The 71,831-nt window shown below is 45.4% G+C and overlaps 2 protein-coding genes and 1 long non-coding RNA gene across 8 annotated transcripts; 1 reads left to right on the forward strand and 2 right to left on the reverse strand.

Annotated features, from left to right (window-relative positions):
- The first annotated feature begins 16,136 nt into the window (after positions 1-16,136).
- On the forward strand, positions 16,137-49,087 carry LOC120655604. 6 transcript variants are annotated; one of them, XM_039933501.1, is made up of 21 exons: positions 16,137-16,399; positions 16,666-16,842; positions 17,241-17,397; positions 17,486-17,756; positions 17,851-18,076; positions 18,157-18,280; positions 22,205-22,414; positions 23,373-23,846; positions 25,869-26,363; positions 28,921-29,439; positions 31,645-31,700; positions 31,769-31,823; positions 37,692-38,201; positions 44,675-44,730; positions 44,800-44,854; positions 45,804-45,837; positions 45,945-46,264; positions 46,362-46,493; positions 46,784-46,929; positions 48,433-48,501; positions 48,722-49,087. In XM_039933501.1, the coding sequence occupies exons 2-21, from the start codon at positions 16,793-16,795 to the stop codon at positions 48,789-48,791; spliced, it is 4,029 nt and encodes a 1,342-aa protein (XP_039789435.1). In that variant the 5' UTR covers positions 16,137-16,399; positions 16,666-16,792; the 3' UTR covers positions 48,792-49,087. The 6 variants fall into 6 exon arrangements, with proteins under 6 accessions (XP_039789435.1, XP_039789436.1, XP_039789438.1 ...); XM_039933502.1 differs by having other exon boundaries at positions 16,152-16,399; positions 16,699-16,842; positions 48,722-49,057; XM_039933504.1 differs by lacking the exon at positions 37,692-38,201 and having other exon boundaries at positions 16,152-16,399; positions 48,722-49,057.
- A 242-nt stretch (positions 49,088-49,329) lies between these two features.
- Positions 49,330-51,175, reverse strand: LOC120655605. Its single transcript, XR_005667615.1, has 3 exons — positions 50,835-51,175; positions 50,674-50,761; positions 49,330-50,605 (listed from the first exon to the last, which is right to left on the reverse strand). It is a non-coding gene; the product is annotated as an uncharacterized LOC120655605 (long non-coding RNA).
- A 12,710-nt stretch (positions 51,176-63,885) lies between these two features.
- Positions 63,886-68,398, reverse strand: LOC120655606 (dnaJ homolog subfamily B member 4-like). Its single transcript, XM_039933507.1, has 3 exons — positions 67,995-68,398; positions 66,975-67,411; positions 63,886-64,524 (listed from the first exon to the last, which is right to left on the reverse strand). Exons 1-3 carry the CDS (start codon positions 68,157-68,159, stop codon positions 64,086-64,088), a joined length of 1,041 nt encoding a protein of 346 aa, XP_039789441.1. The 5' UTR covers positions 68,160-68,398; the 3' UTR covers positions 63,886-64,085.
- Between the last annotated feature and the right edge of the window lie 3,433 nt (positions 68,399-71,831).

Below are 71,831 nucleotides of genomic sequence, written 5' to 3' on the forward strand. Positions count from 1 at the left end.
CTGCGGGGGAGCTGGTGAGACAAACCCCCGGCTTGTTCAGATGGGACCGTCTATCTCCAGGATACCTCAGAGCCCTTCACCGAAACCTGCTCACACTTGGACTCCGAAACTAGTCGAGTCCAAGTTCGATCAGGACTTCGACCGTTTCATGAACGATCTCGAGAACTTCGAACCATTCGACGATCTCGAAGACTGGTCAGACAATATCGAGCAGTTCATGGATGCTATGGCCAAACCAACCGAGCAAGTTGACGCTCTTTGGAAACTAGCCAAGCTTAAAAAGGGAAAAGCCGAAGCTCCAGAAGAATCCAGTGATTCAATCTATGACAAACCCTGGATCAAGGAGCCTGAGGGGCTAACTCCTACTCAATCATGGCTACACTGGATGAACAAGAACGCCCTCCGTGTAGAGATGGGCGTCCCGCTTCTCGCTCACCCAAACACACATACTCTAAAATCGGTGGGCTAACCGACTCCGAATCTGAGTACTCTTCCGATCCGGAGGACCAGCTAGATGACCTAATCCAGTACAGTAAACAAGTCGAGTCCAACTCGGCTAAGAATCTCAAGTCAAATCAGGACTCCCTTCCTAACTTGGTTATATATGCAACGCCGCAAGGACGGACAGTGCATCTTAGGAAGGCACAAGATCCCAACGCTTCCAACTCACAGCCAGCAGATTTGCCCTACCGACAGAGCACTCCTTTAGACCCGTCCTCAAGCAAACAAGACCAAGAAGTTCAAGACATCTGCCGTGAAATCCTCATGGTTCGTATCTCCGAAGAACCTGAGGGCGGTCCCACGGAGCATCTCAACCTCGACGACTACAATTCTGAGGACTTCAACGAGTACCTTTCTGACAACATGGAAACTACTCTTCCCACAATCATTGGAGCCCAAGCTACTACCAAGGAAGATCTACCCACTCCACCCCCAGCAGTGACCGTCACTGACCAACTGGAAGAGCAGCATCCAGCAGAAGACCTCTACGAACATCGTCGCCAGCTCAACCAGAAGAGGGCGTTCAGGCGTCAGCGCCTCGCTAACACGCTACAAGAACAACAAGGCGACAACTACGACTATTCCAACTTTGACCTCCGTAGCGTGATCAACGTTGGGTGTGATGCACGCAACATCATCATCTCAAGGAGAAAGGAACGGGAGGAAGTCGAGGCGTACAGCCCTTCTTCCAACTACCGCATCCCGCCAAAGGCTTCTGCATCCTTCAAGAAGCACAAGCCGGCAACCACCATTACCCGTCCTCAGGGTAAACCACGCACCCTGCACCAGGGTGAATCATCTCAGGGTGGTAATAGGATCAACAAAGTACTGCTACGCAAGTGCTTTATCCACCCAAAGAGCTCTCACACGATCTTCCAGTGTGACTCACTCCGCAAGGCCCTTGGGGCACCTCCCCTGAAGGATACCCTCCCACAAATCTAGTCGACCCCTATACTGACTAGTACCATCTTCGAATAAGTTTAATTCAGTCATGTAAACCATTGCTCACATCCAACGAGCAAGGGGTAGGTCTTAAGAGTCAGAGTCTGTTACTTTACAGTTATTGTAACTTCGACAAATCCAAATAAAGTTGATTTTCCAACATCGACTACTTGGCTCTCGCTCACGTGACCCATACCCCATCTTGAAAGTCTTGCTCAGCATTAGAGCAGCTATCGAGTAGTTCTCATGGTTCTTACTCGAGTACTTTTTGCGACATTTATGTCTGGGCAACCCGATGGGGTTCGTACCTAACAGTTCTATCCTAAAAGACACTCTAGTCCTCCGGTAGGACACCCTACTCGCTGGCTCGAGTAGGTCTTGGATACTCTTTTGGCACCTTCATCTTGGACAACCCGACGGGGTTAGTACCTAACAGACTTGCCCAAGAGTTACTCCAGTCCTTGGTCAAAAGGACACCTTACTCGCCTCGTTCGAGTAAGTTTTGGATATCTTTCTGACATTTACATCTTGGGCAACCCGACGGGGTTCGTACCTAATAGTTCTGTCCTAAAGATTACTCCAGTCCCTGGTTAAAGGGATACCTTACTCGCCTTGCTCGAGTAAGTTTTGGATATCCCTTCGACATTTACGTCTTGAGCAACCCGACGGGGTTCGTACCTAATAGTTCTGTCTTAAGGATTACTCCAGTCCTTAGTTAAAGGACACCCTACCCGCTGGCTCGAGTAGGTCTTGGATACTCTTTCGGCACCTTCATCTTAGACAACTCGACAGGGTTAGTACCTAACAGACTTGCCTTAGAGTTACTCCAGTCCTCAGGAAGGACACCTTACTCGCTCTGCTCTAGTAAGTTTGGGATATTTTTAGAATATTCACGTCTTGGTTAACTCGACAGAGTTCAATCCTAACAGTCCTATTCTAGAAATCAATCCAGTCCATTAATAGGACATACTACTCGATACGATCGAGTAGTTTGGGCCATTTTTCGTAAATAGCTGCATACTATCTGGGTAACCAAACAAGGTCTATCCTAAATGGTCAACTACAAAAACCCCTCAAGGAGTACAGGTAAGTTCTTGATACTATAAAATAGGTTGACACAAGTTTCCCGCTTGCTCAGTCTACTATGAGAGTCTTCGTTACAGAACCTTTTTGTCTCAAGTACTTGACAGGTATTACTCGCTTACTTGAGATACAAAAAGAGCTCCTGTTTTCCCGTAGCATTCTGAGTAGTTGTCGAGAGCTGTTTTTCCTCCTATCTATCAGGGAACACCTTAAACTCGTAAATACTCTAAAAGAATTCTCCCCCCGATTTGGACAATGAAATCCATATTAGCACCATGCTAATAGAAAAATTTCCTCCAAAAAGGGAAATCTATAATAAGCTACGGCTTTTTCGCTCTTATGGTGCTGTTCTCACTTGGTTAATCCCGAGGGATTCAATCCTAACCAGGCAGCACCACGGTTTCAGTCCAGAACCATACAAACTCGATCCTATTCGAGAATACTATGCTTCCCAAGGCACCTACGGATACAATGCATCATATCTACTACTATAACTGAGTGGGCGCGATGCTGCCTACACTCAGGACCCTCGAGTACAATTTGACACATTATGGGATTTCACAAATCCTAACAAGTACTTGACTTTACACAAATATTCAACATTTGTTCAAGCAGTACTTTTGGCTTATACGCCAACTCAATTACAAGAAAAGTTCAAGGAGACTCTGCCCTGCTCAAGGTTTCTACAATCTGATCAGCCACCCCGGAAGTTTCCGCCAAATACTAACGGAACTGATCATCCGTACAGCTAGCCTTGGCTCCTTGTCCAAGAGCGTCCAGACGAGTGGTTGGCCAATAAGATTTCACCAGCCCGAGTACGTGACCTACGTACTGGCGGGTGATATGGGAGACAAACCTCTCGAAGGCTCCAGGCACCCACTGAAGCCTCACAGCCAGCGTTAGCGGCTCACCTCCATCCTTCTGTGGGATATTCATGGCCTCCGTCACCTCCAGGGCGGCATCTCTGACTTCTTTCAGCTCCACGAGCTCCTGCTGCATCAAGTCTCCAGACTCTGACAAAGTCTTGAGCTGTTGCAGCATCGACGCTGCGTCTTGGTCAGAGACCTCCTTGATCTTCTTGAGCTTCTCTATTTCATCTGTGTTTCGGTACATAAGAATCTTTAAATCTAGTACCAAGCTTTCCTGAATCTCTAAAGATTTGGCACAAGCTGTGTACTCGATAGAAAGAAATTCTTATAAACACTAAGCAGATCTACTAGTCGAGTGCATATTAAATGCTAAAGACTAACCTTTCTTAGATTGGGAAAGCTTCTTCAGCTTCCCCTCAAGAGCAGTCTTCTCAGACGAGAGCGTCTCAACCCTCTCCTTGAGAGCATTCAGCTATGTCTCATCTAGAGACTGGACACCCTTTCGTCCCAATGCCTCCTGCAAAACAAAAGATCAGTATACTACTCGATCTACTCTAAAAAGTACTCGAAGCATTTGACTACTTACCTCTAGTAGCTTGACAGCTAGCTCCACCTTCTCTCTTGGCAAATTACTTCCCGATGTGACTTGGGAAGTACTCGCTACCACCTCAGTAATAGCCTTCTTGGGCACTTCCTCAACCCTCCCTACAGTATTCCCCGTGTTTTGGGAATCTAAAGGAAGAACATGCTACTTATTCACACTAAGAGCAAATAAAAGGATGCTTTTTCCTACAAGGTGTTACAAGCTTACCTGCAGGGGTCTCCGCAGGCTGTTTATCATTGCCTCCCTCAGGAAGCTTTTCGCCATCATCTCCTTCTGGAAGCTTGCCGCTCCCACCATCCTCCGGGATCTCCTCATTGGCCCTCTCAGAATTGGGCAAAGGAGAATCCCGAAGCATGGAGCTAACCATTGCCTCCGTATCTTGAGCACTCATATCTGGAGTACTCGGGGGCTTCTCCACTTCTGATTGGGAAGCCAAGTTGCCCTCAGCCCCCACGTCTCCATCAATGACTACATCTCTGCAAAAATAAAGTAGTTAAAAACTACTAGACATAAAAGCACACCTTATTCATACAAGTTCTAAGGAACTTACGAAGGAGCTCTTATCAGAGTGAGCCCTTTGATACCAAATTTGCGGGCAGGCTTTGTGATCACGGCCAGCTTACCCGCATCGATGGTTTTATTTACATCGGAACTACTTGCTGAATGAGTAGCCCCGATCCCACATGACGGGTCCACTGTGGCGGAGGGGACAGTCTGTTCCACCGTAGCATCATCCCCAGATACTGAGGTCCGTGGCATCTTAGCCGCCGGACTTGGAAAAGTAAAAACACAAATCAAAACTTGCAAATCGATAAATAGAAAGTACTCGATTGCAAAACAACTAGCTACTTACCTGTTGCTAGTAGTGTGGGAGGAGCTGCTACGCTTCCTCGCCACTGACCGAGTACTCCTTAGGCGCTCGGTCTGGGTATCAGCACTCGGAGTGGGGCTGTGCTCCCCATCACTCCTTTCCCCAGATGCTGCCTCATCTGCACAACCAAGTCTAGACATTAGTACTGTTTATATGAATACCTCATATGAGCATACTAAGATTTGATTAACAGATCGAGGAAATTGGAAGAACAAAAGGGTGAATAAATGCCTGGTGGCGAAGGACTACTCTTAAAGTGCTCCACGTCCTCTTATAGAAAGCAAATCCTATCAGGTCCACACTAAGGTAAAGTACTCGATTTCTACGCATCGACTACCCTTATCAAGTACCTGATTTGGAGGATTCCCAGCAGAAAATGTACCAGGAACAACTGGGATTTTCTTTACATTCTTTAGAAGTCATTGTACTCGACAAAAAACTACATCATTCGAGATCTCTTCCTGCGAGAATCTTGACGGATCAGTTGTTCCTTGGTACTGAAACCCAAGCGATTCCCGAGCCTGCAATGGCTGGATTCTTCGCTTCATCCAGTCAAACATGACTGCTTCCCCAGTCAACATATTTTGCCTCAGAACAGCAATTCATTCAAGAAGTTGGGGGATCTGACTCTCTTCGACTAGTTTTTATTCCATTCAGGCCATTGGATTGGAGGGCCAGGAGTAATAGGTGGAAAGCATCCTGACTGGTTCTCGACATAGAACCACTTGGGTTTCCATTCGATCACCTTATTACTAAGACTATATGAGATATACTCTCTATGTTTCCCTTGCCTAAGTTGGAGACCCGCACCTCCTACTACATCTAAGACGTAGGAGTCGGGTTGAGGCTTCAATTGGAAAAAGAATCGGAAAAGTTCAAAATGGGGCTCGATGCCCACGAAAGCTTCGCACAAATGCACGAAGATAGAAATATGAACAAAGGAATTGGCGGTCAGATGATGCAGCTGGATCCTGTAGTAGCGCAGGAGTCCAGAAAAGAAAGAAGAACAAGGAAACCCTAATCCCCGTTCCAAGTATGAGGTAAAAGCAATGACTTCTCCCGTATTTTCATACGGATGATCTTTTCCCAAGGCAGGACGCCATTGGATAATAGATCTGGGAACTAAAAGACCCTGCGACACCAGAGAATCTAAGTCAGATTGAGAACACTTACTTGTGTTCCAACCCTCATCATGGGTTGGCTCTGTAGCCACACCCTTCCCCTTGGTCGCTTTCTTGGGGGGCCATCCGGAAATCCACGGATCGCTTCACGCGCATACAATGGCGGAAACCCTAGGATGAGGACGGGGAGCGCAAGGGAAGCAAGAACAATAGATCTGGGGGCTCGAGAGCAAAAACAGATCTAAGGCAGTGAAAATAAATGGAGGCCGGTGGGGTAAAACCTAAGTTACCGTTTCATTTTATAATAGTGGTAGCAACATGGTTACAACACCCAACAGGCCAACAGTTTGTTGCAAATCGCAGAAAAAATGGGATTTTAAAGAGACATTCCTTTTTCTGAAGATTACATTCTGGAAAAAGAAAACACTCATATCCCTACTCAACTACTCGACTTTCCTTTTCTTACCTGGGATTATATTCCAGAACAAGGACAAGTACTCAACTCAATACAACTACTCGATATTACAACTCGAGTACTTCTTTTTGCTTTTACAAAACGACTTGGGCTCGCATGCATAATGTCTGGATCTCTTGGAGCTTCAGGTCGACGTTTGCTGCAGCTAGATCGGCCCGAGGCCGTGACAAAGTACAAACTTGTTATTCCCATCAAGGGAATAATGATACTCGTATTCTGGGAGAAAAGTTTCAAGAGTATGGAGGTAGATTACAGTAATCACCTCGCAAGTCCTCTTGTAGCATCTTCTGGAGAAACTTCTCCTTCTCCCAAAATACGTTGTGGCAAGATTAAGCTTCCCCGCCAGAGATGTCAGTTCTTGGGCACCCAGAAACAGGCAACCCCAAGGATGTGACACAACAAGACTCAACCCAGTGACCCCAAATCTGCCTCATTGGAAGATGCAAGGACATGATGTCCAGCATGGATCCGATGAGAGCATTGGGGATGCAGGAGGAGGCAGCAGAGACTTCTCTTGTCACTCGCAAGTTCTCTTCTAGCATCTTTTGTTGGAAAGAATTACACAAATCTCAGGAGGGCGAGAGCAAGAACACCAAAGAAAAGCCAAGGTCACTACACTTTGGTGCTTCTGGCAAAGGCCTCTCCCCTGCCTTTTATAGCCATAAGGAGGCTTGCTGAAGCAGAACCCGTGACTCAATAGTGCATGTTTTACGGACGCATTCATGGCAGTATTCACGGACGCAGTCAAAGATGCAATAATACAGATTCTCCAAATAGTAACGTCCCTTGTGAGCACGGAATAAAGAGCTGTACATCCCGGGTTTTATTCCTGAAGTTAATTCGGGTGCAATCAGTGTGGTGGATCCAATTGTATCATTTTTCTGGGATTTTACCCGAAAAAGAGGTCTTTTCGGATTCTGGATCTGATGAATCCTGCAAATAATTTGACGGATAAAATCTGATGCCACGTCTTAAATCCTTAATTCCAAATCTACGCTCGGGGGCTACTCGCAGCAAAAGAGATTTTGATTTAAGGCTCGGGAGCTGCGGGATATAGGCATCAGAGATTTATTTTTCAATTTTTTTGGAAAATAAAGAAGGAAAAAGACTGAAGTGACCCTCAGCCTGATTCTGCGATTCAACCTAAGGCTCGGGGGCTACTCCATATGGAGCGCGAGTACTTCGCACACCATATATGATCAAGATTTTGGGGCTTGAGCACCTCACAGCCTCGGAGCAACCACAATTACTTGGAGGACTACTCGACGCATCTGAAGGAAGGCCCAGAAACAACCAGAAGGATGCTCTGACTACTTGAAGTACTCGAAGACGCCGTCCAAGTACTCGACGCCTGCAGGACTCGGCTATGAAGAGCTTGGGGGCTTGTCAGACCCGGGGCAACGGGACTGCTTATAGGCATAGAATGTTCTAGAGTAAGGGATAGCTCATGGATGTACCTTACCTCTCTTGTAAAACTACCCGAATAGGCGTAGAACTAGCTGCATTACAAAGGAAACTACCCGATTGTGTTGTAGTAAGACTCCAACTGTACTCGGCTAGGTCTTTCCATGTAACCCTGTCCCCCCGAGTATATAAGGGCGGGCAGGGACCCCCTCCAAAGATCAACACCTAAAGCAATACAAACCACCACACAGGACGTAGGGTACTACGCAACTCGCGGGCCAAACCTGTCTAAATCTTTGTGTTCCTTGCACCATCAAGTTCCACAGCCGCCGATCCCTACCTACAAACCTTACTGCTAAGGGTATCCCTGAGCAGGCTTGACGGTAAACACCGACAGTCGCAGCCTACGATCAACACGCAGTTCCAAAAGAAAGGAATGCAGAGGACCAAAAATGTTCACGAGCTAGCAGAAAAGCAAACAGCAGAACCTTTTTCAGGAAAAACGTAGAACAGTACTTCGATCACCAAGCGTTGTATGTTTTTTCCTCGTCAACAATCCTTCAGAAGACAAAAACTAATACATCGTTTATTTTTGCAATGGTGGATCCACACTCGAGGAAGGAACGACAGACCCGTCGATCGACGATGGATCTGCCATGGCCCCAGTGCTCCCGTCACTGACTTCCAGCTCCTGCTCCGCACGACAAACGTTCCTCACTGCCGCGAAGGTCAGGCCTCGCGCCACTTTCTCGGCGATGGGTTCCAGCCTCCTGGCCACCACAAGAGCATCCTCGAATGGCTTCCTACCGGAGAGATATTCCTCAAGGCCCGCCAGATCCAGCTCCGGATGCCGTAGCACCACGGCGCTCAACGCAGTCGAAGCCCCGTGGTAAGCTGCTATGGCCGTCAACGTGGCCAGCTCCTTAGGAACCCACCGGAGTTCATCTTGCAAAGGAATTGGGGGCGGGGAGCAATAGACGCAGGAGCAAACCTCCTGGGTCGATGACTGCAGTCGGTCAAATTCATGGCGCAGGTCTTGGAGCCGATCAAATTCACGGCGCAGATCTTGGTGCCGGGTAGTCATTTCTGAAAGAAAGCATCACCACACCATGAGGATGTACTACGAGCATCATCAAAAGGAAGGAAGGCGATGGAAATTACCATCCAATGCCTCTCCATCGCCTGGCAACTCGCCTCCTGCTTCACCAGGTTGGCCTCCGCACGGACACGACGGGCCCGTTCTCCCACAAGTTGGGCCTCCACGGCCGCAAGGTTGCGACGATACTCCTCAGTATCCGAAGCACGCGCAGCCTCCATGGAGCGCAACCGCTCCGCAAGGTCCCGGCGTGCTGCCTCGCTCGCCATCTCGCGACCGTACTCATCCCGCAGAAAAGATGACTTCCTCTTTGAGATGTTCTCCAACACCTGGAAAACGGAAGGGGGTCACAACAAGACACCTACGGGTACGAAAGAACAGACCCGACGCAAAAGAACTCACCCCAACGGCGGGATGCAGGCCGGAGGTAACAAGCTTCTCAGCTCGCTCCACCTCCTTCAACACCAGGGCGAGGCGACATTTAGCGGAGACGAGCGCTTCCTGGGCCTCGAGGCCCTGCTGACCCACATGCCACCAGACCTTGTCTTCCTGGGAGTCGTTCAACACGAACCGTGCATCACTGCCTTCATCGCAGGATGACCACTCCAGTGGCCCCTTCGACAAACGATATGGGATTAGAGCGCCCTCCACCGACGGCGGCCTCTCCTACGCAATAGTCTCCCCCACGGGAGGCGATAGGGGAGAACTCCCGGCGGGAGCGCCCGCGTGACCCGCCGGATGCGGCATGAACGCCAACGCCGTGCCGACCGATGAAAGGATGGGCCCCGGCATCACCACCGTCACCACCTGCGACGAGGACGTGCCCAAAGGCACGCGACCTCCCCGACACCTAGGAAGCAGTGTCGCCAAGGCAGGGTGCTCGGTCCACTCCATCGGATCAGCTGCCGGCTGGAAACCGGTCGAGACCCTGTATTGCAAGAACAGGAGAACACGTCACCAAAAGGCCACCCCTCCAAAAACACAAGAATGGAAACGGCGAGGGCACTTACGTTCTTGTCGTCCTCTTCGGAAGGATGACCTCGGCCGAAAAACGAAGGAGGCAGGTGCGTCGCGCCGGACGCCGCAATGGGCGGCGGCGGCCCATCGGCTTCTCTACGGCTCGGGGTGGGGATATCATTGGCATACCGAGGAACATCGCTAACAACCCCCGGCGCACCCAGACCTTCACCTCGGAACCGTTTCGCCGTCTCCGGCTCCGCCTCATCACGGGTGCGCTTAGGGGCCCCGGACTCGCTCGTCCCACGAGGGGAAACATCCGGACCAAAGTCCACATCCCCAGGCGACTCCAGTTCTTCCTCTTGCTCTTCCTCATCGGATCCAGATTCCGGATCCTCCGGGATCTCGGCGTCGACCCAGTCCTGAGCCTCCGCGGGGTCCATCCCCTCACGGATAAGCTTGGCGACCTCCTTCTCGTGGCTCTCATGCACACGGGCATGGAGCGCCCTCTTCTTTTTCCTCTCCGCGGCCTTCCTCTGCTGCTCGGCTTGGCGAGCGGCTCCTTCCGGCCCCTTGTTGCGATGAGGAAGAGATTTGGGCTTGCCGAGTCCCTGCTAGTACAAATGGTAAATGAGACGGATGGGGACCAAGGCATTACAACAAGGAGCGAGAGATAAAAAACAAGACTAGTGGATACCAGATTAGGGGGTGACCCCGTCCAAAAAGGGGACGGACCGCCAATCGGACAGCGACCTTCGCCCGCGATCATGCTGTCAAGCCACCTCCATAGCCCAGAGCTGGCTGGGTCCTGCAACTCCTCCTGCGGCTCGTCGCGCTCGTAATCCCACATCTTCCCTCACCACACTGATAGAACGCGCACCCTGCGAAGGAAGATGGTGGCAAAAACACGAGCGCCGTCTAAACCGCGGGACACCAAACCCTGTAACACCTCCTCGATCGCTCCCACACTGTTCTTCTTCCTCCAGGAAGCCCCCCAGATCCAACTATTCTGCTTGTCCGGGGCACTCCTGGTGAACACCGGGAATGCCTCCTCCCTTCTGGAGGGGTTCCGGATGTAGAACCACTCATCATGTCACCCCCGGTTGTTGTCTATAGGAGTGTACCGGGGGTACGAGGTCTTCCCAGGCCTCCGCTGCAAGCCGAAGCTGCCCACGGGCGCAATGGTCGTTTCCGAAATGCGAAGCCCCTGCCTCGTGCCTCAGCGTGGCTGGGCGGCCGACGAACATCTCCCAGAATAAATCCACATGGGGATCTATCCCGAGGAACGCCTCACACACCGTCACGAAACCTGCGATATGCAACATCCCAGTAGGATTGAGGTGATGCAGCCCGATCCTCCACCCCTCCAGCAATCCCAGCAGAAAGGGGTGGGCGGGTGGCCAAGCCCTCACGCATAGAAGATGCGGAAAGTGACCACTTCGTCGGAGCGAGGATGAGGGCTTACCTCCCCAAGAGGCAGCGCCCTCCAGTTAGCAACATCCCTGAGAGGAATCGATCCCTCCGCGGCCAGCCTCTCGAGCTGGGTCTCGGTCACGGAGGATGGCCTCCACAGTGACATGGTCGTGCCTAAACCACGACCAAAGCAACAGAAAGGAGGGCGGAAGCAGGAGCGGCGGCGAGCAGAAGCAGAGAAGGAGGCGAATGCTGAGAGGCGGCAGAGGAAGGGAGTCGGGGCCGGGTAGATAAAGAGACAGAACCCTTCACTCCGCATATTAAAAGGCCAGGGAGTTTAGGCCAGTGGGCCCCGCCAGACGACAGGGCTCCCCGAACGACGCGTCGTCAAAACGCGCCCAGAGCGCGCCCCCTCAGGGCCGGAGGCGAGTCTGGCCCCACGGGCCATCCACTCATTACGCATTCACCAAAGCCCGACCGCCCCCGACCTCTCCTTGGGCACCAATAGGCCTCACGGGTCCACGAAACCCAAGGACGATGGACGGGGCGAAAGCAAGGACAATGGCTCTCTTTTGAGCTCGTCACTCGCAAAAAGACAACCCCCGCCCAAGGCGGTGCGCGTCAGTGGATCATCCAGTGGGTACGACGGAGCCAAGTCCGATCATGTAGAGCAAATTCACTTCCACAACGGATTTATTAAAACAATTGGCCAGAACCATTACAACGAGCCGGGATAGTCCGATCCCAACTCAGGAAAAACACAAATACAATGGATCAAATCCATAGATTTCCCACAAAGTGGGAAACCAAAAGAAAAAAGGCGGGAAGAAGCTCCAAGGACGCCTTCTCCGGCTATGGCCTTGTCCCCCAAGCTACAAAGGATAGGGGCAACAACCACCCCGGGCAGGAAGCAGTGGACACGCTCAAGAGAACCCACAGGGTCTTCTCCGGGGCGTTTGCCGCCTCCTTCCCCCGGAGCCCGCCTCGCCAGAAGGCCTGCAGCAGTGGGAGGCACAGGGGGTCACGACGCAGGGAGACTCCAAAGCAGACGCAAGGTTAGGCGCTCCGAAAGCACCACCTTCCACTTGCAGCACCATGCTCCCGCCCGCGCCGGCACCAAGGAATACCAAGGGAGCCACAAGGGAGATATGGTCACTTACCACGACCCTTGGAAAGGGAACCGGTGGTCAGGCTTGCCTAATCTCCCTCCGCGACACCCCGGTTCCTCAACGCCGGCACGAGACTAGCGGAAAGAGCACGATAGCAGGTGCATGTCTGAGGAAGATCCCCCGCCGTTCGCAAGCATTCTTCTAGCACCAGAAAAATGGGCCATGCCCACTCTCATCTGGAGGACGGGTGTGGGGTGTGAGGAAGAGAACTAGCAAATGGAACTCCATGATCTGTTTACTTGTGCGGTACCATGTATCCGCAACCCCCCTATTTATAGCTGAACATGGGCACAAACAGCCCTAGTAGTCAGTGGGCCAGCCAGAGCGGGGCACACCAAAATCCCTCACCAAAACCAAACCCCACTTAAATGCCGACGGAACGGCGCCAGCACGCCCGGCAAATGCCACACCATTCGGGGCACAATCGCTGCACGACCCACCAATGGGAGACGGCCCCGAGCGGGGGAAAACGAGTCGTCCGCAGTACAACGATAAGACGCGATGACCGGCCTCGAGATTCCACGACCCGTCAGTCGGCCATCAAGATGGGCCTGACCCCGTCACACCTCGCCTGGCGCACGCCGAAAGCTGAGGGCGCGGGCAGTTGGATGGGACGCCCCGGTTAGGGGCCATCAAAATCATGGAACCGCTCGGGGGCCTCTGACGGGGGATTGAACCAAGGGTCCCTAACAGGCCCGACTCATATGGAGCAAGGCCCAGCAGGCTTATTGGGCCAAGGACGGGACGGCTCGCTAAGCCATGCGTGGGGCTGCCTTCGCTGCTAAGCGACCGGGCCCAGAAGCCCGACCTCTCAAGACACGTGGCGGCCCCCCGACCTAGCGCCCCGGGCCAAAACCAAGCCGGTGGCCTGAGACGTGCACTCCAAGGGCGTCGCGCCCCCTGACAGGCGTGCCGGGCAAGATAGCCTCCGTGCAGGCCCCAAGGCACAAGCCGTCCTTATCTTGCAGCAAGGGCCAAGCCAGCAGGCCTCCCTGACAAGGGGACAGCACCGCTCACACGGGCCCCTTGACACAATGGGAGGGGGCGTCCGCAGACGCTGCCTCCCCTCGCCGTAATGATGGTCGCCTCTGCGCACCACTCCATTACGCCAGCGATCCTGACCGGATGCCCCCGGCCAGGCCTCGGTAAGACGTCCCTCACCAGGCGTGCCGTTTGGTGACAGAGCTACGTAAGATACCCCCGCAGGTAAGGAACCCAGGCTCAGGCGGACAGGACTGGGGGGACCCCCGAGTGACCAGCCGAGTGGTCGCGCTGCCCCGACTGAGCCAGGATGGGATAGCGCCAGGAGGACACACCGCTCAAGGAGATTGCCAGGATCATTCCTTGCACCAGAAGATTGCCAGGATCAAGCTCGCCCACTCCCGACCGACTGAGTGGGCCCCGACGACTAACAAGGGCGATTTGTGCCCCGACAGTGCAAAGGCACAATGCTAGATAACTATAAATGGGGGCCCACCTTGGGCTATAAAAGGGAAGGCCCCCCACGTAGGAAAGAGTTGGTTGGACTCCCACGGGTTCGACACTACTAGACCAGCTTGTAAGCTCCCCTCTGAACTTTGAGCACCTGGGCTCGAGAGCAACAGAGCAAGAACACCAACCCCATACTGGACGTAGGGCATTTCAAGCCCGAACCAGTCTAAATCCTCGAGTCTTTGCGTGCTAGACCATATCCGATCAAGCGCACAACAATTAAGCAATCGGGTAGTTTTGTAGTCGCCCATTTCCCACAGCGACAGTATTTGAACCAGATCAGCAGGACCCAAGGGATGCTTTCCTTATTATAAAATTTATGAAGTTGCTTTAAAAGCAGACCATCATTTTGTTTTCTGAGATTAAGCACACCTAAGCCACCTTTTGTCTTTGGTAATGTTACCATGAGCCAGGCTGCCAAGTGGCCACCCCTCTTGCTTCTATCATTACCTCTCCAAACACATTGTTTTCTGACTCTGTCGATGTTATCAATGACTCCAGCAGGTAATTTAAGTGAACACATGGTATAGGTTGCTATTGGTGTGATGACTGAATTTACCATTTCCAATCTTCCAGAATAGGACAGCATAGAAGAGCAAGCACTCAGCCTTTTTTCCATTCTAGTCATGAGTGGGGTTAGATCCTCCATCCTTGGTTTAGTAGTTCCCATTGGCAAGCCTAAGTATGTGAAAGGCATTGATCCTACAGCACAGCCAAAAGCAGAAGCCAGAACAGCAAGTCTATCTGGGTGGACATTTATAGGTATCATACTGGATTTGGCATAATTAACAACCAGGCCTGTTGAATTAGCAAAATTCTGTAGGATCCCCTTAAGGTGCAATAATTAATTGACAACAGCTTCCAGGAGCAAAATAGTATCATCAGCATACTGGATAATGGGGAAATCATTGGTTGGCTGTGGGATGGGTAGTGTGAAAAGGCCATGATGAAAAGCATCATTTACCACATACTGTAACAATTCAGCAGCTAGGACAAAAAGCAAAGGTGAAAGAGGATCACCCTGGCTTACCCCACGTTTACATTTCAACTGTCTACCTAGAACTCCATTGAGGATAATGGAATCAAGTTCATCTTCACTGCTATCACTATTGATGGGCCTGTCATTGAAATCATCACTATGGAATCCGTCTGCTCCATCATCAGCGCCGACACCATCATCATCTCCGCCACCATCATAATAAGCATCAAACATTCTGTCGAATTCCTCACCATGATTTCATCTAGTGGATTATTTATCAAAGGGGGAGCATCCGTCTCGCCATGTTTCTTTCAGATCGTGTAGTCCTTAACAAAACCACTCACCATCACATGCGATTTGATTGTAGTTGGATCGCTAAATATTCTCAAATTCCTGCAGGCTCAGCATGAGCAATGTATCAACTGTGTCTTCTCATGTATTGTGTGGTTCTCCGCAGCTTTAATGAATTTATCAAGCTCTCCACCGAAATATGCGTCCATCCTATTTGCATTGTAAATCCATACCCTATCTATCTGTGAACTGCAACAAATAATATAAATAGAATTAAAACATTCATAAATTTTAGTCTCCAAGGAAAACCATAAATGGCAATAAAAATATACTTCTTTATATGCATAGATATTGAAAAATATAATTTAAATAGTACTGTGAGAAAAATAAAACCAAACCTATTATTGTACCACTACATCTTAAAAAGGTATCATGCAGGTGTGTAAAAATAGGGGGGAAAAACAAGTCTTCTTCTCACTCCTCCATAGATCTAGTAAATAATTTAGTTAGTAATGAGAGTAAAACATATACATATAGTTCAAATGATTAGATAATCTTGTTCTCCTACAAATGGTTTGCGGTACTGTAGCAATCTGACCGCCTCTAGAAATACCATTTGTAGGGGGGATGAGCCGCCCCTACAAATGGTATTTCTAGGGGCGGCTGGAGGGTGAGCTATCGCTACAAATGGTATTTCTAGGGGCAGCCATATTGCTACTGTATCGCAGACCATTTGTAGGAACGGGTGAAATTTTTATCCACCCCTAAAAAATGAGGTGTTGCTAGAAATCGTTTTTGTAGTAGTGTATGTTGCTTAGCATGAAAGCTTAAGCTAACTTATTGAATGCACAAGTAGCATTAAGAAATCAAACTGATCTAGATCAGTCGCACGCAAAGAAAAAGATTAAAATTAAAGACCCAGCAGGCACGTCAATCAGCTCGCACATGCGTGGCAGTAAGGACATCTTACTAGTCGCCCTATATGAATTAAACTAGAATTGGGATCAGATCAGGCTACATGATTAAAGGTATCCTGTGCAAGCCTTCGGAAGCTAAGGAAACATATAAGTGATGGGACCTCAGAAGTGCGTGTAGCCTTCCCACACCAATCTAGCGTGCTTCAGTGCAAACAGGTGTGTGCAATTGTTTCTTTGCATTGCTCTTTTCGGAACTTTATCGTTGCTGTTGTCAAGATCTGTCGTTGAAATATCTCTGTTGGACTTGTGCATAGAGCTAGCATTCTTTTCCTTTTTTTTCTGCTTGCCAGTTCGTTCTCTACTTGTTTGCCTCAGCATTTCTGTTTGAATTTAGCTTCCATGTCAACTATATTCGGCTGGCATTTAGATCAGAGATATAGTCAACTCACCGTTTAAGCGTGTCTTTATTGCTGGATATGCAGGACCGGATCTAGATCTCACCTTTTCTGGAACAGGGCTGTCTTTATTGCTGGATATGCAGGACCGGATCTAGATCTCACCTTTTCTGGAACAGGGCAATCCTGATACCAGATCCATCTCAACTCTTTCATGGCCTCCGACACGGAGCTTGGCTTCACTGCACAGTACGGCTTCTTAAGGTATTTAGAGACCTGCTTATTAATGATCGAGTTTAGCCTTTGAAGCATTCGCAAAAATTCTGGTCTTATTATCCCAGTTTCCCTGTTTGCCATCAATTTTCTATGAATTGTTATTGTTTTCTAAACCTTAGAACAGATTGAGAATAACACAATTTATCTTTGATTTATCGAAGAGATAATAGTATGGGTATGGCTGCTCAGTTTGAGCATCAGTGCATATCTTTTTTCCGTAAAAAACTTACAGCTAGTATTGCGCACTTTACCAGAAGATTAGAAAATTCAGATACGTCGCACACAATGGCACCGCATTGCACCAATTTCACCAACCCTGGGTTGCAATATAGGTGAAAGATGTCAAATTTTGATTCCTATAATTCATAAGTGCACTACTTACACAGAATGGAAGACATATATTTGAACTATGACATCCTGGAGAGTATACTCAATGGAGGCAGCGACCCGACGAATCTGCCGCTGCAGTTTTTAAGTTACATCACAAAGAATTTCTCCAAGGAGAGAAAAATCGGAAGTGGTGGCTTCGGTGAGGTTTACATGGTAATATTAACCTTTCGCTATACTGGCCCTTCAAATTGCCTGACAGTAAGCTATAAGTTCCACAACTAACAAGAGTCAACTCAAACAGGGAATGCTCAAAAACAGGATTGTGGCTGTGAAAAGGCTTTTCAGCGACAAAACAATCAGAGAGGAGTCATTTCATCGCGAGGTTGATAACCTGATGACGGTTAAGCACCAAAATATAGTACAGTTTCTAGGCTTCTGTGCAAATACAGAGAATATACCTATAAAAGATCCCGAATCAGAAGATTATGTGAAATATATTTACGTCGAGAAGAGAGAAAGATTACTCTGCTTCGAGTATATGAGCAATGGAAGTCTTCGCAGACACCTCACTGGTGCGCGGGTCGACTTTTTGTTATGTGAACATGTTTTCTCCACTTCATTGATGTGTCTTCTCTTTTTCACAATTATTATTATGTACCTATGCAGATGAATTGAGAGGACTTGGGTGGCAAACACGTTATAAAATAATTAAGAATATCTGTGACGGTCTGCGATATCTTCACGAGGAAAAACATATGATTCATAGGGATCTAAAGCCTGAGAATATACTGCTAGATGATTCCATGGCACCAAAACTTGCGGATCTTGGTATATCTAAACTTCTTAACGATGGCGCATCAAAAGCTATCACTACAAACACTCAGATGTCACAGTAAGCTTTGTTCAAGAGCTTTGCTCTCTAACTCCTTTGTGATGTTTTCTTATGCCATGTGTCATTTTTTTTTCATGCAGAGGATATTGTGCTCCAGAATTCATGAAGCATTACGAGGTCTCATTCAAGACAGACATATATAGTTTGGGTATTATTATAATTGAGCTCGTGACTGGACGAAAAGAACACCCTGATATAAAAAATGTAAGGTTTATCACCTCACATTTCTAGCTGGGCTAGTTAAGATTTTGTCAATGCATATTGTTGTTCATTTCATATAGAGTAAATTGCACTCTAGGTCCCGGAACTTGTCCCCCAGTTTCACCTTGGTCCCCAAACTCTCAAACCATGTTAAGTGGTCCATACGAGGTCCCAAACGCACCACGTGTGAGTCCGAGCTGCTATGTCATGCCACGTGGTGCCACACTAGCATCTATTTACAAAAATCCCCCATGGTAATCTTATATTCGCTCATTTACTCTTCTCTCTCCCTCCCCAATCTCTCTCTCCCCCACCCTCGAGGTGGCGGAGCTCAAACCCTTGCTCGTGCGGCCGTGGGGGAGCTCGGCAGCCCTGCCTGCACGGTGACAGAACTTGTGGCTTTGTAGTCTTATATTCGCCTCATTTACTCTTCTCTCTCCCTCCCCAATCTCTCTCTCCCCCACCCGCGAGGTGGCGGAGCTCGAACCCTTGCTCGTGAGGCCGTGGGGGAGCTCGGCGGCCCTGCCTGCACGGCGACGGAACTTGTGGCTTCGTAGTCTTATATTCTCTCATTTACTCTTCTCTCTCCCTCCCCAATCTCTCTCTTCCCGCACCCTCGCGGTGGCGGAGCTCGGACCCTTGCTCGTGCGGCCGTGGGGGAGCTCGACGGCCCTGCCTGTAAGGCAACAGAACTTGTGGCTCGCACTACTACAAAAAACAATTAACAGCGACTTTTTTTGGAGCTCTGAGACGGGCACACAAAATAACCGCCCAGAGGCGTTCATTTCCTTTTAACTGAGGCGGTTCAAAAAACCGCCTCAGAAAATTGATTAACAGAGGCGGTCGTAGTTATGATGACTGCCACTGTTAATACTCCTATTTTCAGAGGCGGTCGAGTTACAAAAGTCTGCCTCATTTAATAAGCCAAGCCCAACCATACTTAGAAAAGCCCAACCCGGCGCGGTAGATGCCTCCGAGTATATATACTTAGGTTAGGGTTTTTTCTTCTTCGCTATCTCTCTCTGTCTCTCCTGCTGTGGCGCACCGACCCTCACCCTCACCCTGCCCCTCTCCTCCCCTCACCTCTCCTCCCTCTGTCTCTCCAATGGCGCGGCGGGCTTGGGGCAGCAGTCGGGGCTGGCGGCCGTAGGCGGTGGTCAGGGCGGCGGCAGCTCTGCTGGCCCCGGGCATCCATGGATCGGGCCCCGGGGGTTCAAGGCTGGCAGCCCCGCCACAGGGGAGTGGCGGTCGGCGTGAAGCACGTCGCAATTGTCGGGGGAGGAGGGGCAGCGGTCGGCGCCCCGTCTGGCGGGCTTCGGGCGGCGCGTGGCGGCCAGCAGACGTGCGATGGCGAGTGGCGCTCAGATGGGCTTTAGCGGGCCTGTGATGGTTTTGCGGGGCACATCATGGGTTTTCTTTTTTATTATATTTTTAATTCATTAACTGAGGCGGGCACGCAAACCGCCTCAGAAAATGTGTCATTTTTTGTGATCTTTACTCTGAGGTGGTTGCGAAAACCGCCTCTGTTAAGTTTTGTGTAGTAGTGTCTGTCCCCCTCCCACATTGTGATGTCCTCATGCGCGCTCGCTCCAGTTCACTGCCCAGCCCCCACCCATGCACCTCCGCCACCGCCAGTGGCCAACAACCCCGCACCACATGGGCTGCGTCCATGGCCACCCCTCTATGTCCAGCCCCGACCACCTGTCGCTGCTGCCAGAGCCGGCCCCCACTGTGCCACCGCAGGACATGGCGGCTGACTGCGGTGAGCTCTAGTGTGTGCGGACATGGCGATGAGCGCTTGATGGTAGGCAGGGGTCGATACACACCTAGGGCAACTACAGCCACGACCCTAGGCATGGGCCAAAAAATTCTTTTATGTCCCTGTTTTGTTTCCGGGGCCCAGCAAATATATAGATGGAGTGGACCTAGTCTTAGTCAGCCCAGGTTATTTCGCGGGTTACTAGCCTAGCAACTCGCCCTGGCCTAGCTAGCTTGCTTCCACACGATATGACCCGCATGCATCTGCTCGGCTTCCATTCTCAACATGCCTGCCTAACGATCGCCTGTGGAGCCTACTCCCAAACCTAGGAAGACGAGCAGAGGTGTGGAGGCATGGAGGGCTACTGGCGGCGCCAGCGGTCCGCGCTGGATCCAGCTGATGCACGGGGCCATAGTCTTGTGGAGGGAGAGCAAGTACGGCTGTGCCTGGAGGCCGTTATGGGCGGGCGGTGGTGGTGGTTGGAGTCGCTTAGAGGCTGGGGGAGGGTGGCGCATGGAGGTCGGCGGCCCGTGGGTGTGTGGCCCCTTGTTTAGAGGTAGGCATAGCGGCGTGTGGAGCCTGGAGGGTGCAGGCCAAGGATTCTAGGTTGGATCTGCGCACCGCAGAGGCACGTAGGGCAGGCGGATGGGCAAACAGGAGCAGCCCCAAGCGGCAGGCAGGTCAATTTTTCTCCAACCATACAACGTGAATCTAAGGGTGCATGACACCCTGACTTAGTAGCATTGAAAGCTAGCAATGCAAATGAAGGTTGATGAAGATAAGATTGATAGGTGGGGATGAACCCACTCGGCACTAGTTAGGTGATTTCTTTGTCTTTTTTTCAAAAATTTTGTTGAGTTTGTCATGCAATTATATTTGAAATTGGGGATATAGTATAAATCATGCAATTTAAGTACTTTTAGCCTATCACTATTGCAACTATGGGACGTGGGAATAGTCTGAGTGCTTTAAGCAGTTTATATATGTGGCCCTATGTGTCAAATTCCACCAGCTCCGCCACTAGCGGTAGGGGTGGCAAGCAGATTAGCGGTCATGGGGTGGTGGGCTTAAACAACGGGGCTGTGGTGGCTGTCGACGCCATGCTGTTCTCGCTGTCAGGGGCTGAGGGCAACTTGCTTGACAAAATGGAGATGGAGAGAATGGGGAGGGAAACATAGGAAGGGGCAAATTGGAGAAGATGGAACTCTATAGGTTTTTTTATAAATATTTGCGAGCATAGCACCATGTGGTATATCACGTTGGTGTTGGAAACTCGCTTTGTGTGTTTGAGACCCCGGATGAACCACATAACATGGCTTAGGGATCCAAATGGACGATTTGATAGTTTAAGGACCTAAAGTGCAATTTACTCTTTCATTCATATATATATATATATGTTATGATAAAAAATTCCAATTTGTAACCAAGATTGATAGATTTCTGAGTGACCGTCTATTTTGGACCTCATATAGTCGCCTAAAATTTCTGGTTATTGGGGCCACGTTACCTGTCTTTGCGAACCCATCAATAGCCGTATTATAGCCATGCCGCATCATATCTAGCAAAATTAAAACTTTACCCTATATCTTTCACTACTTACATAATAATTAAACTAAATCATGACATATTAGATATAGTTCCCCTAGTATTTGCACCGACAATGAAGACTTCTGCAACCTGGAGTCGGTCCTAGAAATAACTACTATAACAAAGTATATGCACTTAATCAGAAAATATGAAAATGTAAATGATTGAGGTAGCGAATATACAAACTCGGCATGAAAATTTAGCGCATGGTATCGGTAGTTAGATGCCACCTTTAGTTCATATATATTGGAGTTTCAATATAGATATGCTCCCAGTCATCAAGTCCCTCTAATCAAAATTGTAGGTTCACCACAAAGGCTCCCACCACTTCCTATATCTTGCTGTGACTGTCTGTATTACGTAGCTTCTCCACGAAGGAAAAGGTCTTGTCATCCCACACACATGATCGTCGTTGTTGACTTCAAAATGTTAATAAAGTCTTGTTAACAGTTCTATTGGCGATCAGTATTGTTGACACTTTAACTAACTTGATTTATGTCGTTGATGTACACAAGAATGTGTTTACAATGCTTGTTGAATATTTTGTCATCGTATACGTATTACCTTGTTTGAAATAACAGGTTCTTAGAAGATGGAGGTACAGGTGGAAGAAAGAGAAGGAAACAACACTGAGTTACCAAGAAGTTGCTAAATGCGTTGAAATAGGGCAAAAGTGCACGGAAGAAGACCCCAGAAAACGGCCTTCTATATCGAATATAATTAATGATCTTAATATGTCGGACAATGAGAATTGGCAAATCAACAATCCCCGTGAACCAACTATTGGACAGGTAAAACCACTTTAAGACCCTCTTATCCTATGGTTAAAAAATAGTTTTATGGCAGAGTAGGTATTAGTAAAGTCTAACCCCTTCGATACTCCTGAGGACACAAGAAAAACAAAAAACGCGCAGGATACAATCTGACGAAGCTTGTTAGATTTTTAACCTCAAGTCGCTGCTTCAGCTCCTCACTTCGTTCTGTATATATATGAACACCTGCTCCCCGTGGCGGACCTTGGCCTGGCGAACCTGGCCTCCGCTAAGCTCCTCAAATTTAAGTCCACCGGCTCAGTTATTTAGTTGCATGCCCATGTATGAAGCAGTTAAGATCAATTAGTTGTTGGGTCCAGTAAATCACACGGCTCCTTTTCTCTTTTTTTTCACAAGCATCTGGGTCTTTATACTTTTAGGCCCCCTTTAGAATGTTGGAAATGTTGAGGAATTTTGGAGGACTCAATCCGGTAGAAAATTTTCCAACGTTATGCACGAGGCAATAGATCCCGGATTTAAACCAAACACACAACACGCGCATATATTTCACGTGAAAAAATCCCATAACTTGTGGCTGAAATATTTTTTTTATTTTTTGGCTATCTCACCTTTTAGTGCTGGTTGCTGAAAGAATGTTCTCATTTTCGTAGTACCGGTTGGGAAACTAGATCAAAAAGGTAATCTCGGTCTGCCAACTGTTACTAATAGCAGGTTTTCTAGTAGCATGGAGAATGCACAGGGGTGGTAACGGATCATGGTCCTAATGATTTCTTCACAATCCTACTTGACCCTTAATTTTTTTAGCTCAAAATTAAATAAGATTAGAACCCGACCCTTTTAAGGCCTGGCCCTTAGATTATCTTGACAAAAAATTAAGACCCTTTACCACCCCCATCAGTACGGCCCCTACAGTTTGATACATACAAGTTAATTTGACCCGAACTATCATATAACGTGCTTGCCTTTCTTCTGACAGATAATTCCTAACTGGAATGAGCTGCTTTTGATTGAGCCACCTGAGTTACATTTTCCTTTTGAGCGAAACAAACAGATATCATGCTCTTTACAACTAATCAACGAGAAGGATTCTTATATTGCATTTAACATTCAAACGCTGAGCCCATTGCATTACTTACCAGAGCCAAAAAGCGGCATTGTGCCACCGCTATCGAACTGTACTGTCAAAATATCGTTGCAGAAGGAACCACAGCATAAACAGCATGCAAACATGTTCAACGTTCAGAGCACAAAAGTCAACAAGGATCTAACCGATGAGGATATCACCGAATGCATGTTCAACGTTGATGCTGTTGAAGTGGTTGATGAAGTGACTTTGACGGTTGTATATGATGTGCCACCATTACTCGAACTACATGAACTAGACCGTGATAGAGGAAATCTTAACCGTCCGGAAGCACCCAATCTGCCAATAATAGAAGCAGTCTCCAAGGTGAGCTTAATAATTTAAGTTTTGCAGGAGAGATTAATGATTTAAGATTTGTGTGCATATAATTACCATGCTTAGAAGAAGGAAGATTTTATTAAGTATTTTTATTCAGCCACGCACAAAATTTCACTTGATAAATATGAACTTTTCATTGAGCAACACAAATAGTGTCTGGTTTTCAATTCCTTACAAGTGGCAAAATTACTTTACATTAGCATAGTGCCTGTGCATTGGTACGGGTAACATAATAGATCTACGTAATACAATTTTGTGTTCCTTCACTTTATGTACAGGTCGTGCCGTGATTGTGCGAGACACTGATTGTTCATGTTCGGATTGGGATTTGATCAATGTTTTAAATCGCGCGCTATGAAATTTAGCGCGAGGCTGTCCTGGACGCTATTGGCACTATAGCGAACTCTATAGCGGCAGCTAAGCGCAGTAGCTCCAGCTGAATGAAAATGCTATGTCGCCGCTATTTTCACGCTATTGCGCTATTTGTTTACAAATACAGAAAACATTAAAATATATCAATCCTCCTCAAGGTCTCAATAGTCAATATTGCCTACTGCCTAGTGTTTACTGGGGAGAAGAACAGGGGAGAACAACTTGACTAGTGTTGGTGTTGGCGCATCTGGACTTTCTCTTGGATCAGACATAACTGGGCGTGAGGTAGCTTGTCGTCGCTGCTCACCAGAGATCGTTGCCGGTCTCCCCGTTGCAGCTGGTCGCCCCTCACCGCCTCCGCTGCCGGCAGCTGCTTGCCCCTCGCCGCTGCGCTCGTCCACCTCCACCGTTGCCGAGCCACTACGCTCGCCCGCGCAGCCACCGCGCTCGCCTGCCGCCCGCAGCCGCCGCTCTCGCCCGCCGCCCGCAACCGCCGCTCTCGCCCGCAGCCGCCGCTCTCGCCCGCCGCCCGCAGCCGCCGTGCTCGCCCGCCGCCAATCTGCCGCGCTCACCCGCCGCCGGAAATGGAAGCTCGGGGAAGGTGGCTGCCGCTCGACCGCCGCGCTCGTCCGTCAAGCAGCCGCCGCCCTCCGCCGCCAACTGAATAGCTCGAGTGACTGAGTTCAGCTGATCGACTAGGGTTCAGCTGAAGGCTTCAAGCCGATTGGGCCGGGCCATGATGTTCTTTTTTTTTTGGGAATTATCGGGCCACGCTGTTTGATTTGAGCCTGCCAGCGATAGCGGCTGGTTAGCGGCGCTTTAGCGCTAAACGTGCTTAGCGGCGCTTTAGCGGGCAATAGCGGCAATAGCGCGCATAGCGCAAAAATGAGCAATTGCGTCGCGCGAGTTGCTTTGGCCCGCTATAGCGCCGCGATAGCGGAGAAATAGCGCGCTATTTTTTTCGTTGGATTTGATTGATTTGTCTGGCTTCCGATTAGAATTCGGATTGATTTGTCCGGATTCTGATTGACGGACCAAGGAAACATTGATTATTTTAGAAATAGTAGATGCATGTTTGGATCCTGGTTCCACTGTATAACCTTTAGTTATCTCCTTGAAAATGGCATGTTGATAGTAACTAGTGGAAGCAGTAGACCGATCAGTGTTGTTCATACTCTTCAATTCTCAAATAATGCACGTTTTGGAATTGCGTACCATCACAATGGAAATTTTATTTACTAATATATTGAGTATGTAGATTGTACCAAACAAACTCGTGTAGATGTACTTCACACAACAAATTTTGCTCATTTTATAGAAATATTATTTGTTAAAATGATGCAAGAATTGGTATTTTGAACGTTGTATATCATTATGTTGAATTGTGTAGCTAGTGTGCTGATCATAGTTAACCTTCATTTTGTAACGGTCTTTGCCCCCACTAAATTGATCTTAAATAGCTTTTATACTTGAAATCTTAAGATAAATATTTGCATCAGTGATTATGTGTCTATTTAAGTCTGGCATGAGGTAGCCTGTTTAAACTCAATAGTAACAGTGTTCTTCCTGTAAGATATGTATTCTTCAATTGCATGTTATACCAAATCCTATTGCCGATTACTTTGTTCTTCCTTGTAGACAAGTTCATTGGCCACAGACGAGCTTATCCAGGTCTATCCCAAAGAGTTCATCTTTCCATTGGAGCCAAAAGAGGTGAAATACACGATGACGATAGTCAATGTTACAGATGACTGGGTTGCTTTCTATATAGGGATGAAGCATGTGACAGCAAAGTATTTTTCTCTTGATGGCAATGGAATTTTGTTACCACAGACGAAGTTGAAAATTGATTACAGAAGGGTACCACACAAGGTGGTACCAGCAAACGTGCGGGCCAAGGAATCAGCTATTGTGTATAGCACCATCGTGTGCCCGGGTTTCAAGAGGCACGACGTCACGGCGGATTTGTTCAAGGATCCAACTAATGGTAGATTAGTTCAAAAGGTGGAGCTGCCAATGTTCTTTGCAGCACGACATGGAATTCAGCCTTGGGAGGTCATGCCATATGCCATTCCATCTGTGTCTCCAGCAAGCAAACAGGATTTTTCAAAGCCCACGGAAATAAACTCTCAGGTGAGTCAACTTTTTTTTATAAAATATTAAATAAATCTACGTTCATCAGGCTAATTTTCTAATGAGACATTTGGTAAAGAAGGATTTAGACTTCTGACTACGTTCAGGGAGGTAGAGATTCAAAACGTATAGCTTCGCCGAATGGATATGGTTCGATACCATGAAGTTGGCACAGATCATTTGTCTCAAAATTTGCGAACGTATTATCCATCAGAGAGAATCGTAAGGCATTTGCAAGGTTTTTAGTAAATTGTAGTTTGATCCACTAGATTTCAAACTTCCATTGATGATCACTAGAAAAACAGTTTATAGGGGCGGGTAAAAATGCAATTTTAGGGGCGGATGTCGCACCCGCCCCTGCTTTCCGCAGCTAAAAATAGCTGTTTGCAAGGGCGGGCCACGCCGACAGCCGCCCCTACAAATCGAATAAAAAATTAATAAAAATCACTTGCAGCAGCTCCTCCGAGCCGCCGCCGCTTCCCGTGTCGGCGCCAGTGCCGCAGAGCCGCTGCGCACCCGTGGCCGCGGCCGTGCGCGCCGCCGCTCCAGCCGCCGCTTTCGCGTCCGCGCGCGTGCCGCCGCTCGTCCGACCGCACGCCGCCACTTCCGCGTCCGCGGCCGAGCGCGTGCCGTGGCTCGTCCGCACGCGCCGCCGCTCCAGCCCCCGCCGCAGCCCCAGCCCCCGCCGCGGCCACGTCCGCCGCGGACGCGCCACGCCGGCCCGTGCGTCTGGCCGCCCGCAGCGTCCGTGCTCGCAGCGTTCGGGCCGCCGCGCCGCGCGCGCTGCCGTGCCGTGCCGACCCACGCGCCGCGTCCGCGCCCCGGCTTGATCGGGCCGCCGTGGTCGCGGCGCTGCGCCGCGCCGCCATACGCCGCCGCTGCTCTCCCATGCATGGCGCCCAAGTGCCCTGCGCTTGGAGAGGGAAGGAAGAGGAGAGAGAGAGGGAGAGGGAGAGGGAAGAGACAATGAGAGAGAGTGTGTGGAAAGAGATAAGGAGAAGGGTCCTGGCCACCCACTGACCCACGCGCCTCGAGGAGGAAGAGATAAGGACGATGGCTTTCGAATTTGTTTTACCAGAGTCAAGCCGGTGGTTTTTGAAGTCTTTAGGGGCGGGCGATGGACTCACCCGCCCCTACAAATGACTGCTATTTTAAGGGGCGGGTGAAGGGTGATCCGCCCCTAAAATGTATTTTTAGGGACGGGTCGGATGCTACAGTACCTTCGCTCTATTTGTAGAAATGGCTGAAATTTCGGTCCACCCTTAAAAAGATTTTGGGGTGTTCCTAGAAATTATTTTTGTAGTAGTGGATGTAGCCCGTCCCACTAGATGCACATGCAGAAAAAAATGATATTGTTTTCAAATGTTGAAGATTATTTTTTTGGCGATTGTGCCTGAGCATGTTTTTCTTTAAGAAGAAGGAGAGTTTTAATTACAAAGAAGAGTGTCGCGAAAAGGAAAATTACATCATGAACGTGTCGCGACCTGTAGCTAAGTCATCAACCAAGGGAGGGCTATGCAAAAACTCCGGAAACAGCTGGAAGAATTGTGTGTGACTTGCATAGGCCCAGACCTTTGCTTCATCCATAATCAATCTTACTATTACTAATTGGCGGCTTCTTTGAAACCTCCACATGAAGCCAACTAGGTTTCTAGGTGGACACTCTAAAAAAATAGAGAAATCCTATAAATTCTCACAAAAATAAGAAACATACAGTCATCAATCCAACAACTCTAATTATAATAACCATCGGATATGTTATCTTTTCTAATAAATTACCCACATCTTCCATTATGAAAATAGACTAAAGTAACCTCCTAACATGTATCTAAATTACCCACATCTGCCATTATGAAAATAGACTAAAGTAACCCCTAAACATGTATCTAAATTACCCACCTTTACCATTATAAAAAAATTCTAAAGTAATCCCTAATCTATGTGTAAATTACCCACCTATGCTAATACACCCTAAATTTTCATATAAATTATCCAATTATGTCATTATTGTTACAAGTTAAATTACTCCTAAATCTGAATTTAAATTATATAATTATAATAAAATATTAAAGTGCACTACTATAAAAATTTTAAATTACTGTTTCTATCATTATTAATATATTATTTATATAAAAATACTATCCACGATATATGTCACCATATATTCATGTATGGTGGAAGAAATAAGAATACCAATTCACAAACAAATAGTTTAACTAAATATATATCGAATACATATGGAGGTGTGATGCAAAATGAAATCTACTGTAACTAGATAATGATAAATATATATTTTAGAGTATGTGTTAGAATATTTAACAAATGAAAAAGAACGTGAGATAGATAATTATTAATATTAATATTATTCTTATATTAATTTTAATTAGCCCATGCGAAAGCACGGATTGATAGACTAGTGTCACTAATTCGCTGACCGTTTGTGATTTTCTCTGAAAGACACGTTGGTTCCTTTCCTTCCAAAGTAACCATGCAACCAGTAATTTCTTTCCAAAGAAATGTTGAAGATCATCACTTTCATATATATAATTTCTTGCAGATACGCACGCCTTCATCGATTAAGCTAATCCATGTCGATCCCATGGAATTCAGCTTGCCCTTGGAGCCAAAGAGAGTGAAATTCTTAATGAAGATACTAAATATTACAGATAATTATGTTGCTTTCCTTATAAGGTACACCCGCGATAAGGTGGATCAGTATGAATCTACTCCGCAAGAAGGAATTCTGCCACCACGGTCTATGTTGGTAGTTGAAAACACAAGAATATCACAAGAGGGAGAACATGAGGATGTGCAAGGTCATGAGTTCGTCTATGTGGACAGCACTGTGGTGACCAAAAGTTTCCGCATTAGCGAGATCACGTATGACCTGTTCGATGTACCGTCGGCCGATAGATTACAACATGAGGTGAAACTGCCAGTTTTTCTTGTAGCATCAGGTGAATCGAAGTCGTGGGAGGTTACTTCTTCAGCGTTTCCAGTGAGCAAGCAGAATATTGAGAAGGAATTTGATAGGCTGCAGTTAACTACAGACGACCAAGATGATAAAAATTCTCTGGTGAGTTCCTATGCTATGTAATAGTTCAAAAAATACATAGGCCATTCACTAACCACCCCTATAAGTTTGATTTCAAGAAAAAATCAATTGAAAATAACTGTACCTTATTGAAAAGTTATTGGAACTGACATTCTTAATTTGGCACGTGAATAACGTTAAAAATATAGTTAGGAAAATTGGACACGCTGATGGCAGTTATCAACTTTTTAGCAAATTGTGCTACAATATATCAATTTTAAGCGAGTCATTTCTAAATTACGTACAGAAAGCTGCTGCGTTCACCTCTACTACCATGTGCCCAACCGTCTTAGGAAAATAACCATTCGACGGAACGAATAGCAGCAGTGAGCCCAAATATTCCCGGACTATTGCACGGTAAATTATGTACAAAGAGTTTGAATGCGTCAACCTTAAAAATACATACAGTTAAGGATTTATCCATGGCTAATAATGTGGCTCGAATACCAAACCACAAAACTAAGAGTAGTGTACCATAAAACCTACTCCCATAGTGGCCTGAAATATAATTAGGGAAAATCCAACCATGGTGTCCATGGATGATGTCTATGCTACCACATAATTAAGACATTTCCTTTAAAAACTACTCCCTCCATTTTTATTTACATATTGTATTAGAACTTTGACCAAATCTATAAATAGTACTGCAACAACTATACTATCCAATGTATGCACCATCAACATATACTTCATGGTGGATTCTATGAAACGAATTTGGTATTATAAATGTTATCATTTGTTTCTATACATTTGGTCAAAGTTTGCCAAATTTGGTATTGTAAATAAAATAGGAGTGTATTCTACAATCCATGATTTGGGTCTCTAACGAATTTATTCTCTCTCATCTCTACCAATCACACATGTTCTCCCATCTATTACGAGGACACTATCTTCTCCCAGTGCAAACTGAATAGTGTCAAGTGTGTTGGATTTCGTGTTGAAATCGAGTCTTGCACATTTAGCAATGTAAATAATTCCATGGATATCATCCTACATGAAGGATTTTGGGAATGCCCTTAAGTATTAAGTATTCAAAAAAATTTATAGGCAAATTTAATGGTTTATTTATTTTTCCTCATAGTTGATGGGGTAAGATTGATTTATTGGTGGATTTATTGAAGTGTGATGCTTATCTACAATTGATATTGCAACAACTAGGCTACACACCTCTGCACGCCGTACATTGGAGGTGCCAATCCCAACACTAATGAGTGGCCACAGATTAGTGACATCTGAGTTTTGATTAATCATTTGTTCTCCTTGTTTATTCATTTACATTTTTGCTGGAGTAAAGCCCATCACCGGTCTCTAAACTTATGTCGATGTGTCATCCCGGTCCCTAAACTCACAAATCGACCGTTCAGATCCTCAAACTTATCCATTTGTGTCATCTCGGTCCATAAATTTATTCCACTGTGTCATCCCGGTACCTAAACTAGAAAATCAAACATTTACATCCTTAAATTTGTTCAATCATGTCATTCTTGTCCCTAAACTTGATTTTGAGTATTATATGGGTCAAAACAAGGCGATTTAAAATCTATATATCTAAAAGTAATTCATAACTTTTTCATATGAAATTGAATGAAGATAAACTTTATATCAAAATAGTAGCCCTCGACGTAATCTACAATTTTGTAGTTGAAATATTTTTGAATTAAAACTGTTTAGGGTCTCAAAATATTGTTGTAAGTTTATATATTTTAAAGAAAAGTTAAAATTAAATTTTGGGACTCTAAACAATTTTAATTCAAAAACTTTTCAACTGCAAAGTTGTAGATCGCATCGAGAGATACAATTTTGATATAAAGTTTGTCTTCATTCGAATTCATATGAAAAAGTTATAAATTATTTTTTGATATAGAGGTTTTAGATCATCCGGTTTAGACTTAGATGAGACTCAGAACCAAATTTATGGACTGGGATGACACGACTGGATAAGTTTGAGGATCTAAACAGATGGTTTATAAGTTTAGGAACCGGAATGACATAGTCAAATAAGTTTGAGGACCTAAACGATCGGTTTACGAGTTTAGGGACCGGGAAGACATAGCCGAACAAGTTTAGAGACCGCTGACGCACTTTACTCTTTTTGCTGCATTCGCTTCAGCAGCGAACATCAAGCGCATTATGCAACATCAATTAGACTTTCCTTGTGTGCTTATTATATTTGGCATTTGCGCGCAGTGCAAATCTGGGTTGACGTGGCTGAATACCATAGATGTGCATCCAACAGAGCCATGGTGAGTGGACTTCTGTTCTTGTGAAGATACATATTTGGAGTGATACATTTTTTTATTTTATAATCCAGGATTATTACGACCCAGGATGACCTTTATGTTCGAATCTGGAACTACGAAACGCAGGTTACCTCCTCTGTCCTCTCACTAGTTCGTGGCTGTTCTAAATTTATGCCAATGTTTCCCATGATTATTTCCAAAGCTGACATTGGATAGTACTCATTCCGCCCCAAATTATTAGTCGTATTGCCATTTTTGATGTATAACTTTTGCATATTAGTATTTTAGATAAACAAATAAGCATGCAATTTATTGAAGGAAGAATAAACAAAGGAAAAACAAAAACAAGGGCCACGTAACTGCTTGCTGACTTCTCACGCGAAGGGCTGGTTGCCCCGAGGCTGGGCCACAGCCCACATGCACTGTCCTCACGTGAGCCTGCTTGGCCTCTAGCGCCTTGGCCGGCTACCGCGCGCACGCGCAGTGCGCGCCGCCGCAGGCCGGACAGCAGCGTGCGCTGCGGGGCCTGCTAGTGAGCGATTCCCGACCACAGCAAACTTTCTATTTCTATAAATTTTTTATTCCCGCAACTTTCTATTTTTAGAATACACTAATTTATGTATATAACTTTCATATATAACTCGTTGATAACATTTTGTTTCAGACTATAATTTTAGCATAACTTTCAAGATATATACAATTTATACGTGTAACTTATGCATACAACTTCTAACAACACGGGATTTATACGTACAACTACTTCATCCTAACTTGTTACATAATAATTTTGTAGCACAATTTTCATGACAGATATAAATTATACATATAACTTTTGTTATAACTTGGATTAGAATTTTATTAGACAACTTATATGTATCGATTATGCACATAAAGAGTCCACATGAGTACAAATGTTAAATTACTATGATAAAAAATTAATTGAATGGAAGAAAGAAAAATTACAAACATATGTTGTCTAGGTGCGCGGGGACGCAGGGTGGGTGCCACCACCTGCGGCACCTGGACCTGTCATCCGTCGCGCGCTAGCACGGCTCGGGACGAGCGACCGCATAATTGGATTTGCGGTGCGCTGCGCGCGAATCGCGCTCATTTGTGTCTCGTCTCCCGAGAGCGCAAGAATAGTTTGGATAATTTTGCTCTGGGCCACTCTACAATGCTAGTTTTTATTGGTGGACACTACTCAATTTTGTTCATGGACACTCTTCAAGCATACATATTTGCTATAAGACATTTTAGTCATTATAATAATCATTTTTAAAAAGAAAGTGGGAGAAAATCTGCAAAATGACCAAATTACCCCTGACTTCAACCCATCCAAACCCGAGACCCCCCACCCCCTCGCCTCCACCCGTCCGCCGCCCTCCCCCCACCCCCACCCCTTCTGCCGCGTCAGAGGCAGGGGCCGACGCGCCGCCTCCTCCCCTCCGGCGGTCGCCCCCCACCCCCACCAGCTCGATCTGGTGCTTGGGCAGCGCCGGCGCCGGGGCACCCTGGGACAGGTTTGGCAATGCGCTGGAGCATCTGATGGTACCGGCCCCGAAGGACCTCGGGCCGCGGTGGCCTCTGGCGGAGACGCGGGAAGAGGAGGCGGAGGTGGGGAAGGGGAAGGATGCGAGCGCTGCTGCCGCAGTGGCGGAGCTCGTGGCCGCCATGGCTCTGGGTCCGCGCGAAGTTGTGTGGTGGCGCGTGGCCGCGGCGCCGCCTCCTCCCCTCCAGCAGTCGCCCCCCAACCCCACCAATCTGCTGCCGCATCAGGGCAGTGGTCGACGCGCCGCCTGCACCCATTCGGCGGCCGCCCCACACCCCCACCCGTCCGCCGCCTTCGTCAGGGTAGGGGCCGACGCGCCGCCTGCACCAGTCCGGCGGCCGCCCCCCACCCCCACCAGTTCCGCCGCTCGTCAGGGGCACAGGAGCCGGCGTCGCCGCTGCCTACAAAAGGCCCCCCGACCGGCGCCGCCTCTTGTGGCAGAAGGGCCCGCGACCGCCGCTCGACAGGAGACCGCCGCCGCCAGGAGAATGTCGCGGCGCGTGGCATGCGGGTGCTGGGCGAGCGCTAGCGTGCAGGGGAGGAGGAGCACGGAGCAGCTGGTTGGCGGCCAGTCGGGTGCCCTGTCTAACCAGGATCACGGCGCAGTGTGGTGCCCCGGTGGCCCGTGGCCGGCGAGCTCTGCTCGCGGGGACAAAGAAACAGGGGAGAGAGAGAAAGTAGAGAGAAAGAGAGAGGGAAGTCAAATAGCACTGCAGGGGTTATTTTGGCCATTTTACTCGTTTTCTCTCTCCTCTAAACCATGAAATCATTATTTTAATGACTAAAGTGTCTTGTAGCAAATATACATACTTAAAGAGTGTCCATGAGCAAAGACAAGATTGAGTAGTGTCCACTAGCAAAAATCAATATTGTAGAGTGTCCAGGAGCAAAATTACCCGAATAGTTAAGACTAGAAGGATGAACGAGAAGCAAAGCGACACTTCAAATCAGAATTGCTTCCTCAAAACTCTATGAATCCAAGAAAAATTTCTATCATAGATGCACAACCAAACGACCTGATAGATCCACGAAGAAGTTCGCGAAAAGATTGAGTAGCCACGACGAATCGAGCGAAAAACCAAAGCACCCTAGCAAGAACATGAATTTGGAGAAACTCAAAATCTAAGTCGATTCACGAGAGATTTGAAAGAGGATTGAATCAAAGATGTTCAGAAATGTTCTAGCAACAAATCCCCTCAAGAAATCCGGCTCAAATCCGGCCAAATTGAAGAATTGAAAATCACTCCGAAAATAGGTAAAAAGAAAAACAAAAAGCTCGGAACGAAATAAAAGGACAGGAATTTATAAAGTTTCAATACTTCACAAGGTTCCATTACAAGCCACTTTTAAGCATAATAAAGCTAAGATAGCTAAAAGATCAAATTAAATATCCACTTTGCCTTTCTCGCAAACCCTAGCTATCAAAAAAAAGCTAAGATGGCTAAAAGATCAAATTAAATATCCACTCTACCTCTCTCTCAAATCCTAGCTATCAAAACCAATGACAGGACCTCCAAATGAGAGAGTGCCAAAGAGGTGTCAAAGAGGTAACTACCAAACAGCTCACCATACATTTATATATACTAGTAGAGACGCACGTGCGGTACTCCGCACGTGTTTAAAAACGAAATACTATTCACATGTGTTATATTTGTAGAAACACACGTAGTAATACCAAATCTTTATTCGACATCTTTTCCATATAGTTTGAGATTTTAATATCTCGTTGCTTATAGCATTGCTAGGCAGATACAAAATAAGACAATAGATTACCTTGGTCAAAAATACCACCATTATTAATATCAGGTTGATTAAAAACATGCAAAAATGTTTCATATCTTGTATATGGAATGCTTAAGAATCGTATCTTCCAAAAACTGATAGTATAGCTGCCTCACGAGATTAGTAGCTAGGAATTAAATTCGGTATAAGCAAAAAAAATTTGCCAGAAAAGTATTATAGATCTAGTGGCAAGAGGCCAACCAACCCAACAAAAATCGTCCTAACTGCAGCCCAAGAGCTTGACGTTACCACCGCATGCTGCTCTGCTTGCATGTTTCTCGAGTCTCTGCATCCAAGTGCCGTCTCCGGTGCTTCTAGACACGACTGCACCCCATCCCCTTCCACCCTCCGCTCAGCCACATCGTAGAACACAGCAGCAGCGTGCTAGGGAGAAGCAGCAAATCTCTCGCAACTCACAGTCCTCCATCAAGTCGCAGCAGCATCGAACGAGGGAGGGAGGACGGAAGGAAGCAATAACGGAGCTGTTCGACACGGCCGTGACCAGCCTCCACCTACTGGAGGTGCTCGACCGCCTCGCCGCAGCGGATGGCGACTACCGCTCGGGCGGCCACCACGGCGCGCGCCACCTGCCAGAAAATCCCCCCCCCCCCCCCCCCCCCCCCCCCGCATAGGGAATTCGCCGGCCGTGGGAGGTTTTGGGGTTGGAGAGGAAGGAGATGGGGAAGGGGGAGAGGAGGATTCGAAGCTTGACGAGGAGGCTTCTCCTTGGCGTTCGGCACGAGCCGCCCCTTCGCCGACAGGCTCCTCCGCCTCCTCGAGTCCCGTCTTTTTCTAATGCGCCTTCGCGTCGTTGTGTGCCTACTGCTAGTTGCCTGGCGGTTCCTGCGCTCCGTCGCCGAGCGGAGGGAGCCCCCCAAGCTGCCCCACGACGCGCGCCCCGACAGAGTAGGAACGCGGGCCGCCAGTGCCTGCTACGGGCGAAGGCGGAGCCCTCGGTGGCCAGCAAGAGCGGACGCGGAGCCGGTGGCCGTCGCGGTTGCGACCGTCGGTGCTTGCGGATGGCGGAGGCGAAGCTCGGCGGCCAGCAAGCTAGCCAACCCGAAGTGCGGGGAGGACGGGTGCGAGGGTGGAGGTGCAACAGGGTGGGTTGGGTACTGCGCGAGGCGGGTACACGAGGTGGTGAAAAAAAGAATCGCTTTTGGGCACAAACATCCCCCAAGGTTTAATTTTTGGGTCATTTTGATCCATGCCACTACAATTTCTTGAAGTTGAATTTCATGTTGAAATCCATGCCATTGAGTGGCATGATTTTGAACGTGACACCCAATTTCACGGAGTTGTGGTGGCACGAATCGAATTTTCCCTTAATTTTTATGCAATCCCTCCCACCTCCCTCAGATCTGACAGGTGGGTCCAGCGTGAGAGGTAAGGTGGGCCCAATCTAAATTAAAAAAAATTCAATTATTTTCGATCTTTATAATATATATATAGATATAGAAGGTAGGTACTTAGCGAATAACCAAAATGCTCTTAAATGAAGCACACAACCCAAATATCCCTCACAGTAATATTGTCCACTTTTTTGCTCGAGCACCGGATGAACACGCTGCCTGCACGACTTTACTTCGGCTCGATGCAAGCATCGTGATGACGCCACATGTCCCCACCACCACCATCCGGCCGCACCGGATGCGCCCCCGGTTTTGAGACCCGAATCAGTAAACATGTTCGTTCTCGATTTTGAGACCCAAACCGGTAAACTTACCAACTCTAATATCGACGCGTGTCTGGTCTCTATCAAGTTTCGACGCCTTCAAGTTTTTCGCACTCCTGCCGCACGGGCAGCCTACTAGAGCTTGCCATCACCTTCATCCTTGACTTGACTGGCGCCGTCTTTATCACCATCTCGCTCTTCATGAACTCTTTCTCTGACCGTGCGCCATGTGGATCGCCCATGACTCCGCCCGGACTCCTCAAGTCCCTCAGCACCAAGCCTCCACTTGTTCTTCGCCACTGCATGATGCATAGGCGCCAAGTCTCTTGCTTGAACGTCATCACTGCATGGTCCACCAAACCCAAGCTGGAGCTCGCCCTTCACCGCATGTCGTCGCCCGTCACGTCGCGTCCTACACCTGTACATCATGAACCAAAAGATACATCAAATGCACTCAACATTATCAATCACTCATGATCCAAGGGTGTCGTCGCCCTTCACATCACATCCTACACCTATACATCACGAAACAAGAGATAGATCAAATCCACTCAACATTATCAATCACTCATGATCCAAGAGTAACCACCCTTGGTCGTCAAAATAGTCTACTCTTCCATAATCATGATTAAAACTTACCAAAAGACTATGTTATTGTCTAATGTTGTCTGTGTGAGGGAGAGATGTATATATATAGCTTCCCCGAAAGGATGTTTCAAGCCTGAAATTTTGTCACAGATTGTTTGTCTCAAAATTTGCGAACGTATTATCCGTCAGAGCAAGAAGACACAAAATCCTTTGATTCTCAGGCATTAGAAAGTTTAGGCAAACTGTTTGCATGATCAGCCAGATTTGAACTTGTCGATGATGATGTTGCCCACTAGATTGAGAAAAATGAAATGGTTTTAAGATAGGTTGAAGATCATCCATAACCTGTTTCATAAGCTTCATCATTATAAATTCATCACTTTCCTGCAATTTATTACAGATACGCACGTCTACCACGATTAAGCTAATCGAGGCCTTTCCCTTGGAGTTCAAATGGCCCTTGGAGAAAAAAGAAGCGAGATTCCTGATGAGCATAGAAAACATTACAGATGACTACGTCGCATTCCTTTTTCGGTACACCATAAACAAGGTGCATCACTATGAAGCATATCCGCAAAAAGGACTTCTGTTACCACGGTCGAAGTTCATAGTTGTTCACACAATAATATCACAAGAGGGGCAACCTGAAGACTTGCATGATAAGGGGTTCATCTATGTGGACAGCACCGTCGTGAACAAAAGTTTCAAGACCAGCGAGATCAAACCAGACCTGTTCGATGTACCGCCGGCTGATAGATTACTGCATGGAATGAAACTGCCTGTTTTTCTTGTAAGATCAAGTGAAACACAGTCCAAGGAGATTACAGATGCACAAGATGACCACAATATTCAACAGGAATTTAATAGGCTGCAGTTATCTACAGGCGAACAAGATGACCAAAATTCTCAGGTGAGTTTCTATTCAAAAAATACAAGTTTTCTATTCAGTAACCACCGCTGCAATTTTGATTTCAAGAAAACAATCAGTTGCAAATAATTTATACCCTTTTATTCCACATGTTGACTGGAAGTGGCACTACCACTGTCAGGGTAAGGAAATTAAAACTCGATCCAGATGCCCAAAAACCATCAGGAAGAGGAAATGCTGAGAAACGGCCTGCTGACAGCTCACTGTCAGGAACTTGCCGATAGGAGCCGACAGCTCCTTTCGGCGGTTTCTGATGGCAGCTCTTAGGGAACTTTCGGGCAAAAAAGGAACAATTCCTGGTGGTATAACCATCAGCAAACCAACTAAGAAAGATTAAAAAATGTATTACACACAAGCAGATCTGCACCAGGAATTACATTTTCTCAGATCTTTCAAAACCAATTTTACATATGCAAAAGAATTCTTTATAAATACAAGCCTGCTTTAATTGCATTGTATGCACCTTGAATCCATCAAGGTCAACTGAAGTTCACCTTGAAGTTGAACGAAAGATGGTATATACTTTGTGCATCCCATTGTACATTTGTACCTTACCAAGTGACAAAATTAACTGAATTAGATGCAGTCCATATTGTGAAAAAACTTAAAAGAACTAGTAATGATTGAACATGGAAGTATCAATTCTCCGTGCTTCATATGTCTAGTTCAATTAAACTTTGGTCAAGTAAACTAGAGAATTCTTTGATCTTAATTAAATTGTCGTTTGAAGATTCTTGAACTCAACTACAAATAAAATCTGGTCACAAATGTAAAGAAGCGCTTATATATTTCTGGTGCACAAAAAAGCCTTCAATTAGTACATATTAAAAGAACTAATCTAATTCTGAAGTAGAAAGAACAATCAATTGAAGACACAGAACATAGGCATATGGTTACTTGTCAACTTAAGGAAAAAAGTGCTGAGCTAGTTGATGACAATAATACAAATGTATGTGTCAAAATTCAGTACTGCTTGCAGAATGCTAAGAATCGCTCATCATTAGTCTGTAAATAGTTTACTGATTTCTATGCTCGACTTAGGTAATGCAATTTGGAAAAAACACACACCAAGAGTGATCTATTCATCCTGTCCCAGTTTACCTTACTGCTGTATAGAAATGCCCATATAAGAAACATAAACTGCTTTTGAACTCTTAGTTGCCAAATCAGATGTTTATAGCCTAAATTCAACAATTTTTTAATGGAATTGCAGGGGTACAATTTTCATAGGATCAACCCATTTTTGTTTCACATGTTCCTTCTCCATGCTGCTTCAGTTACACATTATTACAAGGCAATAAATTTTCATTACTGAAAATTAACTGCATTGTCACAACAATTCTCAGATTTGCACTAATAGAACTCCTAACTATCTGAAAACTAGTTCTTTTCCACCGCCAAACACACAGCAGGAATTAGAAAATAAGATGCTTGGAGTGATTTAGCCGTGCATAATAAACCAAAAATGCTAACATCAACAAGAAAGTAACAAATTTATTTTAGACCTGTACAGAGTACTATTTGCTTAACCCTAGAGTTTAACACGCACTACGAGTTAAGGCAAATATGATGCTCAAACTAAGTTTGGTACCTAGGCAGGAGCAAGCCATGTAGATCTACTGCCGTCGCTCTCCGTGGATCAGAGGAATGCCGCCGCGGTGGCTGCTGTCCCGGTCCAGTGTCCCCATGTCAAGCCCTCCACTGCAAAGAGGAGAGATATTATATCTGAGTGGGAGGTTGCGGAATAGAGAGAAGGGACAGATAGGTGGAGCGCTAGAGTTATCTTTAGCGCGGCCTCCATGGACGTCCGCCACATATCTACATGAGCGCCACCTAGGTCCGTCTCCGAGGTCCGAGCCACTGCCGCCAGTGCTGCCATGGTCCACAACGACCTCACCAAGCCATGGCTGAGATGCCTAGGCATGGAGTGCCGACACGTGCTCACGAGGGTCGCGACTCGTAAAGAATAGGCCTCCTCCAAGGATCCAACAGGTGACATATGGTCAGCCACGGCTGAGGTGGCATCAAAAAATCTTGAGAATCCTGCTCCGCTAGTGGCTGTTTAGGCGTTAGCGCATGGCACGCTTGACGGAGTAATCAAAGAGCATGTTTTCTGGAGCTGTAGAAACCAAGGAGCACTGGAATTGTTTTCTCTCTTTTTTCATTGTATCCCGTAGACCATCGGTTTCACGATAATTGGAGGCGGGCATAGACGATGGCACCGAGGAGGTACGACATGCCAGATGAGAGGTCAGGAGGGGGGATGTAGGGTTCTCAAAAACCCGCAGGCTAGGTGGAGTGGCTTCTCCACTCCATGTAAGAGTATTTCTAGAGTTCTTTAATTTTTTTTACATCCTTAGATCTAAAGGAGGAATAACTCCACCGTGAGAAAAGTTACACAACATAACACGTGACTCCGGCGATGGGCATCGTTTCTGCAAGTTAAGATTCGGGGATATTGGGCAATTTGTGCTGCAAGGGATAGAGGGAGTTTCGAAGGTGGCTGCCGACTAGGCGGTGGACGCGAATTGTGGGTGGGATGGCAAGGTGGAGGCGCCGCCTGACCGGGAGGTAGCAGACAATGGATTGCCAGTGGACTTTGCAGGGGGTGCTAACTCCGTTGATCCACACTGGTCATAGTTATGGATGCAGCCAGGGGCGGATTTGGGCCTAGGGCAACTAGGGCCATGCGTGCCCAAATCGCTCCTTGTACCACTCTTAATTTTGCATGGCCAAGGTAATATTTCTATGGCTGGCCTAGGCGTAATCCAGCACCAGCATAGCAGCAGCTAGCAAAAGAGGCGGTCCATTGACCACGCAGCCCAAGTTGGTCGGGCCCATGTCGGCCTGCCTGACCGGCTGACGGTCTCTTGCCCTTGTTGCACCAGCCTGAATCCTGCTGACGCGCTCTCTCCGTCATGCCCTCTCACGCTCCCAATATGGCACTCTCCCTCGCTCCCACTAATGAAGCCATCATTTTTGGCTGCCCATTCGCCCAATCCGGCAGTTCCAAATCTTTCAACTTCTATCAAACAAATTTAATTCATTGTACTTAGTTATCTATGCTGCAATTCGTAGACTTCTACTGCAATTACACAATAAAGTGGAAGAAGACATTGGACTTTTATTCTGTTGCTCATGTGGCTATAATTCTGCCAAGGCAGCCTGCTGTCGTTCAACCACAATTAGGGAGTAGAGACAATAACAATTAGAGAGTAGAGATGATAGTACAGCTGGAAAGCATTAAAAATTCCTACCCATTGGATATTTTTGCAATGCATGAATAATGAAGAAGTTTTATACTATTTTCAATATACTTAAGGACTCATTTGGAAATATTACCTTCATTACATCAACGTAGTGCAAGTGGTTGCATTGCTTTTGAGCTCGTCGGAGTGTTTTAAGTGCTTTGGTAAGTGGCCCTAGGCATGCAAATCCACCAGCTCCACTGGATGCGGCGGTGGCAATGTGTCCGACGAACCTGTAGTTGTGGGTGGCAGAGCCGATTGGGCTAAGGAGAGCGCTCTAGCGGCGGGAGCTAGGTGGCGGTGGCTTTCCTTTTGCTTCGTTCACCGTACCTTGTCCTCTATGAAAGGATCATGGCCCAAGAAGCGGGATAGTCAAAGGATGCTAGCCCAGTTGGTTAGTCACTCCAGTGGCACCCCTCAGGTCCTGAGTTCGACTCCCCGTGGGAGCGAATTTCAGGCTAAGGGTAAAAAAAATCCCCTCGCTGGCCCCGTGTGCCAAAGCACTGATTGTGAGACGGCCCAGGTCGGCCTGAGGACCCTTACATGGCCCAGGCACAGTTCCCAGGGGTTACGTCTCCCAGTGTCAGGGCGGGGCCAGGGTTCGGGGATTTTTTCGGTCGGGGAAGCCGAGGCTTCTTCTTAAGTTAATACCGGTGGGGCGGTCTTTCCCCACCCGGCCGAGTTTTTTTTTTTAAGAAGCGGGATAAATTGGGTCTTTTTCAATTTCTACCAAGCTCTTAACCTAGCACTAGTGTTGCCCAATCTATCAATTCATGACCCGGCAACTAGAGCACACTAACATCATGATCCTAGGAAGGTAAATACATTAACATGCTCCATTTTCCTAGTTGAGATCACACTATCAAGTATTTTGCCTAGTCAAGAGAGCACACTAACAAGCATATATTCTAGTCATCAACAAACAATCAACCAAGGGCAAGAATAAGCAAACTAAATTTAAATACTTGAAAGTAAATGAGAGAGACAAGAGACAATAAGATTTTTTTTTGTTGTATTGAGGAGTTGACGCACCGCCGTAATCCATGTTGGAGCACCCACTAAGGTTCTTGCTCCCTTGCATCACCAAGATGCAAGTCTTCACTAAGAATGCTATTTATCCATCTCCAGAACGGAAAGCTTCAAAACATGTACAATCTCTATCTCAGGGCTCCCACAATTTCAAGAGCTTACCAAGATCCTCTGGGTTACCAAGACCGTCTAGGTGCCATTATACACCAAGAGTAGCAAGCCCTAAGGTTTTGCTTGACCTGCACAAAGCTGGCCCTAAGCTTCAATCACACTTGCTACTCTCAAATGGATGTGTTGTTCTCTTGTTTGGATTAACTCTCAAGCTTAAGATCTTCTTCTCATGGCTCAAACACTCTCTCTGCAGCTCTAGGGCAGCCTCAGGTATTCCATGTGCCAAAGGCAACTCAAGTGACTCGGGATAACTGTATATATAGGCCCAATTTGTTTCCGCTTCTAGCCGATTTTGAAGGCTCAATTTTACAAATTTCAAAAGTTAGATGACTATGGATTCTTGATTCTGAATTCTAGGAGTCATCTGACTTTTGAATTTCTCAAAATCTAGCCTTCAAAATCGGCCATAAGCTGAAACAAATGGGACCATATGGTAGGGAGCCAACCATAGCTGTTACATGCAACTGCTCTAAAAAGCAAAAAGCGTCGGATGATCCCATACTAGGTGTCGGTTCATCCGGTCACATTGAGCTTCCATAGTAGATGTTAAACCCTAACTACTCACTTTTGCTGGCGTCATTGCACCAACAATGTCTGTTGATCTGATGCTGAAGATATTGTTAGGAAAACCCTTCAACAGCGAAACATGCTCTCTTGATGATCAATGCGCGATTTGACTGACGCCTCTGCAAGTAACATCAGATGATCCATTACTGATGCCCAGTTTGCCCAAACCTTCTGGATGTTTTGCGAAAATAGTCAGAGCAATTTAGTATTATACCGACACCTTCTTCCAAAGCGTTGGATGATCCGGTACTGAAGGCACTTCTTCTCGTGATCGTCGTATCGATCCAGAATTGCACCGACCTGTTATTTCTTTGATGGTGTCAGTTTATCCGGTCGGCTGATTTCTACACTATCTTGATCGAGTGACTTGAAGTTGATTACTTCTGAGTTTTTCTTCTCCCATGTTCCTTTGACTTCTTTGAGTTGTCCAGGACTAAGCTTTGAGCAAGCTTGCATCTATTTAAGGCCAAACTACGCTAGATCAAGCTACTAAATCATATGCCCCCTTAACAATACGGTCAAAGACTAAAACTATAAAATCTAAACTAAATCAAGTGTCCTTCATCTCCTTATGACACTCTATACTAGAAAGGTCCTTAATCTTCATGTCCAACTTATTCACGCAAATTGAAGGGTCTCCTTTCATCCTTTCATATTATCATTTGTGATATAATCAATAAATGATATTTTCTTCAATACACACGTTAGTTACATACAGTTGTCATTAATTATCGAAACTTACCATATGCATCTATCGGCCTATATGCTAGTCATTAATCATCGAAATTACCATATTCCATGTCATGAGTAGCGTCTTTGTCTTGAGCAGCAGCTTTTTGTTTTCTGTTCCAAGTCTTGTTCCGACATACCTTAAACTTCTATTGTGGAGGCGCGTCCTCGGAATCATGTGTCCTTGTAGGGGTTTGGTCCAAGAGCTCTGAAATGTTTGAAAGTCAGGTGTTTCAATGCTTCTTATCCTGTCCGATCCACCCGTTTTTCTTTTACCCCTTTTTGTGCACTCTTGTTCTGTAAACTCGGTGGTATTTCCGTTCATGTCATGGAAATGGTAGCATTTTTTAAGTCACACATTATTGACACCTATCTAAGGTCCTATTTGGTAGGGTTTATTCCGGTTTCGGCTTCACCTATTTTGCACAAAAAGAAATTCTGCAGTGTAAAACACTTTTTAAACCTAGACTAAAACGAATTAGAAGATCGATAACTTGTTTTTTTTTCCTTTTACCATTTTTGCTTCACTAGTGAAGCCATTTTGAGAGAAGATTTCCTAACACCCCTTAAGTAATTATTAATAATCTTTTGTTCTCCCTGTCTATTTAGTCAGGTCGATTATTGATGCGTTCTCTTGAGCAGCCAACATCAAACACACAAATCCAGCATGAATTTGATGTTACTTCTGTTCTTTTTGGTATTTGCGTGCAGAGTGAATCTGGTTTGACTTGGGTGAACTCTATTGATGTCCATCCAACAGAGCCTTGGTAAGTGGACTTTTGTTTGAGAGATGATAAAAATTCGGAGTGATACATAATTTTTCTTTTGTAACACAGGATTATGACAACACAGCATGACCGTTATGTTCGCATCTGGAACTATGAGACACAGGTTCCTCCTTCCACTTGTTCGAGACAGTTATTGATTTATTATGCTAATGTTGCCCATGATTATTTTGTAAGCTGACATGGAAAAATAGCTGATGAAAATTAGTCTACTCTTTGGTAATCTTGATTAACATTTATCATCAGACAATGTTGTGTGTTTATTTGAGAAACACTATAGTAAGGTTTGTTTGTACTAGAGTACGTAAATGATACCAATTACTGTCTACATATTTTTACACTATTTACCAGATTTTTTAAAAAGTTGTCACCTCTTACCATAATTTGATAATTCTGTGGCATCATTTACTATTTCTAAAAATTTTCTCAATTTTTTGTCAACTAAACGGATACAGATATGTATGAAGCCGAAGTTAGCCACAGGAGATTTCCAAAATCGTGTAAATATTAGACGTATCGGACATGTGAGCATAATTAATTACTTGGCAACTTAATTGGCACAGAAATGGTGAATATTTTAGAACTGGTGAATGGTGTGAAAATTCTGTCAAAATTCGGATGGTTAGTTTTTACAGTTATGCATGGTTAGCCTAAGTCCTTTATTTCCAGTAATACACATGATATATAGTATAACCAATCACGGAAATTCATAAAGGCTGAAACATTATTTCTGTCAATATCCCGATAAATAAGAAGCATACATACTACCAAATCTCTTTGCCATATCATCTCCGCAGCCTTGTGAATACTACCTCAAACTTCACTAATAGTGCTCTCTAGAGATTTGGCCGTTGCAGCCGGTACTGACAATCATCCGTACTAGCTGCAACAGTAGCCAGTATTTTTACCTGCATCGATAGGCGTTCTCTAGTAGTGATTGTACGCCAAGCTTCAGCGAATTTATTTTCCTCGGTGTCACATGTGGTTGAAATATTGTTCCTTATTTTCCTATGAATTGCTAACCAATTAATGCATGCTGATTTATTTGTTCACAGCAAGTGAGAAGATTTTTACCCGGGGGGTCACAAGGCATGTTTCTTACTTCGCTACATTGTCCCTTTAGCCTTCTCTATTTACGACATATTATTGTGACTCCTGTTGAATATAATACTATATAATTATTAATCCTGTTGCAGTTACCTCCGTTAAATTTATAGCACACGGGCACTTGATTCTTGCGGCTAGCAGCGATGGTTTAATCTATCTATACAGCTACGATCCTCTAAAACAAATTCGTGTTCTGAGAGCGCACTCAGCTTCTATCAACTGTTTGGCTATTCATGCAACCGAGCCATACGTGCTTTCAGCATCATCTGATGGTCAAGTTCAGCTGCGGGACTATGAGAAGGGAATGGTGTTAAATAAATCGTTTTCTGTGATACCATGCGGCGGGCCATGTCTGGCGTTTGATCCATCCGGCAAGAGTTTTGCTAGTGCTTGCGGTGATTCAATAAAGGTTTGCCTTCTTTTTTCTACTTAATTGCATGCAGCATGGTAAGAAAAATGATAACTGATGATCTAACACGTGCATTCAAATTGTTCGGAAATTACAGATTAGTAATCTCCATGATGATGTATGTAAGATACTATTGCGTGGGCATTCACGAGAGGTTACTTGTTTGGAGTACTTCGCTCATCGAGAGACGACATACTTGATCAGCGGTTCCGAAGATGGAACTGCCAAGGTACAAAATAGTAATAGATTTAATTAGAGGTGCATATTGATGATCGATTTAGTTAGAGGTGCATATTGATGATTCTTAGTTGCCCCTTCAACTCTTTTTAGTTCAAAATTTTCGACTAACATTCAAAATAAATCTTATTTTATAAAATTAATATAAAATTTTAAAATAAAGAGAATTGGAAGAGCACCTAAGGATCATCAGTTGACACCTCTAGATTTACTGAAGAATATAGGCATCATTGTTACATTTCTCTGGATCGTCGCTAATATGTTTCTTGTTTGGTGATGTAGATCTGGGACTGCAAGAAAGGGCATTGTGTAAAGACACTGCGAGTGTTTTCACCTGTTCGTACGGTGTGCTCCCATCCGGTTCTTCCAGTGCTAATTATAGGTTCTTATGACGGGTCAGTTCGTGTGTGGAACTCCACTACCTTCAGGTAAACACCCATATCTTGACACTTTCACTGCTGGCAAACACGCATTATTTGCCGGTTCGTACCGGAAAACACACATTTGATATCGTTCGTAACTCAATACTATATATCGGATCCGCAATCGGTACAGCGAATTCGAAATGGAGTCTTGATCTTCCGAACTGGATACATGGAGGGTAACTAAATGAAAGAACCATTTTTCATAGGTTGATAACACCAAACTGGTATGAAGGACAAGCTAGATACTCAAAAATCAATTTCTAGAAAATAAAAAATTAGAAAGAAAAAAGAAACAGTGAAATAAAAAAAATAAAAAATATCCCACCAACCAGCCACAACCACGAGCCCCTCTATTATAGAGACAATTTTTTTATGAAATATGGATACTTGCATCAACTAGGGTTCGAACCGCTTACCACAAGCCTTACGTGTGTACCCTCATCTCTATCATACTACATAGTCAATTGTGACTCTATAATATATACTATTCTTTTGTATTAACTATGAAATCAATTTATAGGAATAGGTGACGACGCCACCAGCCTCTAAAAAATATTTTTCTATTTTATCACAAAAAAGTCATTTAGAACTTTAAATATAGCAAAGTAAATAAAAGAGTAAAAAATCTGCACAATGGTTATTGTATAAAGGTTAAGATTGTGGAAACCTCAAAACATAAGTTGAGTTGTATGGGATATCATATAGTCATATCCATATGTATGTCACAACTATAAAATATTTTTTTGATTCAAAATGGTCTTAATGAATAATATATATATATATACTATAAATTTTAGATCTTACCACTACGACTTTGACATGGAACTACACTACACTATGGTTATTGTGTGAACTATACATATAGAAAAAATATACCAAATATATTTAAGTATCTATAAAGGTTAAGATCATGGAAACTTGAAAATATAATTTGAGTTGTATGAGATAGTATATAGTCATAGCCATATATAGGGTACTACTAGTAAATAATCTTGTAATCCTAAACGGTTTTAAATGTATAATATATACACTATAAATTTTAGATCTCACGACTACATCTTTGATATGGAACTACTTTGCTTCCAAGGTTGTTTGAAAACAAATCAAAACTTGTAGATTTTAAAACTATAGAACTTATAATAATTTTTTTGTACTATTAAATGATCTTAACTGAAAAGGTTATCAATAACAAAACTTTTGATCTCGTTAAGCTCTACAGTTTTAGTACTAGGTTTCACTTCATCCGAGATCATATGAAAAGGTTATGACTCTTTTTTTGCATAAGACTATTTGTAGTGGCGGATCATGACATCACATGCGCCTAAACAAATGCACTTTTAGGGGCGGATGATGGCATCTCCGACGCTTAAAAATGATGGCCATTTCGAGGGATGGGGTGACGCCATTACTATCCCCCTAGAAATAATGCATTATAAGAGGACATTCCTACAAATCGTTTTTGTAGTAGTGATTCATAAATACTGAAAAAACATACTTTTTTTTCAGGCGTGAGCGCAGAATTAAACTTGGTCTCAAAGGTCTATCGGCTATAGCATGTTTGATGGGATCAACAAGGTATATGATATGAAATATTGTGTTTCCAGCTTTTCCTTCTAATTTTGTTACAAAATACAATGCTTTCCAGAACCATGTTGTTCATCATCAGATAATAGTATAGAACGATTTTATTCTTGGCTAATTCATAAGTTTAATTTCTGAGTATGGTCAAGCACCGGCCTTCCTAAAAATTTTTATTGATTCGTACACAATTAATCATTTTGCCATTTCTTCTTAGGATTGTGATTGGACATTACAATGGTTTAGCACTTGCGGAAATTCGGCGCGAGGAACCAAAAGCATTGTAAGCTTATTACAACGGTTTAACCCTTGCGGAAATGGTTTAGCAAAAGAGAGAAATGAAAACAGTTGGTGCCAAAGCTGCTCGATTGGATGATGAAAGGAAAATAAGATTGCTCTGTTTATTACTACCATTTGTCATAGGTCATTGCTGGAGTCCGAAGCACAAAATGTTTGCTAATGAGTTAATGTTAGTTGGAGGCTTCCAGCACTGGATGTTTTGTCGATCTGATCTCATATTTTATATGTGCACTCTAAACCATACATTCCATAAGTGCAGTCACTGGTGCAGAATTCGAATTTAGTTCCGGTTGAGAAACCCCTGTGGTCCCAGGACTCCAACTAGGACCGCCGTTCCGAAAGTAAATGCTCGGCCATTAGTCTCAGGCTGGGTCAAGCTTTAGTCACTATCGGAAACATGAAGGCTACTGATGGTACAAGCCGACTGTGACGAGCCCGATAGGCACAAGCCACAACCTTGCATCAAATAGCTTAGAAAAAACCGGCAGGAACCTGCCACTTGCCCTAACCTTTTTCTCTCCGCTCTATTCACGCCTTTCTTTCTTTTTTTTAGAAGGAGGATTGCATTTCATTAATTTGATAAAGGTTTACAATCAAGGCTTACAAGCTCGTGGACAAAGGAAGGAGATTGATCTCTCCAAATCGCCGAATGCATGCATCATTTTGCTAGCTGGGCTAACTCATGGGATACCTTGTTGCATTCTCTTCCAATTTTACACACTTTTACCTCTGGCATTGCAGACATAGCAGACTTTATTTCTTTCACAATGTTCGAGAAGCTCGCTCTGTTTTCATCATCGAAAAGCCATGATTTTACCACACTATGACAATCAGATTCGATCACAGTTTCAGTATCCTCCACTGACGCGCAACGAATGTCATGCTTCCAAGCTGATAGCAGCACCTTTCCAGAATAATCTCTGATCACAATTCCTATGTTTGCTTCTCCTGAAGATTGGTCATAGGCAGCATCCACATTCAGTTTCGTCCAACCTTGTGGTGGCATAGTCCACACCTTTTGTCCAAGTGGAGGCTTAAATTTTTGTTCCTTCACCTGCTTCTAACTATCGACTAATGGTGCTTTGCCCTTCTTATCATTTTCCTTACCATGTCGGATCTCTAACAATGACTTCCAATAGCTTTCAACAAATCTAGCTGATCCGCAAACCGAAGCTTTATCATCGCCATGAACTGCATTATTTCTAAGGTGCCAAACTCTCCATAAACAGAACAGCAGCTGCGCTCTATCCTCTATGTTCAGATCCACAATCAACATGATGAACCAATCAGGACTAGTATTGACTAGTTTATTTTTTAGAATTAAATCCCATTCCTTCCTCAGTTCTTCCCTTGAGGCCATGGCCTTAGTACAGGATATCACAGCTTGAATCTTATCCTCTTCTTCTCTTCCACAAATCCGTCTACTTGCGTCTGATTCCGGATAAGAAGATGCAGCGGAGCACCCTGCGGTCCTCGAGGCAAAGGCACCAAGACCGCCATTGCCGAGGACTATCCGCTATCAGCAGAAAGAATCACATATGACTTAATAGCGGCAGCAGATACCAAAAAGCTAAGCCGTCTCCAATAAAATTGAGAGCACATGTGGGAAGAGGAGACCATGGGGCATGTGCAATCGATTTTACTACTTGGTGAGAACTATCGACCAATGGTATGAGATTAGCTGGACAAGTTGCGATCGTTGGATGGGCTCTGGACGTCGGATATAGAGGCTCCTGTCACACCCACACCATCACTTACCGAAGGTAAGTTACCGAATTTGGCTCCCCCAGCTAGGCAGGCACTGCATAGAAAAAGGGTTAATTTAATTTATGCTATTACAATTATCGCGTTTCTGAAATAGATCATTACTATATGCGATATCGGGAGCATTCCATAGAAGGGCCTTGTTGGTGCTGGAGAAGGGGATCAGCGTGGCATACTAGAAGCCTCGTCGTTGCTACAGTAAAAGGGAGACCAGATTAGATCTATGGAGCAGAGAACAAGGACAAATGAGAAGCAGAATCCCTTACCCAAGGCGGCGACGGACAGCCGATGGCTGATCAGAAGGACATTCATCCTTGCGCTTGTGGCTGGCCATTGCTTGGCAGATGATGGCAAGGTTTTCCTTGGAGGAAGAGGGAGATAGAGATCTAGCAGCCGATGGAGCTTGGTGGGTTTGCTGTTCAGAAAAACTACTTATTTATAATAGCCGAATGGTGGAACTGAATCAGCTGGAGGAGGGGGAAGTGTCTCAACCCCAGGATTAATGGAAAAATTAGAAGTGAAAAGACGAAAGGTAAACCACCATGTTCCAAATATATGGCCAAGATGGTGAGGAGCCAGGGGCAAAGAAAAGTTCTTGCTTGCCGCTTGCACGGGACGCAAGGAATCGATTGTGTGTGTTGTGAGGGTCCACACGGAGAAAAAGGGAGGCCAATCGGACTAAAGAAAATTTGGAGAGTAAATTTATATTTTACTCCCAAATTGGGGGGCATGTGTTGACACAACTTTTTGACATGTGTCAATCCGTTTGGCAGGCAGCTAATGGAGAATGGGCCGACAATGGAATAAAGGAAAAACGAGAAGCGTATTGGGCCGTTGGACCAGAACAAGCATCGCAGCTGATAGAACCAAGGAAGGAGCTGACGAGGCTACGTTGTTGGTTGTAACGAACATGGCACCATTTATGCCATTTCGAGTGATTTTGGTGATCGAATGACAACGCAATCAATGGGACTAATGCTTTTGTTAAGTGAATATTTCTAGATCCCAGGGATGAAGTAAAAAGGCCATACAAAGTAAAACACGTAGAAAGAACTCAAAGAAACGCTGAATTGGACGAGTTCTACTGAAATCAGTAGCACCGGAAGAACAGATGCCTATAGCATCGGTGCATCCGATGGTTGTCGGAAGATCCGACGCTTTGGCATTGGCGTAAGTCTGAGCACCAAATGGAGATCAAGCGAAGACCAAGTCAAGTTAGCTAGGTCACTGGTTGAACCGACGGCGTCAAGATAGACATCGGTGCATTTAATGTACTATGTTCCAGAGACAATGTCAAGCGCGTAGAAGCCACACCTTCAGCACCGGTTGAACCGGTGGTGCATCGGAGCATAGCACCGGTGTAATGACGTCAGCAGAAGAGAAAGAGGTCCAACGGCTAGTTGAGTGCTGTGAGTGACCGGTTTAACCGACACACAGTCATCGGTTAAACCGATGGTGCTGCAGACTGTGCGTCAGAAGCTCAATGGCTACTTCAGGTCTAAGAGTGACCGGATGAACCGACGCCACCCCATGCAGAAGCATCGGTTCATCCGATGGTATGCTGTTTTCTGCTGACCGTTGGAGCAACGGCTATAAGACTTGGTGGGCTATATATACGCCTCACCCCGGCCATTTGAAGCAATATTATGTCACCGCTAAATGCATAATCTTGTCTTCTCTTAGTGACAATGTGTTCAATCGTGTTTATTCTTGTAAAAATGCTAAAGAGTTATGGAAGACTATCATTGAGAACCATGAGGGCACGGAGTATGTTGCCAACGAAAGATATCATGTTCTCATTGATAAGTTTAATAGCTTTAAGCAACTTGATGATGAGAATGCCGAATCAATGTACTCACGCTTGAACACTCTTGTGAATGAGATTAATTCCTTAGGTGTGAAGCAAATTGAATACTTGGAACTCATTCGCAAGATCCTTCACTCACTCCGAAGGCCGGACTATGATTTGGTGACCACAATTCTATATGAGAAAGAGCTCAATACGATGACACCAAATCAAGTCCTCAACAAGGTGATTGCCCATGAGCTACGCAATGACATCAAGACAAAGGCACTATCTTCTTCACCAACGTATAGCGCACTTGCATGCAAACAAATCAAGAAGTTGAAGAAGATGGCCATCAAATGTAGCTCAAGTGATGAGGAAGAAGAGGATGCAAGAAGCTCCTCAAATGATGAAAAAAAAACCAATGAACGCCAACCTCTACAAGCAAGTGAAGAAGATGAACAAATGCTTGAAGGAAATTAATTCAATGGGGTATATGGTCTTCCTCAAAGATGGGCCTCACCATCAACTCATGAAGGTTGAGAAGAAGTTCAAGAAGAACAAGCAAAAGAAGGAGAAGAAGCCCAAGCATGAATCATATGCCGTATTTGGTGAATGGGTAAGCGGTGGTGAAGAATCAAGTGTAAGTTCAAGTGATGAATCAAACAAGAAATTCACCACCCGTATGGGATCATCATCCAACACTTGATTTATGGCCAAAGGTATGGATAGCGATGTAAGTGATGATGACTCCGACTCTCCTTCAATTGATGAACTTCTTGACTTAGTTCATGAGCACCAAAAAGTCATTAAGAAGCAATCAAAAGAAATTAAAAACCTTAATGCTCTCAATAATCTAAATGCTTCTCTTACTACAAATTTTGAAGATTTGATGTGCAAATTCAAATTGCTTAGCAAGGAGCATAAAGAGCTCAAATTAAAATTTGAGAGCATTAATGATACTAATGACTCTTTGGAAATGAAGCAAACTATCCCTTGTGCAATTCCAATCTTTAGGGTAGATGCTTCAACTCCTTGCATTGATTTAATTGATGAATCTTGCTCTAACTCTTGTAATAAGAAATGCTATGAGAATGTTGTTGTACAATCATGTGATGATCTCATTGCCAAGGAGAATGATGAGCTCAAGCAAGAAGTAGAAAGGTTCATGAAGGACTTGTATAGATTGAAGGGCAAAAGCATAGAGAGCAATGTCCAACCTTCTCAAGATAACCGTGAAGACATGGTAAAGAAGCTTGAGAAGGGGTCCACCATGACTTGCTCAAAGTGCCACAAAGAAGGCCACAAGTCCAACAAGTGTCCTCAACCAAGGAAGAAGCTTCCGGATGAGAAGAACAAGAATAAGCTCACAATCAAGAGTTCTCTCATCTACACCAAGCCCAACCGGAGAAACAAAAGTAATAGCACCTCCTATGTGATCAAAAAGAAAACCAATGGCAAGGTGATTGCTCACAAGGTTGGGAAGAAGAAAATGAGTTGGAACCACTCCATTTGGGTGTCCAAGGACATCATCACCAACTTGAAGGGGACTCAAATGGTGTGGGTTCCAAAGGAGACTTAAAGCCAAGAACGGCTTCGGGGGATTTGGAGGCTTAGCTTACAAATTGAAGTGAAGGTTCAAGCCAAAACAAGCTAACCTCACAACTTAGACATTTGTTGCCCAAAGTCCCCCATATTAAGGTAATGGTAGCTAGATTTCAATTCAAGCATCATGTAGCTCCATTGCTCTTGCTAGGATGTTTGCATTTTTGCATCTCCTAGTGTTATATATGGTGGGTTGCTTGTGTCATGATTCTAACCCATGAGTAACCTATATGATTTGATAAGTGTGTAGAAAGCTACACAAGATTACCCTTCATGGTACATAGACTTTATAAGATATGTATTTTATTTGTGTACCATGAACACAAGCTATAGGGTAAACTTCCCAATTGTGCCAAAATCAATGTGCATACATTTGCTTGGTGATTCAAATACAAATACACATATTTAGGGAGAGTTCACTCTATGGCTTGTGATTTTGAGACTAACATGTTTGCAAGTTTATCTTTTGTAGTCTCACGTGGAGTTAACACTCTAAGAGAATGTTTCTCACGATCAATGTGAACAAACAACTCTATAAGAGTGATTAGATAAATTATGCTTTCATGCATATTGAGCCATACTCTATTGAACTTAAATGCTCATATCTAAGTTCATAGGCTATATGCTCATACATTTGCTTAACCTTGGTGTACCAAGTGCTCATCTTCTAAAGACTTCAATTGTTGCAAGTCACTTTCAAATTGGTACATGCAAGGTAAACAAAGGACCCCCGGAGGTATGCAAGGTTCTAAATTCATTCAATTGGTATCTTTGTCAATTTCTTATCATTTTTTAGAGCTACCTCCGTGCATGATATGATCTTAGCTTTCTAGTTACAACATCTAGTTGTGCACTTGATTTTCACATTATCATTTTGTGCACATACTTATGGAAAGCTTAGCTCATGTCATGCTAGTTTCATGATTTTGTGATCCACCATAGTAAAATTTTTAATTGGTATCTTCATTGATATCATACAATTGGATCATAAGTCATGGAACTAACTGCCTAGGCTACTAACCTTCTCTTGAGCTATATTGTTTTGCAAGACCTTTTTAGGTGCAAGACTTTTTAGGCGATTTGATTCCAAAGAGGGAGAAATGTAGATCAAAGCAAGGTGTTTTCTCAAGGAGGAGAAGTATATCCCAAAGGGGGAGAAATACCTAAGTGAATCAAGTCAACTTATGAGGAAGGAGTAGCAAGATAGGGGGAGGATCAAAGGGGAAATCATGGTTTTAGGGGGAGGCCAAACCGTCATTAGATGGTGGTAAACATCCAAGCGAGTGTAAGTGGTTAAATTTGTCAATTCTTGCAAATTTTATATTTGCTTTGATTGTGTTGTCATCAATCACCAAAAAGGGGGAGATTGTAACGAACATGGCACCATTTATGCCATTTCGAGTGATTTTGGTGATCGAATGACAACGCAATCAATGGGACTAATGCTTTTGTTAAGTGAACATTTCTAGATCCCAGGGATGAAGTAAAAAGCCATACAAAGTAAAACACGTAGAAAGAACTCAAAGAAACGCTTAATTGGATGAGTTCTACTGAAATCAGTAGCACCGGAAGAACAGATGCCTATAGCATCGGTGCATCCGATGGTTGTCGGAAGATCCGACACCTTGGCATTGGTGCAAGTCTGAGCACCAAATGAAGATCAAGCGAAGACCAAGTCAAGTTAGCTAGGTCATCGATTGAACCGACGGCGTCAAGATAGGCATCGATGCATTCAATGTACGATGTTTCAGAGACGATCTCAAGCGCGCAGGAGCCACGCCTTCAGCACCGGTTGAACCGGTGGTGCATCGGAGCATAGCACCGGTGTAATGACATCAGCAGAAGAGAAAGAGGTCCAACGGCTAGTTGGGTGCTGTGAGTGACCGGTTTAACCGACACACAGTCAATGGTTAAACCGATGGTGCTGCAGACTGTGCGTCAGAAGCTCAACGGCTACTTCAGGTCTGAGAGTGACCGGATGAACCGACGCCACCCCATGCAGAGGCATTGGTTCATCCGATGGTATGTTGTTTTCTGCTGACCATTGGAGCAACGGCTACAAGACTTCATGGGCTATATATACGCCTCACCCCGGCCATTTGAAGCTTGCTGGAGTTGCTGGACATTCCACACACACCCAAGAACACCTCCAAGCCATCCAAGAGCATAAAGATCAAATCCTTAGTCCTTAGCACAAGGTTTGTGAGTGTTTGTGCTAAGTTAGCTCTTGAGTGAGTGATCAAGCAAGGTTTAGATCCTTGTGTTGTGGTTCTAGAGTGAACCAAACTTGTATATCGGTGCGCCGGTCTCCTTGGAGCATTGGTGGCTCGTCGGCACGTCAACGACCCTCCGGCTTGGTGTGGAGCGGTGTCGATAACTTTGTGCGGGGGACAGAGACCCCTCCTTCATGGGCAATCTCCCTTAGTGAAGATCGGGATCAAGGTGACCGTGATTGTGTTCACGGAAGAGACTTGATTGCCAGAAGCGATACTCTTCGTGAGTGCTTCAACAACGTGGACGTAGGGGCGCCTTTGTGGCAATCCGAACCACGGGACAAATCCTCGTGTCGAGAGTTCGCTTCCTCTCAGCCCTCCCTTTAAGCTTCCGTATTTCATATTGCAACTTGTGTGCCTTTACTTTCTTAGTGTTGTATCTTGCTAGGATTGGCTATAGGTTGCAAAACTCTTTTGGGATGAGGGTTTCACACTAAGGTAAACCGTAGTTGCACATCTAGATAGCTTGATTTAGTTTAAGTTTTGTGCAAACTAGTTGGAGCCATAGGTTAAGGTTTTTAGAGTGCCTAATTCACCCCCTCCCCCTCTTAGGCTAGAGCACCCGATCGCTTTCATTGGTATATTTGAGCGTCATGAAAGAATCCACAAGCGCACGTATACCGCTGTAGCTTTCACCCAGGAGGATTCCGGAGTATCATATCCATTGAGAAACGTGAGTACACTATATATGATTCAGATTTATCGAAGGACACTACACCGGTAGGATCAATGATAGAGAGGATTTCTCTGGTTAAAAAACTTGAGATAGGAAAAGCCTAGCCTAACTATTTACCTTGGGCTATCAGCTTCGACTGGATAAACTAGAAGTTTTGATAATAAAGGTAATGTCGTGCACCTGAACGTGCAATATTACGATGGCACAAAACAGGGCGGTCACCACCTACAGACTACCTCTACAAACCATGGGATGCTACAAAGTATAATCTAGGCACCACGCCTACACTATCATTTACTAACTCTAATCTCAGCCAAGAACATCCATCTTTGTTAGGAGTCTTAGACTAAAGCTATCATTAACTCAATTTCCGTCGGGTCTGGAAGCGTCAGCTGTTCCGGCGGGTTGATCATCGAGTTTCATCTCTGGTTTCTTGGGAGCGATTAGGTGGCCAGAGAAGACGCCCGATCCATCGGCTGTACAAGCCCAAGAACCAAAGACGAAAGTTGTGCCTTCATGCACAGTGTTGGCATCGCTTGATTCAGCCATCGAATTCGCTGGTGAACTCGTCGAAACCCCTACCTGGTGCACCAACTGTCGATGTTTAGCCGCCAAGCCTGCTCAGGGATACCCTTAGCAGTAGGATTGTAGGCAAGGGACCGACTAGCTCTGGAACTCGATGGTGCAAGGAACACAAAGATTTAGACAGGTTCAGGCCACGAGGTGTGTAATATCCTACGTCCTGTGTGGTTGCTTGTATTGCCTTAGGTGTTGTTATGTTTCGAGCGGGTCCCTGCCCGCGCTTATATACTCCGGAGGACAGGGTTATATGGAAAGTCCTAGCCGAGTACTGTTGGAGTCCTAGTACAACCTAGTCGGGCAGTTTCCTTGTACTTCAGCTAGTTCTACGCCTATTCGGGTAGTTACAAAATAGTTAAGGTACATCTCCATGCATTATCCCTTACTCTAGAACATTCTATGCCTATAAGCAGTCCCGCTGTCCCGGGCCTGACACTCCCCGGCAACGGTGCCATAAAGCTTGTTGTTGTTTCCTAACGTCGCTACTAGATTAACCAGCAACAGGGCCAGAAAGCTGCCTGGGTATACTAAACCTCACGAAAGAATTCGCGAGCGTACGGATACCACTGTAGCTTTCACCTCAAAGTATTCCAAGGGTTATCGAATCTAAGGGAACGTGAGTACAATATCTAAGGTTCAGGCTCATCCAAGGACACAGCACCGGTAGGATCAATGGGTAGAGAGGACTATTCAGAATCATGGTAAGATCAGACTAAGAATCAGCTGTAAACGTCGGGCGCCAGCTTCGCCTGGTCAAACCAGAAGTTCCGACATAGGCTTCTATCATGCAACCGTACCGAACATGGAGGATTACGATGGCACTAAACAGGTTTGTCACCACCTGTAGGCTACCTCTACAAACCATGGGAGGCACAACAATTTAATGGTAAAGTCTAGCCCAGGCACCATGCCTACACTATCGTTTACTAACTCTAGTCTCGGCCAAGAACATCCGTCTCTATCAGGAGTCTTAGACTAGAGATAACTACTATAATATTAGTAGGCACTCAATTTAGTAAACAGCATGAAACTACTAACTAAACTTGAATTATAAATTATGAAACTGAAATAGTTATGAATACTTACATACTGAGAACTTACAGATCGATAAGCATTCGTCAAGGTACAAGCGGAGAAGAGTGTCGACAGTCCCAGCACTTCCAACAACTTCTCCTCACTCTCTTCCTATTTCTCCTGACCTCCTAGGCTGTCTAAGCTCCTAGGAAGGACTCCCAAGTTCCAAATGAAGGATGAGATGAGAGGTGTGAGATATGTGTGTCCTATTCTAGCCCCCCCCCCCTCATATTTATAGGGAGGAGCCAAAGGGTCATCTCGGCCGAGTTGCAACAGGTGAAGCACCCCAAACAGACTTAAGGAAGCTCTCTGGAAGCTGCTGGACAAAGCTGGAGGTCGGTGGTGGGGCCCACCAGTCGGTCGACCACCCTGGTCGGCTGACCAGTGGGTCCCACCCCTGGCCACCGCCTTTGGCCAAGAAGCTTCCTGGTGGGTCCCCTTGGCATTGCCACGTGCCTGAGCTTCTAACCCGTTGGATTTCTTGCTCTGGTGGGCCCTTTGATCCATGTGACGACACGTGTCGTCGTCTAATTTGCTAAAAAGTTGAACCTTGGATCATGACCTGCCATCCAGCTCCAAATTAAGCTCAAATTCACCTGCATATATTCTCAAACCAGCACTTATGGAATTTGTTAATAAATAATCCTAAGCTACCATATATTCTGCTTTTATGCATGGTTTTTATGCCGGAGTTGACGGTCAAAGCAGGTCGAATTAGACCGTCAACAACTACCATGTCCATGCCCTCCCAAATTCTGCACAATAGCTTCCAAGATCTGATTCGGCTCTCCTCCGACCTCCTAAGGATATCCAAAAGGGTTGGATCCATAGGAGGAGGGGGCAAGTTGTTATCACCACCGGCACCACTATTTTGAGCCATCCTGCCGCCAACCATAAGTGAGATTAGCGACTGGGAGAAAAGAAAATTGATATAATATAATTGCACAAAGAAAGTTGCACAACCATGTAGGATATCAACAACAAATGTGTGAGAATAAAAATTGGCATCATAGATAGGATAGATCAAAGAATGATGGAACCAGAGAACTTTTGGACAGCAACTAGAAAAATTATTCATATAGACTTGCCCATGGTAAAGTATCTAGTAATCCATATAGTACCATAAAAATGCATGCATGAATGATGATAATGATGACATGTCATAGCCATACACACAAATAACATGGCACACATCTAAGATAACAGAGGTCCACGTAGATAATATTAGTACAATACATAGGCAACCTAGCTAATTAGTATCTCACACGGTCTCACCAATTAACTATTCAATTACATAAAATAGGCGGTACATTACAGCAAGTCACCTAGCTCGAGGAGTCTCATAACCGATAGGATAACATAAATAATTTAGAAGGGACCATAGGGACCTCTCGCGAAGTACAGAGGGAAATCATCAAAGAGGTGATATTGAGGGGAACGGGTGTCTTCGGGGTTCTCCGGATAAGTGAGAGCTGCATGTTCACCACCATAAATAATCTCCCTAGTCAAGGTTGTAAGGGCAAAGCGGCGGACGTGCAGCACATTGGACATACGAGCTAACCCCTCAACATGTTGAGGAAGGTATATGCCTTGGACTAGTGGAAAGGAAAGCCAAAGGTGCCACCTCATGTGGAGTGTAGTCATTGGGTCCACACAACACACCTTGGGGCACTTGGCCCATACGAACATACGGCTCCATTGCATGTTATAGCTCATTAAAATGGCGTCTTGTCTCCCTTAACTCAACTCGGATGCAACGGAGACTTCGGTCTTGTGCCGCCACCAACTCGGACATACGCCTTTCATACAAGGAGGCATATCCCCCACAGCCATCTCAAATACATTCACACCTTGCAGCGGTCCTTGAATTGGAAAATGAGCGAATGGGTGACGCTCCAACTCAATTACTTCTTGGCGGATGATTGCCATGGCCTTGTATGCCACTTCTTGAATTGCCATTTCAATTGAGGTTCCATGAGCGGAAATGTTGTGAGCTTCCGTGACCCCTTCAACAAAGCGCCTTGGGATGAACACGGTGGCAACGTAGTCCACCATGCCCGGCCCAAGTCCCATCGCAAAGACCAAATACTCCGGCCTTCGTGAGAAGTTGCCTCTCCATAGCATCTCGGCAAGGAGGGGAGGAAAGCCTTCCGCCTCCTCGGCCCGAGCCACCATGACCAAATGGCTCAAGTTCCCATTCATCTATCATGAGCAAGACATGATGAATTAGTGAAGATACTTAGAATATTTAATTTCAACCCATAAGATAAGAAAAAATAGCTCTATGAGAGATAAGAGTTATATATCATAGAAAGCAATTTAACCTTAGGAAAAATAAAAAATTTACAAGTACTTGATTATTAGTGATCACCATTTTATTTCTAAGTGTGCCTCACACAAAATTTTAGTGGTAACCATGCATGGAATGCAACCATACCTCTAATGTCACACTGTGAGGAACCAGCCCAAATTGATTTGGTTTAATCGAGTTATTGTCCATTGATCAACTCGATTAAAAGGACCAATCCCGGTAGTCCTTGGAATGTGTCATCAGCAATACCCATGATTTAAACATACTCCACTAGCACAATAAGTGAACACCATCACACAAGCACATCCATACACAAAGTTCAGGTTACATAAAAAGGTTCTAGTACATAACATCAAGTCTTAGAGTTTTGCAGTGGAAAGTTCTACATTGTGCTCATTCCATACATAGTACAAAATAGGAAGGTCTATATGCCGATAGTGTCCTTCTCTAGCCACCGGCCATCTACTCCTCATCCACACCTTCGTCCGCGGGGTAGAAGTACCCAAAGACAGCCTCCGGCTGCGTAACACCTGCATCAACTTAACGAGAGCACCATGAGTACAAAGGGTACTCGCAGGACTTACCAAATATGGGTATATACTTGACCGACCTCAAGGAGAATGCATTTGGTTAGTAGTAAGGATAGGTCACGTTATTTAATTTTGCATGAAAAGATCAAGTTATAATAAGCAAAAGACATAGCATCTATGATCTCTATGTCATATATCAATACAATTGCAAAAGTAAAGTGATCATAAATCATGATCTCAATCTTCCATGAATTTCCTCAGTAACTCTATGTTAAAGTTAAAGTACAAGAGCGTGCTCAAAGAACTAGAGCACGGCTATTGCAATAGATCAAAAACCCTGCAGGGGTGTATAACTTTTCCCACACGAGAACAAGACCAACGACCATACCCATGACCAAGGATAAGTGTTGATTCATGCCTCAACCATTCACATACCTATACCCCGCTTTGAGCGAACGGTCGGGAGGGACAAATGCACCGGAACCGGATTACACTCCATCACAACCCGCACTGAATCCGCTCAATGCAAGGTGCGACTTATGCTACTTAGCTTACCATCTCATTATAAAGCATGTGGTTTGTACGAAAAAGTACTCAAGTATCAAAGCGATTACGCATCGGTCCTTAATCAACCCAAGCAAGCCTAAACATTTGAGTTCCACTCCCAACATGGCTCTACCATACTTGCTCAAGTCCGAATCACCTTTCATAGTTGCTCAATTTTATCCAACATTGACTAATCATGTAGAATTAAACATGCATCCTATAGCTCGCGAGCGGTGGTGACCTTGCCACCTCTTGTCTTCTACCGAAGCTAAGCATGGTTAAACATATAATTCATGACACCTAAACAAGCATACTCACTTAGGAGGTAATATTCTAAGCAAGATTGGTAATGCATGAAATATGTTCTAAGCAAGTATTGATACATATAGTAACTCATGCGCAAACAAGACACATATACTTCATTGATTCAAAATAGGGGGATAAAAGATGCATAGGTGCCAACCTTGATTCCCAACTGTGGTGTCATCTCCCAAGGTCTCCGACTCGTGCTCACCCTCCTCTTGCTCCGACCTCACGGTCTCTACACGAGTGCAATGATGCTTGATAAATAAATATGTCATGAATGATTACAATGGTATGAGAATGACTTGAGAAATTATGGCTAAACATTGCAAATCTATGATAGAAGAGGCTAGACATTTTAGTACATAGGTGCATTATCTATGGTTAATTGCAAGGGTAGTAGATGGGTAAACGATCGATGACTGTCCGGCATAGGAGAAGCGGACCGTCCGGTCCTAAATGGCAGACCATTCGGCGAACTGTCCGTCGGCCAACCGTGGACCGTATTTATGGGTACCCGGATACTCCGGTTATATGTCTGGACACTCCGGACATATGTTCGGACCTCCGATCGTATGAACTGTGGACCATTTTGGTGGACAGTCCGCAAGACGATAGCGGATCATTTTTAGGGGTTCAGCGATCCGATCAATGGACTTAGGGGTTCGGAGATCCGGTCGATGAACTGCGGACCGTCCGCCCCCAAGGGGGAGATCGTCTACCTCACAATTTTCTTGGAGACCCAGTGACGTTCAGAAAGGCTATTGGTTGGGTCGTGTGACTAGTGGACTGTCCGGCCTTGGTGGGTGGACCGTCCGCACCACGGTCGAGGCTCACGGGCAAGTTCGCCGCCGGCGATTCCGGCCACGGTTTGGGATTCGATTTGTTCCTAAAGGTTCCTGGAAGTGTGGGGAGTTCATTTTGGTAACTAAATCTCACATGCATTGAGGTTTCAAAGCTCTAGGTCATCAATGGTGAAAGTACTCTAGGTAGCTTCATGGCTTCCAAACCTTGGGCAATGAGAATAGATCGGGGATAGGATGAGCTCACCGGCGACAAGTGCAACACCGGCAAGGGCTTCAAGATGGTGGAGAGGGCTTGGTGAAGCTCGAGCTCGTCCTTCTTGCTTGAAGCTTAAGGAAGAAGAACAAGTTGGGAAAGATTTTGGGGAAACTCCTTGCTCCAAGCAAGAAGATGAAGTAGAGGTGGTGCAGCTCGTCGGCATCAGTCTCCGGTGTCCTCCGGTGAAGCATTGGCGAGGGGGAGGTGCAGTTCTTCAATGGTGGGAAGATGGGAAGCTCCTCCATGACTTGGGGTTAGAGAGAGAGAGGGCGCAATAGGTGCTCTGGTGGAAGGAGGGTTCAGGCTGACGTGTGGGGCCGAGGGGTACATGGCATCCAAGTTCTGTCGTGTCACAAAAGCTGTCGAGATCGCCCCACCCCTCCTAGATCATTTAGGCAATGAAGATGTCGTTGCTGTTGGTCATCCGTGTAAGTTGTGAATTGTGATAGTGATCCCACGATCCTTTTTAATCAGATGGGACTTTTTTTTAATATGTATGGGACCACTGATAGTGTCAGAACCAAGGCACTGATAGATACTACTCGCACAGACGCAGCCACATCACCACGGCGTGATCACACTAAAACATCTATATCCATGGAATTATTCTGCCAAAAATTAACATTTTAACATTCAAGCTCAAAACATCAAAATGCCAGAACCGGTACAGCTCAAGCAAACCGAAACTTCTGCATGGTATTCACAGCTAACATCTGAATGTACACTGGACTCACCAATGCAATGCCCAAAAAACCAGCCTGTATCCCACTCCTCAAGAACCTAGTAGCCTTTTGATTTCCGCTTTCTGCTCTGAGGTCAGCCTCGTGGGGAATTTGATGCTGAATTTAATCCTAAGATTCCCCTTCTTGGAAGGATCCTTCGGAATCGGCATGCCCTCTCGGGGAACAACCTCCTCATAGCTAGGGTAGATGACATTGTTTATCTGTACTGTCAGGTTCCGACCATCCAATGTTGTTACACTAACAGTACATTCTGTCAAGGCTTCGGCCAAGGAAATCTTCTGAGTCATGACCAGATCATTCCCATCTCTTGTGAATATATCATGTGGTTTCTCATCAATTATGAATACAATATCTGCAGGAATTATGTGTGAGGCCTCATTACCCTTTTCAGGAAATGTTATTTTTGTCCCTTTCTTCCATCCAGGTTTTATGTCAATTGTTAGGATCTCCTCGACAACCATAGTTCTCCTGCCAAAATTAGCACATGCTCATTGAAAACAACACAAATATACCAAGCCAGATAAGAAGAGAATTCAAGGAAAACATGTGGCACACAAAAAAAAAAAACAGAATGGTCAAGCTTACTACCGGAACAATCTTATGTTTAACATCCCTATCACCAATTCAAGATGGAAACTAGTGAAAGGTAACCAAAAATACTAAATGAACTCCTAAGATGGGTCATGCTCAGGCAAGAGAAGGCTGCCAAGACATCATTTTGTTCAACTGACAAAGAATATAATTGATAGAAACAAGTGCAGGATAATAAGTTTATTCCCAGAAAGAAAGAAATGACGTGATACATTAGCTGAATATGTTTGTCAAGCCATGACAATTGATAAAAGGATTGACAGTCCCAGAAAACAGATAAGGCACAAGTGCAGGATAATGAGTTTATTCCTCAAGGCTAATGCATGACTGTCTCGGTGAAGATCACAGTATCAACACCTGAGGAGTCGTAAAACTTATGGTCTTGGTCAAAGAGTGAAGTTATAGCTCGAGTTTCTGTCAAACAAATGCACCAAAGAATTTACAGTTTTCTGCTACGAGAAAAAAATTGATTAATGTGGTTGGTTGAAATGCAGATCAACTAAGCAGAATGTGATTTTTTACTAGGGCCCATTAACAAGCCCTTGAGTTTATGTAGCTCCAGATATTATACTATATATGTTTCTACTCGAATAAACTTTGGAAACTTCAACTTTCCAAATATTGTTCAATGTTATCAAACCAGGAAACAATTCAACTTCCCTAATACTATTGAACGTTATCAAACTACAAAACAATATGAATGTGTCATTCCTGGTTGGTGCTGAGGCTGGAGATTACATGTGTTATCTAACAAAATACTCTACAATCTCTTCTCTCTTAAAAGCTGCCCGCCTTAAAGCCTCTTTATTATCTACAATAATTATGGAGAAGGGGTTGCAACTGCATAATAATCTGTCCCTAAGAAAAAGAGTGTTTGGTGTGCTATAATCTAGATATCGTAAATAATCATGCGTAATTGATAGATGTATTGATGAAAACCAATTACATATATATAGGCCGGCAGCCAAGATAATCCTCCTCTGACTTATAGAAACAGAATCAGAGGAGGTTACGGGCTGGGCCCACACGTGATTACGCTAGGATCTGGTGCACCAGACATGGGCAAAGTGTGCTGATCCATCTAGCATCTAGCTATCCATATTTGCTAACAAATCTCATTATGTCATAATGCAGGGTTTTGAAAGTAAGCAAAGCGTACATAAGACTTGATCAAGGTTTATCTATTAAACTGACACCTAGGAACCACAATGGAGTGCTATATTCGCAATTCACAACCTTAGTTTTCAACAGACGGTGCTAGTTTACGTCAGTCCGTAGACCATGCCTGAAATGGTAATATGTCTCTTCCACATAAATAAAAGCAGTCTGCAACTCTGCATATTCACTTAATAAAAGCAATTATGAGAATATGTGAATCCATGGTGGCAACTGACAAATAAAATTCGACCATGGGAGGAGACTCCCCCAGGGCTTGGTTCTAAGAAGGTGCCTTGCACCAAACCCAGGTCGGGACGGGAGTTTCTACAACTCCCGGAGTTCACTCTAACCGGTCCACCACAGAGCTTGGCCATATGGTGACAGATTATCTGATTAAAAAGGCTTATTTCACTACACGGCTCTAAAGGTTGTTTGTCTGTCTCAATTGGTCCCTTCTTTGTTCGTAAGCTTGCGGAGGTTTGTCACGTAGATGCATTAGCTAGGCCATGGAAAAACAATGGTGTCGCAACTTGCAACACCTAGTGATGCAATCAGAGAATTTTCCAAATGCAAGTGATTATTTACTGTTGACATCACTAGAGTAAGATGGATCCAACCCACAACATGCTGGCTTAAGTGCAACATTGATGTTGAACATAGACAGTAGCCCCCCCCCCCCCCCCCCCCCCCCAACACCCCTCTTCTCTGACCTAACAAAGCTCATTAAAACTGTCAGCTGTACCAAACTCAGAGTGTTGATTTTAGTTATCATTATTTCACTCTCTTTCAGAATGGATAATATTTCCATTTTCTCTCAAATAAAAGTAAATACTAAAATATTTAAGCCCAGTGACCAGACAACAGAATTAGCATTTGAGTTTTATGTGCCAAGGTTAGGAAATCAGAAATTGTTAAAGAAACTCTGGTTCAATTCAAAAGCTTACATGGTGCAAAAGGGCAATGGGTTCCAATTTTGATTGTTCTCAGTGATATTTCATAAAAATATCTAATGTCGCTACAGAATAGTGTGAAATTTCAGGTTCTGTACATTTAGCGATGTACAAATCACACACTGTCAATAAAATAAGTTCCTGTTCTTCTATTGATTGTTTAATGTGACACTGCAAGAACAATATCTAATTTTAAAGCACATAATAATATTCACTCACCCGCCAGCATCTAAAATCTCCCGTGAGATCTTCATCTTCTTGGAGGTACCTTTGTACAAATCAGCAAGGTTGCATGGCAATCGGTTCTCAATTGGAGGAGCCTTGGAAAGCCGCTGTGGAACATGCATTGATGCCTCACCAGGGAACTGAGGGTAGGACCCAAATATGTCATCGCCGAACATCCCAAACCTTGAGCCCCTCATGCCCCTCTCAGCACCTCCTCCCATGCCACCCATGCTTGAGAAAGGGCTTGAGAACCCAAAGAACTCGGCAAAAATATCATCTGCGCTGCGAGGGTTGAACTGGAATGTAGACGCATTCCCACAATAGTAGGAAGACCCACTGGGACCACCTGCTCCAGGAGGTGGAACCTGACCCTTGAGCCCTTCTTCCCCGTACTGGTCATAAACTGCCCGCTTTTGTGAGTCACTCAGCACCTTCAAGCAAAACACGCAAGATCAAGTGTAAATACTTTACTGCTAAGGCACATGCAGCAATTAGCTCACTGGTGTCACAGTAATCAGTGCAGAAATTGATCCTAATCCATAGCATGACAAAATCAAAACAAGTGCACATACACTAAAAGCAGGGAAAACAAGTCTATATGGGGAGGTTGAATAAGTGGCCAAATTCTAGAGAAATGGCACTAACTTACAGGCTCTGGAAATGGCCTACGAACGTCAGCATCAAAATGATGTCACTGTATCCAAACTAGAGTGCTGTTGTCTGATTCCACAAAACAATGCAGAACGCGAATCTTAAATTTGCATCAGATCGAAAGGCACTAGAGGCCAGAGCTCACTCGGGATGCAGAAATTAGATCTTCTCGCACAAAAGAGCCTTGTTTGCCCCAATGCCGAGCACACCGTCATAAACTACAGCTATCCGATCCGTATTAAGAGGAAATAGATAAGCGCATCCTCAATCCTCAATCGAACACCATTCTCTTCCTCGGCGGCCAGCTACGAGCACCGGCACATATCAGAGGCGCAATGGGGCCAGGAGAGAGAGCGGGCGAACCTCGTAGGCCTCTGAGATCTGCTTGAACTTGGCCTCGGCCTCCTTCTTGTTGCTGGGGTTCTTGTCCGGGTGCCACTTCATGGCGAGCTTCCGGTACGCCTTCTTGAGCTCGTCATCGGAGGCGCCGCGCTCCACCTGCAGCACCTTGTAGTAGTCCACCCCCATCCTGCCGCCGCCGTCCCAGTCTGGCGGGGGCGGCGGGCGTCGGCGTCTGGGCGCCTCGCGCGGCGGTGGCGGGGGGTCGGGGCGCGGCGAGGTGGGATGTGGGCTTGCGCCTGTGAGGGTCGGGGAATTTTCGTGCGGGGCAGATTCAGGAACTGGCGGACAGGCCTGGCAGGGGGATTCCCGATCTCGCAGCGTCACAGCGGACGGGGGTGGCCACGTCGGCGGCTGCCGACTCGACAGACATGCCAGGCCCCGCTGACAAACTCCCTCCGTCCCATAATAATAAGTGCACATCTCACATCGAGAAATCAATAAACATTAAATTTAACTATATTTATAAAAAATAATATTAACATTTATATCTCTAAACATTGTTATGAAAATACATGATATAATTAATCTAATGATGTTTTATTTAGTATCATAATAATTAATATTTATATAATATATATTTGATCAAACTTTAAAGTGTTTGACTCCTCGAAGTGCGAGATAAGTATTTATTTTGGGACGGAGGGAGTATGGATTTGGAAACAAAAATCTAGTACAGGTACAGTACTCAATTGCAGGTGGCTCTCCAGACCTAAAACCATATCACACTAGGAATTTGAATCTTTTTTGAAGGTAAGAATTTGAATTTCTCCTAAGCAATGTTAGGAATGTCCAGTTTCTACCCGATTCTATAGAAAAAAACTACTTAGTTGTGCAAATGCTTAGCCTGTAATTTAGAGTCGTTAATGCATTAGCTCTCCCTGAAAAAGAGGTGATCCAGCCACATCTTTCAGTACAGCTGCCTTGTTACGACTCACTCCAGTAGTTAGCCTAGCCTTAGCCATTCCTCTTCAAATAGCCCAAAAAATCCAAACAGAGAGCTATTTCAGAACTATTTACAAATAGCCCATCCGAAAAACTATCCATTCAAGAGGTGATGATTGCCAATTGCTTCGGGTGGGTTCCTCTGAAAAAAATTAAAGTCTCTCTCCCAGGGAGCATCAGATCCCGCTCGCCTCCCACCTACACCACGCCCTCCCACCCCCATGGCGATGCCTCCACCACCCACGCCGCCACCTCCCCCACCAGTGCCCCCCCTCCCACCACCAGCACCGTCACGTCCCCAACCCGCCAGCCACTCCGTGTCCCCCATCCGACAGTGCCGGTGCAAGCCCACCCGCCCGCGCCGCCTTCTTTCTCACCCGCCGCGCTGCCTGCTTGGCCACCTGCCAACGCCGCCACCTCCCCCGCCTGCAGATTCGGCCCACCACCTCCTATCGGCGTCTTCGCCCCCCAGGACTTCAATTTTGTTGTCCATGGATGATGGCGGGTTTGATTTGTTCTCCCACAAACGCAGACACACAAAAGGGCCATAGCGTAGCAAGCATCCTAGATCATGCAGTAGGGGAGAGATAATGAGACTCCAATGATTGAGAAAATATATTAAATGTCAATAACCTTTGGATCCAAATAGCTCAAAGAGTTATTTTATTGGAGGACTATTCCATGGGATAAACAATAGCCCAAAAAAATATCACTAGATACTTCTCCAAACAGGACCTATATTTCAACAGGTGCAATCAATCTATTAACTATTAAATGGGTGCACTGGTCATCCCTACCTGAGCATTAATTAACTACCGGAGTTTCATGGAGAGTTTTATAAGCATTAATTTCTATGCCACATTACCAATTTTGCTGATTTGGCAAGGTATTTATGAGGAGATAAAGAGAAGTTTCATCCCTATGAAACTCCTGTGACACTCAAATATTTTGGACGCTAAGTTGGACAAATCACTGTAATAGTTCGATGCTAATTGGTTTCTTTAATCTGCCTATCAGATTATTGCGTGGCCCAAACCCTGCAAACAACCCTAGCAGATGGCACTAAATTATGGTTAAATCAACACATGGGTGATTAATGCATCAATTTAGTTAGTAAGGATTCAATGACACCAATTACTTAAGGATGCACAATATATTTTTCATAAACAATAATAAGCATCATATAATCCCTTCAGCAAGTTTGACTCGGCTAGTTTGGTTTGTCATAGTTAGATATTACCGAACAAAACTATATTGTGTTAGTTGAGAATAACCTTCGGGGCGAAAGAGTATCACAACAGCTCGAAGACCGGAGGTCAAAGCCTCCTTTGCAGATTGCGCCAAGAACAAGAGCACAGAAATCAATGCAAGCGTAACTCCTCACTTGTATTCAATGTCCCATCAACTACAGTTACATGGGGTATTTATAGCGGACGGTTCACCTTCCCATCGGTTTGGATTCCCCGTTTTGCCCCCTAACGCCAGATTCCAGGAATATTTCATGGACAATTAAGTATATTTACACAGTGGTGGATTACAACTAAGATCCTGCTTGCGTCATGCCCATGGCCCACTTTGCTTCGGACCTGGTCTTCGGCGGCCCGGCCGGACTCTCGCGGCTTCATGGACTCCATTTTCGGCTCGCCGCCTTCGCCCCCGCCGAAGATCACACCCTTCATCTGGGCATTCGGCAGACCCACCTTGAGTACCCTTCGCGCAGAAAGGCCTTCGGCAGGGTGGCGAAGGTGTTGTTGCTTCGTCCTGACTTCGCGGTCTGCTTCCCTCTTGCTCAGTCTTCGACGGGTCGCCTTTGACGGCGTCCGAAGGTGGCATCCCCAACATATTGTTTGGATGCGTGTGAGCAATGAAAATGGCTTTTGTGAGAGGTTGCCCCTACGCCAATCCTGCTGTCGTCCTCCTCCCTAGCGTTCGTGGACACTATCGTGACAGACTCATCGCTGCCTCCCTCCACGCCTCCGCTGCACAGCTGTGCCTTCACTACTCTGTTGCGCCTCCACTGACCGCAACACGATGTCGAAAGGAAGATTCGAATTGGAAACCACCTAGATACGGATTTGGAGGTGGGAGGAGATAATGGACTGGAGGGTAGAGGATCTATTTATCGCGTGCGCAAGTGACGCATCGTAGAAGGGCGACACCATCGCTGTAGGGGGGCATGAGCACTGTTCGTCTTCCTCCCCGAGCTCGTGATGGTGTGCCGGGTTACGGGATGGGGTTGCTGGGGTTGTAGTGTTCGCTAGACATAGAAAAGGGGTAGGGGTGGTAGAGAAGACCGGCGGTGGCGGCGGGTAGCTGGGTGGCGGCGATCGCCAGCGGGGATGCCGACATCCGTGGGCGGCGGCTTGGGTGCGAGCCTACGACTGCGATAGTGCAGCTCGCACTCGAGCGAACGAGAAATAGACGCCCCGACCGGAGAGAGCCTAGGCGGTGCGGCTCAGCGCGACGGATGCGGGTATAGATTTTTCGTTCCTAAACGATCAAGTATGAACTTGGGCCCCACTTTTGAGGCCTCCAAAGGCCCAAACAAGCCATTGACATTTATAGTTTTTCAAAAAAGAAGTCATTGCGAATTGGCTTGTAGTCTAATCGTAGGACGGATCAGTGGAACGCTACCCACCAGGGTTTAAATTCTGGTGCTCGCACTTTTTTCTGGTTTTTTCTAGGATTTACTGGCGCGACGTTCCGTTGACAACGAGGCGCCAGTGGTGCCTTCGAGAATCTTCAAATATGTCGATGCTCAGTCCTTTGGAGGTGCTCATAAAGTAGGATTTGCATATGTGTATTTATATGGGTGAGTGTGTGTGCGTGTTGTGAGCGTCTACGTTGTACTTTGTA

Source organism: Panicum virgatum, chromosome 1N (assembly GCF_016808335.1).
Source record: "Panicum virgatum strain AP13 chromosome 1N, P.virgatum_v5, whole genome shotgun sequence".
Taxonomy (NCBI): domain Eukaryota; kingdom Viridiplantae; phylum Streptophyta; class Magnoliopsida; order Poales; family Poaceae; genus Panicum; species Panicum virgatum.

Excerpts from the sequence above, each read along its gene's own strand:
- LOC120655606 (XM_039933507.1), bottom strand. The coding sequence starts at position 68,159 with ATGGGGGTGGACTACTACAAGGTGCTGCAGGTGGAGCGCGGCGCCTCC. Across the intron at positions 67,412-67,994 it reads AGATCTCAGAGGCCTACGAG|GTGCTGAGTGACTCACAAAA; the intron begins GTTCGCCCGCTC and ends TTTTGCTTGAAG. Across the intron at positions 64,525-66,974 it reads GAGATTTTAGATGCTGGCGG|GAGAACTATGGTTGTCGAGG; the intron begins GTGAGTGAATAT and ends TAATTTTGGCAG.
- LOC120655604 (XM_039933501.1), top strand. The coding sequence starts at position 16,793 with ATGGCCTCCGACACGGAGCTTGGCTTCACTGCACAGTACGGCTTCTTA. Across the intron at positions 17,757-17,850 it reads TCTTCGCAGACACCTCACTG|ATGAATTGAGAGGACTTGGG; the intron begins GTGCGCGGGTCG and ends GTACCTATGCAG. Across the intron at positions 46,930-48,432 it reads TGGAACTCCACTACCTTCAG|GCGTGAGCGCAGAATTAAAC; the intron begins GTAAACACCCAT and ends CTTTTTTTTCAG.